At 40.9% G+C, this 70,611-nt stretch overlaps 3 protein-coding genes across 5 annotated transcripts; 1 reads left to right on the top strand and 2 right to left on the bottom strand.

Annotated features, from left to right (window-relative positions):
* Window positions 1-26,720: 26,720 nt before the first annotated feature.
* On the bottom strand, window positions 26,721-31,888 carry aldh8a1 (aldehyde dehydrogenase 8 family, member A1). The gene is made up of 7 exons (XM_056404797.1): window positions 31,491-31,888; window positions 30,443-30,590; window positions 29,769-29,924; window positions 29,533-29,682; window positions 28,991-29,247; window positions 28,093-28,254; window positions 26,721-27,977 (listed from the first exon to the last, which is right to left on the bottom strand). Exons 1-7 carry the CDS (start codon window positions 31,635-31,637, stop codon window positions 27,525-27,527), a joined length of 1,473 nt encoding a protein of 490 aa, XP_056260772.1. The 5' UTR covers window positions 31,638-31,888; the 3' UTR covers window positions 26,721-27,524.
* Window positions 31,889-34,165: 2,277 nt separating this feature from the next.
* On the bottom strand, window positions 34,166-54,142 carry hbs1l (HBS1-like translational GTPase). Of its 2 annotated transcripts, XM_056404795.1 has the most exons (18): window positions 53,833-54,100; window positions 53,136-53,204; window positions 52,710-52,841; window positions 52,245-52,496; window positions 42,976-43,084; window positions 42,597-42,838; window positions 41,429-41,594; window positions 40,599-40,716; window positions 39,051-39,197; window positions 38,452-38,526; window positions 38,157-38,274; window positions 37,574-37,642; window positions 37,359-37,463; window positions 36,627-36,717; window positions 36,244-36,352; window positions 36,007-36,107; window positions 35,541-35,685; window positions 34,166-35,286 (listed from the first exon to the last, which is right to left on the bottom strand). In XM_056404795.1, the coding sequence occupies exons 1-18, from the start codon at window positions 53,873-53,875 to the stop codon at window positions 35,275-35,277; spliced, it is 2,103 nt and encodes a 700-aa protein (XP_056260770.1). In that variant the 5' UTR covers window positions 53,876-54,100; the 3' UTR covers window positions 34,166-35,274. The 2 variants fall into 2 exon arrangements, with proteins under 2 accessions (XP_056260770.1, XP_056260771.1); XM_056404796.1 differs by lacking the exons at window positions 34,166-35,286; window positions 35,541-35,685; window positions 36,007-36,107; ... (9 more) ...; window positions 42,597-42,838; window positions 42,976-43,084 and adding an exon at window positions 48,952-51,625 and having other exon boundaries at window positions 53,833-54,142.
* Window positions 54,143-59,421: 5,279 nt separating this feature from the next.
* On the top strand, window positions 59,422-68,797 carry myb (v-myb avian myeloblastosis viral oncogene homolog). Of its 2 annotated transcripts, XM_056404607.1 has the most exons (16): window positions 59,422-59,557; window positions 61,594-61,711; window positions 61,957-62,028; window positions 62,288-62,380; window positions 63,254-63,474; window positions 64,096-64,321; window positions 64,446-64,514; window positions 64,616-64,720; window positions 65,194-65,460; window positions 65,637-65,792; window positions 66,083-66,201; window positions 66,288-66,402; window positions 66,494-66,589; window positions 66,897-66,995; window positions 67,212-67,295; window positions 67,399-68,797. In XM_056404607.1, exons 1-16 carry the CDS (start codon window positions 59,535-59,537, stop codon window positions 67,507-67,509), a joined length of 1,974 nt encoding a protein of 657 aa, XP_056260582.1. In that variant the 5' UTR covers window positions 59,422-59,534; the 3' UTR covers window positions 67,510-68,797. The 2 variants fall into 2 exon arrangements, with proteins under 2 accessions (XP_056260582.1, XP_056260580.1); XM_056404605.1 differs by lacking the exon at window positions 65,637-65,792.
* Window positions 68,798-70,611: the final 1,814 nt, after the last annotated feature.

Genomic DNA, 70,611 nt, shown 5'->3' with positions numbered 1-70,611 from the left:
CACACACACACACACACACACACACACACACACACACACACACACACACACACAGACACATAGACATAGAGGGCAGATGAGGGGAAGTGGGACATGTCTGGCATACAGATACTGTCTCAAAGACAAAGAGGGATACATATATTGGGGGGGTATGACATCACTATTATTACTACTGATTGCTTGACTCTGTGCATGTGTGTGTGTGTGTGTGTGTGTGTGTGTGTGTGTGTTTGTATGTGTGTGTGTGTGTGTGTGTGTGTGTGTGTGTGTGTGTGTGTGCTCTGTCTTCCGTCTGCTCTGTCTCCTCCTATTCTCCTTCTCCTCTCATCATCAACCAACCAGTCATCAATTGACTCCTCAATGTCAGCTACCATTTCTCCCTTCCCTTGCGTCTATCTCTATACTTCTCTCTCCTGTCCTCATTTTGCCTCCAAATTGTTTATTATCAGGGTCCAAATCTTCATTATATGCTACTCCATCATTCTCCTCCCTTTGTTTCTCATAGTCACTAGCTGCTTTTAAGCTTTTTTGTATGATATAATAATTATTTCTGCTTTTCTCTCCTCTTATCCCATCTCCTGCCCTTATCTCATCCACCTCCTGTGCCTCCTCTTTCCCGCTCCTCCACACCCTCCTCTTCCTCCCTGCTCTTGCACGTTGCTTCCAGCTCACTGAGTAATAAGTTTCTCTGGGCTGGCGACCAACCTGTATTCCCAGCAAGGGAACACACATTCATGAATCAGCTGTGTGCTCTGTCTGTTTGTAAGATTAGATCTGCAGGGGACACAAAGGTAGCCAAAGAATTGATGGAAAAATATTGAAGTGTAGAAGAAGAGATGTAGGATAAAAGAGGGGAGAAAGAGGTTGGATGTGATAAATGTGGGTATGGTATGTGTGTTATTTTGTTATAAGTTAATGACGTAACCTAAACTTTTCCAAGTTGTGATTGGACGATCAAGAGACAACATGTGCTGCAAAAGATGTGAATGATAGGATAAGAAGAGGTGGGCACCCACTTACCACACACACACACCATGAGGTTACATAACAATTGAATTCAATCATTTTGTCAGTTTGCATTCTCCCTTCCTGTCAGTGAACATTAACGTCACAGTTTGACATTCTTTTTATTTTTGCGAAAGAAACACCCGTTCTAAAGGCTATGACTGCAGTTACCCTGACATTACATCACTGCCTTAGTGGTTGCATCATGGGAGCGGACTGGATTGGTGTTTGGACTTACGGGATGAGGGTCACTCGTGTCACTCGTGTCACTCTTGTCAGAGAGTGTGAGCAGTGTTTGCATATGTATGTGGAAGACATAACAACTTGGCAAACGTGCTTTTTACATCTCTGTTTTATTCACTTGTTGGTGCCTCTCTCTTGTAACGCACCCTTTATAAAAACATATACAGTATATACATATATATATATATATATATACATATATACATTCTATCATTACCTCTTTATATGTGACTTTTTAATTGTTTATTCTAACACAGGATTGAAATTGGGTACCTATATAAGAGGGATTCACAGGAAACAATACATCCATGTTTGTTTCCAGCTGTTTGCTCTATCTCCCAGCTGGCACCAGCCATCAATGTAACACCCCAACGTTGGCTAACTGACATTGTGACGTGTAGCAGATATTCAGCAGATGTTTAACAGACATTGGGTTTTTGTCACCATACCTCACAACAAGTTTGTCGGTATATGTCATGAGACATTTGGTAGATGTTGGATTTTGTTTGCTTAACAACACAACTTAAAGGGGCTATTTTTAAGTTTTTCTTATTGCTACATAGCCAATGTTAGCATTAACAGCTGTTTACTTATCAGTCAAGAAGAAATGTTGCAGTTTCAGTATCAAACGTCATTCCTTTACTCTCCAAGAGCCGTCTCCAGTAGTGGAAAGCAACACAAATGCAAACTCTATCACATCTTATCTTCAACTGAAGTTAGCATGCTAACCAGCTAGCCCCGGCCCGCCTCAACACTTTCCGATTCCGACTCACTGCAGCCTCCGATCTGCTCTGAAGACGTAGCACTGTTCAAAGGGTGTATTACAGCTATTGTCAGTATTCTACATTGGCATTAGATGTTGTCCTGACAATGAATTTTGGTCACTGCTTACATCCAACCACATATCAACGTCTAACAATGTTAGTGGCCAGCTGTGTGCCTGCTGGCCCCACAGATGCTTTACATTAAAAGTATTTAATTAGCAAGAGGTTTTGAAGTAGTCACAGGAAACACAATGTAAATGAAATTTCCTTCTCAAAAATGCATCTAAAAAACAAGACTGATTATTTTCAGCATATTTCATGGTTGTTCAATCGTATCAGTCAAACAGCTAATAAAGCATAGAATTTCATTGTAATATCTATTTAACACCTCACAACCACCCATAAAAATCTTCACATTATTTTACAAGGTATCATTAATCCTCCTTATGTGCCAGATGGGGGATGGTTTGCCTCACAGGACGATTCAATGAGTCATAAAGTTGAGACAATCACAGGAAAGTAACTGAGAGACAATTTATTTCACCTTTCTTTGTACTGGCACTCACTGAGGATAAAAAAATGGAACAAGTATTTTCAGTAGCGCTCAGCCCAAGTTTGAGTGGTTGGTTTTCAATTGAGAACAACACCTCTGCTCAGATTCTATTTTCTTTTATCTAATCTCTGAGCTGGCAGCAAGTTTCTGGTTGAAAACAGACTTTTGTAACTCTGGCATCCTGTACCTTTCTCTCTGTTATCTACTGCTTCTTATGGAAAGATTAGAAGTGGTGGCACGCACACACACACACACATGCGGCATGTTTCAGATCGTGTGGGTGTTCGCCGTAATCTTGCCACTCCGTAACTCTCTCTTAGTTCTGCTTGATATATATCAGCTATTATGTAAAGATGCTGACTGCCTCAACGTGCAAAGAAGCAGCGCTGTGCTGACTGGCTGACTGAAATGTCAAGTGCTGTCAGGAGAAGAGTTTCATCAGATACTGCAGAGCTGCAGTCACAGTCTTGCTGGCTTTATGACTTGTGATATATATCAGACCGGGGTCACATAAGTCTCAGTGTATACTTTGTCCTGCGTGGAGTAGCAGATGAGTTCGCTGCACTCAGACAATGACTATAAGGAAAGTTCTTAGTTACAGGAAACTCAGTTCGAGTTTTGAGTTGAATTTTATGTAACTGAAAAACATGGCAACAACTTCTGCTGCTTATGTCAAGAATTTCTTACTATTTAACACAGACCTGCTCATAACCACAGGGCTATAAGAGAGAGCAGAGTCCAAGAAAACAGGTAAACAGGTTTCACACAGAGAGAGAAGGTGGCCGTCAGCACTTTTTCTCTCCCACTCTGTCAGTCACAAACGTAAAGCAGACAGCTGAAATATCCCAGCTGATGGAAAAACTCAGCACAATACTTCTGATGGACGGTGAGTGTTTTAAGGACGAGGTTACAGGCAAGCCGGTGGGCTGGTGTTCCTGCAAGGTGTGCTTTTATATTTAAACTGCTGCATGTCACAAACACACAACTCATAAATGCATTACATGCAGTTCCTTGCTGCAAAGAATTTGAAATTGATGTCTGCTAACCAGTAATCGGCTTCTAATTAGTGCAGTACAGCGTTAGCATTGTAACCCTTGACCAGAAGTGTTCTTACAATACATGCAGTATAAAAACTTACAAAACTGCTGAAAAACTGCTTTGTGTTTGTCTACATGTCCATGGTTATATAAGCGCTGGCAATCAGTCACAACTTGATTGTAGAAGGTTGCAACTTAAGTAGCAAAGGTCCTGAGAATTCCCGTCATGCTTCTGACGGAGATTCAAGTGAAATGCTCGAGGGACTTCAGTGTCAGTGAGAATAAGAATTCCAACTTTGGCCTGATTTTACTGAAAAAAGAAACAGTATGTTTTACCTGTGCTGTACTGTCAGAGCGTTGATGCTTGCAACAACACAGTTACACAAACTCTGTAACTGGAAAGCGCTGTTTAAAATATATAAAACATTCTAGATATACAATAACAAATGTAAAGCATACACATTTGCAAAATGTATTTTACCGAAAGCACCCTCCTATTATCCTTTGTCAACGTTTTACAATAGCCATCCTCAAAGAATAGCGTGCAGCAGAACAGCTTCCCCCCTGGTGCCTGTGTGTCTACTGTCCAGTCAGTGTACTGCAGGGGTGTGGTGGTGAGCAGGGATGGAGCAGTCTACAGGAGGAAAAGAACAGACACTGGAACAGTTCAGACAATGGCTTTGGCTATGGCTTTGCTATTTTGAGAGGGCCTCCTCCACCTTTAGCCTCGCCCCAAACTTCACCCAGCCTCCTCTACCCAGTTCAGCTCTATCTTATTGGTCTCGTGCTAGCAGGAGGGTAATCTAGACAAGAGGGTGAGTCATAGAGCGTGTTCAGGACTTCTTATGGATTGAAACAGCTTCCGGGATGCTGTTTCTGTCTCCCCGACCTGCTGCCACGCGAACAATAGGATGAAGAATTGCCAGTGCCAGTTTTCGGTTTTGTGGGTCAAGAGGAAAGACTTAATTTTCTGATGTATGTGCAAACACATCTTAGCCCCAAAAGTAGAATGAACCACCAAAAACCATCTTTTTATTGTTTATAAATATGTGAACTCACCCTTATATGGTGCTGAAACGTATCCAGTATGAGAAATCCACTGTACACACGCGAACTGTAACAGCGCCCTCAGCACAGGAAGCCCAGCCTTCCGATGACAGGAAGCAGCCCTCGCCATGGAGACAGCAGTCTGAGCTGGTGTCCTACGGGTCAAACACAAGCACACAAGCACACACAAGCACACAGACACACACATACAATCAGATGCCATCTATGGGAGAGGCAGTGGGGTAGAAATCTATGAGGCGAAAAAGAATCAGGAAAGAACTGATGCACAATCCCTTCCCTGTTTATACAGACCATAACCTTTAACCACTGGAGAACACACACACACACTTTCACTCATACACACACTCAAGCCTGTGGTCAACACAGCGCTTTAAATAGACAGGAAGCGCAAAGCCTCTGTCAGTCCATGAGGAGGTGATGACCTGCTCTCTATCCCCTCTTGTCTCATTGTCTTTTGATCATCCCTGTGTTAATCCCCACTTATTTTTATTACATTCTAAACAGACTCAGGTCATGTCATTACTACTCAGTACACACTGCAGCAGCATGAAGAACAGAAAATACAATAGTGGCTGTGTATAGATCAGGAAGCTCATCAGTGAGTCAGTAGTTCACCATATGCCGTTATTTCTCAGTGACTGAGGTTGACCAATATGATGCCAGCTAATACCACAATACACTATAGTACTCCATATCATACCATACTATACCGCATTGTACTGTACCAGAGCATACTACAGTACTTCATACCATACCAGGCTATTCTATAGCACATACTGTACCATACAGTATCATACCACACTTTTAGCCCACAGGCAGACCAGCTGGATGGCAACATCATCAAACTGCAGAGTAGCTGCTATCGGACAGTATATAATACCACACCCCACCATACCACACTAGTGTACAATAACATACCGTACTAATTATGAGGTAAGCATTCGTACTGTAATTACATGTTTACAAATTCATAATGGAAGAGCATGTTATCTATATACGGTGTCCTTGAGTGCCAAGAAAGGCGCCTTTAAATAAAATGTATTATTATTATTATTATTATATACAGTAGATGTTTCAACATTATTAGTTTTGCAAATATTGGGAATTGCGTTAAATATAGGGTTAAAAAAATCCCTTCATAGCGACTATTGTTCATGATCCCGAACTTTTATGAATGTGTACAATGCTCAATACTGAAAATGTAGCTTGTCCTTCCACAGTTAAATAATATAATACTATAATAGTATAAAAGAGAAAACCCGAACTAGTACATGGTTTAATGCAAACATATTGTGAGTGTGACTGGTGATGTTAGAAAATGCTAGATACTTTCATTCTTGTTTTTCTCTGCTGCTGCTGCTGATTTACTGATCACATGCAGGACCATTAAGCCTCCAAATTAGTGTAAATTATGGCATGAATAATAAAGGTGATTGTTCAGTTAGTGTGTTTTGGTTTGCAAAATATCAATATTTCAATCCATATCCAAGCGATGTTCGGTGTGTGTGGTTGCGTGTGTGTCTGCATATGTATTATAGTAACCTTAATCTAGTGTTCATTCATCCACATTAAAGGGCGTACACACATCATTTCCTCCGGCGTGTTTATACTCTGGCTCCACACTGACCCGAACCTTATACACACTTTCCTCATACTCCCTCCAAACCAAAACCAAAACATTTACCTTGTTCTCCTCCTCCACCCCTCCCCTCTTTGCCTCCCTCCTACGTCATTGCACGTAAACAGCTGTACATCACTGTTGGCAGTGACGTCAGTGCTGTTATTTGTGTTCTGAGTCGTTTGCAATGTGACAACATGTAGCTTAAGAGACAAGTTAATAATCTATTGGATGTCAAGGAGGAAAGACCATGATTTGGAAAACACGTGCACTGTCACACTCACCTAGACAGTCTTATAAGTATACACTAACTAACAGCCAAGCACAGACATTTATTAAAAGATCAAATCAATTCCCACATCTTCCCTCACCTTACATGGGAAAACACAAGCTCGCAGTAACTGCACAAGCAATAGGTTCAAAGCATGTCAATATTTTTGTTATTGTGTAACCCAGCCAATCAGAACGGACCAGTGAGGGGGAGTCTCAGGTCAGTCAGAAGGAATAAGGTCAATTGATTGAAATCCGTGTGTGCAAAACATGTTTAATGCTGTGTCAGTGTTGGTGGATACTGTGGAAAATACAGCAAAAAGCCGTTTTAAGGATGATGTGACAGCATCTTATTGTTGCATCAGGTCTGGAAGAGGAAATAGCCCCTCATGCTTGTAATGTGAAACAGCATACATATTATTTGATAGAGTACCAACTCTGAGTCAATCCACAATCTTGTAAATGGAAGTGAGTAATTTGACCTTTTCTTTTCATTCTCTTCCCTTTCTTACTCTTTGCCTTCTTCACACACACATAAACACATCCCACTGTTATGCATACCAGCACAAACAATGAAATTAGATCCAAAACAATCAGACACAGACAGCTTTGTTCATCGTGACCTCCCACAGGAAAGATGTGTACAGACGGACTACACCACATTAAACCACAGTGAACCGTCACTGCTGATTTGCGGTTGCAAATGGGACTTAACTGGCTGTACTGGCAGATACATCTGAGTACTGCATATATCAAAGATGTATGTAGAAAAACAAACAATCGTAAGTTTCTCTCCAGCATTAAGTATCAATGACGGAATAAGCAAGGTTGGGGGCAAAAATACCTTATTATTCATCGAGAGTTTAACATTCAAAAACTCTGCGTGATTAGAACTGACCTGGCAACACAGACAGCACACACACACACACACACACACACACACAAAAACCCCAAAACTCTAAAAGTCAACTCTGATTGGTGCTCAGATGTGTACCTCCTATTACCCCCCGCCCACTTTGAACAAGAGAAAAATAACAACATACAACGACAACATACCTGCAGAAAATTCATATGAGAAATAACCAAAGCTATCGGACCTCACCACACATACTAATTGAGAAAATATGTTTTGGGGCCTTTAAATATTCATTAAACCCAATATTACACAAAACAGTCAATTAACCCTTAGCCTTTAATAACCTTAACATAATGTTATGTTATCAGACTGACATGAGACCATGAATACTGAAAACATAATTTCATCACAGTGTGGCCATTACAGGTGTGGAGAGTTAACCAGGTGACTGAGTGGCAACACCATCCTTATCCAACCAATAGCAGTAAAATGAAAAACAGGTATCATTTGCTCTGGCTTTGAAACTATCATGTGACACCTGAGCATGAAGCATGTCATCAATAATTGAGGGGAGAAGAGCCAAATATCACAGTAAAGCCTTGCAGCTCCTCTAAACTGCAGAATAGCTGCTATAAAGAGCTTAATCCAATACAAAGTTTAATTCATATTAGTAATATTATTTAATATACAGTTAGTCTGTGAGCCCTGTAGCGACCATTTTTTTTTTTTTCAACTTTATGTTTATTGAGCAACATTTTCATACATATCACACATTTCAGATGTTACACAATCTCTTTTTCCCTTTTATATTTTGCTTTTAAAAAAGAAAAGGAAACAATAGCAGTAGTGAATAAAAACAACAAGATGTAAAATAAGCCATTCTTTTCTACAAACAGCCAGTTCGTGTTTAGAATCTGTTTGGTTACCCAATAAAAGACAAACAAAAAACAAACAAAAAGACCACAATTAAGTGAACAAGCCCGACGGGCTATAAAAGATAGTATACACACCAAAGTTAACATAGGACAACAGCAGCCGCGGATTCCCATCTAATCTCCAGCGAATCACCTGACATGCAAATTGATAAGATATAGGTTTTTCCTTTTCTTTTTTTCCCCCACACTTGCTCATCACCAATCGTCCCCCACCACTTCCAACCAAGGCGCCCATCGGTCTGTAAATTGTGCATTTTGTAATCTCAACATATATGTTATCTTTTCCATTATAAAAATTCTTTTAACTACTGTCTGAAATGTGAGTAATGTTGGAGGGTCTTTTTTAAGCCAGTTCAGGGTTATTGCCTTCTTGGCTGCTGCAAACAATATATGCAGCAGGTATATCTTTTTCCTACTCAACCCTGCTTCAGGGATGACCCCAAGGATGGTCAGTAGTGGGTCCCTGGGTAGAGAAAAAACAAATACTTTGTCCAATAGGTCTAATATCTCACACCAAAAGTTGTCCAATAGGGGGCATTTCCAAAATATATGTGTGTGGTCTGCAGACACCTCCCCACACTCTCTCCAACATTCACTTGTTCGATTGGGGTCTATTTTGGCCAAGATTCGAGGGCTTCTGAAGAATCTATGGACTATTTTCCACTGGAACTCTCTCCATAGGTTTGCGTTAGTGACTTTGTGCATTTCTGATGCAATATTATCCCAAACCTCCTCCCTTATTTCTGTTTCGAGCTCTGCTTCCCATTTTTGTTTGATGTGTAGGGTGTTTTCTTGTTTCATGGCAGATAGTATTCGGTATAAATTAGATATTGGTCTCCCTATGTACTTTCCATTTTGAATTTTTGTCAGGTATTGCTCAATAGGTGAGTCCGATTTTTTTATGCGGTTCCAGTCTGGGTGCTTAAACAAATAACTTCTTATCTGAAGATACCTATAGAAATCCGATCTTGGCAGGCCGAATTCATTCATCAACTGTTCAAATGTCTTCAATTCCTGATCCTCAATGAGTTGGTGGATGTAGTTAAGGTTTAGATGTCCCCATCTTTTGTATCCTGCATCTAATTTTAGAGGTATAAAACCCTTTAAATGAGCCACACCCGACAAGACTGACATATCACAAGGGAGGCCAAAATTCTTCTGCACCTCTCTCCATGCTGCCAGAGTAGTTTTTGACCATCTACCCAGAGTCTCTTCTAGGGATTTATTTTCAGTGAATGGAACCTTAGATAAAGGTGTTAGAGTGCAGAGTGACTTCTCAATTTCCAACCACCTTGTGTCCGTCTTATCTGAAATCCAAATTATCAAAGCCCTTAGCTGGCAGGCCAACCAATAATGTCTAAGGTGAGGGAGTCCCCACCCTCCATGTTGTTTAGATAACTGCAGAGTTTTGTATCTTACCCGAGGGCGCCTTCCCTGCCAGATAAATCTGGAGATGAGGCGGTCTAAAATTGTGAACATGTTTTTTGGTGGTGCGAGGGGCAGCGTCTGAAAAAGAAACAACAACCTAGGAAGCACATTCATCCTAATACTCTCTATTCTGCCTGAGATAGTGAGGGGCAGCACAGCCCATCTGTTAAGATCAACGGATATCTTGTCAATTAATTTATTGTAGTTTGCCCTATATAACTTATCCAAGTTTTGTGTTATAGTGGTTCCCAGATAGGAAATACCATCCTTTGGCCATTTGAATGAAAATGCTGCTTTCATCTGGTGTGTGACAAGCGAGTTCAGGGCCAAGGCTTCGGTTTTATTAACATTGACTTTATATCCTGAGAGGGCTCCAAATTTGGCAAAGCAGTCCATCAGCTTTGGAACTGAATTTAGGGGCTCTGATAAATAAACTAAAATGTCATCCGCATATAGCGAGATCTTGTGAATTTTGTCGCCAATTTCTATTCCATTAATATTTACGTCCTCTCGTATCATCTGTGCCAGTGGTTCAATGCTTAACGCAAAAAGGAGTGGCGATAGCGGACACCCCTGGCGTGTCCCTCTACCTAAATCAAAAGATTGGGATATATGTCCATTGACTCTGACCATACTCCGGGGGGCAGCATATAACAGCTGGATCCATCTATTAAAGTTTGGGCCAAATCCGAATCTGTCCAAGGTTTTAAGCAAAAACGGCCAGGATACGCGGTCAAATGCCTTTTCAGCGTCGACCGCCAATGCCATGCAGGGGAATGGATAGTTATTACTATGCTCCATAACATTAAGTAGTCGGCGAACGTTATCTGGCAAGTACCGGCCGGCTATAAAGCCCGTCTGGTCCGGGTGTATTACAGTGGTGATGACCGATTCGACTCGCTTAGCCAGTATAGACGTCAGCAATTTGCAGTCTGTATTTAAGAGCGCAATCGGCCTGTAGGAGGCGCAGTCTGTGGGGTCTTTATGTTCTTTGGGTATAACGGAGATGATCGCCTCCCTCCAGGCCGACGGCAGCTCTCCTTTCTCAAGAGCATCGGAGTACGCTCTCTCCAAGATTGGGCTGATGAGGTCTATGTAGTTCTTATAAAATTCATTGGTGAATCCATCTGTACCAGGACTTTTGTTGTTTTTAAGATTTTTAATCGCCTTCTCAATTTCCTCTTTAGTTATCGGTCTGTCAATGAACTTAGCTGAGGTAGGATCTATTGTAGGTAGTTTAATGGATTTTAAGTAATTGTCAAATACTGCTGGGTCACTTACTCTGTCTTTGTCCGAGTATAAGTCTTTGTAGAATGCAGCAAATGCTTCTGAAATTTCATTTGGTTTATATAGGAATGGTTTGTCTGATTTGTTACTTTTAATTTTGTGGACTGTTGTAAGGCTACATTGTTTTCTCAACTGAGATGCTAGTAGGCGACTGGCTCTGCTCCCATGCTCATAGTATTTTTGTTTCAAGAACCTTAAGTTTCTTTCAATTTTTTCCGTCAGGAGGTCATCAAGTTCCTGTTTGGCCTTTTTCAATTTATTCAAATTCTCAGAAGTTGTATTTTTTTTATGTTGTTTTTCAAGGTCACCTACCTTCTTTTCCAGTTCCTGACGTTTAGCTGTCCTAACCTTTTTAAAAGTTGAAGCTAATTGAATTATCTTTCCCCGTAACACCGCCTTAGCCGCTTCCCAGAGTATTATTGGGGACACATCTTCCTTATCATTAATTTCCAAATATGAGATAAATTCGTCCCTTATCGTGGCCTGGAATGCAGGCATCCCTAACAGGGAAGTATTTAGTCTCCATCTACCAGAAGTGGTCACCCTCCCCACGTCCCAAACCATTGATACTGGTGCGTGATCAGACAGGGTTATATTGTGAATTTGACAATCTATTGCCCTAAATGATTCATTACTCGGCACAAAAAAGTAATCAATCCTGGAATATGTGGAGTGAGGGTGGGAAAAGAATGTATAATCTCGATCTCCCGGGTGTTTATATCTCCAGACATCTAGAAAGCCAAACTCTTCACAACAGTTTTTAAGGGCTCTACTCATTGTTGTTGGTTGAATGTTTGAATTTGTGCTTTTATCTAGAAATGGATTTAGCACACAGTTGAAATCTCCAGCTATTAGTAACATGCCCTGCGCTTTGTCTAGTACTAAATTAAATATGCTTTTCATAAATTGTGGGCTATTGTCATTTGGGGCATATACATTTAACATTGACACCCAGACTCCGTTTATTGTACCATTAATCAAAACATAACGTCCCTCTTTGTCCTTAAATGAAGAGTCAAAACAGAATTGTATTGATCGATGTATCAAGATTGCTACACCCCTTCTGCGACCAGATTTATGAGAGGAGTAGTAAACCTGTGAGGCCCAAGATTTATTCATTTTCTCATGTTCGGCATCCGACAAGTGCGTTTCTTGAAGGTAAGCAATACTACAATTCATCTGTTTAAGCTGATCTAATATTTTCCTTCTTTTTTGGGGGCTGTGCAAACCCTTCACATTATATGTGACTACCCTATAGCCTAACATCTTGGACTGCTGGTGTCAATGCCCAGCCATGGGGCTTTACTGCTATCTGCAGGCCTGGGTATATAATGTGTCTTGCACGGTCTTTACGACAGAGCATTATGACTGGGGGCACCACAGCTGCCAATAGTAAACATCTTGTCCCATGGAGTGTATCAAACAAGTAACAACAATAAAAGAACAAAACTATATACATAACTACGAAAAGGAATACAATGACTTCCAACGTAGTGGTCCACTGTCCAGTGAACCTACTCTGCTCGCCACCCAAAGTCACTACACATGGCCTGTTATCCCTCGTACCGAAATTCAGGGTGGCGACAGAAAAAAGGAGTGTCCAGAACATCTGGATGTCTGGGCCTAAAACTGTCTGTTGTTAAGACAGTAACACAAGATTCTTAAGATGTTGATAAGAATTCCTTGCGTTCGTTTCCCCCTGGATGTCCCCCCCTCGGACCACACAGTCTTTCATTACCAAATGCTTTGGTGGTTTCAGTAAGAGCCCTGATTTAGAAGGCATCAGACCATAAAAATAGATGGGGGGAGTAGGTCCCATTTAAAACAACAGTATTAATAATAATAGGATGGGGGGGTGGGTGGCCCACCGTACACAGCAGTATTAACGCCAGACTGAAAGGGATACAGCGTCTGGTATAGATTGAGAACTATGCATTGATGGAAAAACGTATCCACGTAGTTTCTACTTCTTTAAATGATAAATTGGAAACGCCAAAGCCAATGCACAGCTCCTTTCACCACTACACTCTGTTCTTTAGGTAAACTTCAAATAGAGGGCGGCTAGTAACAATACTGTTCATGCCTTGCGCTTTCCCAACTGTCCGTGGCCGATTATGGCATCACTACTCCGTATCCGTTATACGTGTTCTGGTAATATTGTCTAAAAAACAGTGAAACATCGGTGACCCCCCCCCTCCCCGAAAAAAAGTGTAAAACAGTCCAATTGTCACAGGATCCACGCCCCCACTTACCCGTTGTGCATGAACTAACTTTATGTCGGATGCTCTTCTCATTTCCGCACCTCAGCTACAGTTAATCAATTAGAGAGCGATTCAATATCTCTCACCAATGCGCGTGTGAGCCGCTCCCCCCCGGGACGGAGCGGAGCCGTCCACCCCCGCCGGTGCAACTCTTTCTCCATAAGTTCGGCCTCTGACAGTTTTGCAGTGATGCCCAGATGTTTCAATTGGTCCGCCGCCTCCCACGCAGAGTTGAAGCTCTTTTCCCCGCCATCCAAAGTGACTCTCAGCACCGCTGGATAAGAAGACCTGAACCTGATGTTGCGCTCCTTCAGCTGGCGTTTGATCTCTCCATATTCTTTGCGCCTACGCTGCAGTGCGGTGGAGTAGTCATGATCCAAGGTGATACGGCTCCCTTCAAACTGCAACTCTTTTGTGTTCCAGCCTTTGTACAGGATCCGTTGCTTCGTCTGGAAGTGGAGAAATTTCACCACAATCGATCTGGAGATATTGGTGTTTATAGGTTTGGCCGCGAGCGACCTGTGCGCGCGCTCGATGGCGAGGTCATCGTTGTCGGGTAGTTTGAGAGCTACTTTCAGTAATCTTGCTGTGAAATCGAGCATATTCTCACCACCCTCCGCGCCTTCTTTCACTCCGTAAATCCGCAGATTTGACCTCCTCGAACGGTTCTCAATGTCCTCACAGTGAGCTTCCAAACAACGTTGTTTCCGTATCATGTAGGTCAGCAGCCGGTCTGCTCGTGCACCGTTATCCTCCGTGTTACTCACTCTTTGCTCGGCCTCGTCCAGTCTTCTTTCACAGCCTCGTATCTGCTCCTTCACCCCTTTTAGTGAGTCTTCAATTTTGTCCAACCGCTCCGTCATGTCTTTTCTCATTCCTTTCATCTCTGCCAGAACTTCAGCCATCATGCTAGCAGCAACTGTTTTCTCGTTAGCTGCGGTAGTGCTAGCTTCCAGTGCGGTCGCTGTGCTGCTCGCAGTCTCAGTCTTGCGGCGGGTTCCTTGGCTCATTTTTAATGCTGTGTCGGAAAAGACACACTTTACCTTCCTTCTTTTTCAAAAACCACCGTTAATTAGTTGTTAAATATGTGTTTTCAGTCCACGAGGACGGGAGCTCAGTTATCGAGCAGCCATCCGGTAGGGGGGCCTGTAGCGACCATTTTGATTGTCACAAAATTAATTGTTGACTAGGTCGGTTTTAAAGAAGAACTGTTGAAAAAAGTGCCCAAGACTTCAGTTCTTCACTCTTGTCTCTGTCTCTGCCGCTTCCTTTCTTCCTGCCTGCCTTCCTCTTCCCCTCCTCATCTCCCCAGCTCGTCCTGTTGTATCCTGAGCTCAGCATCCCAGTGGGCCAATAAATGGCTAGCCTACGGGTGTTGTGAGGCCCCGCTGTGCATCTACACAGCTATCTTTCTATCTGTGCCTCTCTTAGAGCATCTCTTTCTCTATTTCTTTATTTAATCCCACAGTTGGTTTCAGTGGCACAACTGACAGCACCCTAGGACAAGTGCTCTGCTTCCCTTTCAAGCACTCCTCAAACAGAGGGTTATGCAATACACACACACACACACATACACACACACTCACTGAGGACCAATGCACACATACACACACATCCAATTAGCTGAGAGGAGAGGGGAGGAGAGGAGAGGAGAAGATCAAGTCTGTATTCTGTACAAGCTCTGAATTCGATATGGTCTGCCACACACTGATAAAAAAATATATTATAATAATAAACAACTATGAAGCTAAATTAAACTACAACCATTCAGTTTTTTCTGGAAACTATTTTAGTACATATTCCACAACCACAGAAAACTCACAACGTCTGAAATTAATTTTGCAGCCTCATTAGTCCTGATCCCAAGGTTATGATCCTCTGTTGTCCAAAGAAGCCATTAGAACATATCAGTGAGTCATACCATTGCAAGAGTTGACATGTTCCTGCATTATGATTAACACGGATATTATAATTCATTTTTGAGTATATCCTGTCCTACGGCCCACAGTGTACTCACTAAAGCATCAAATATGTATTAATCCGCAGCATAAAATAGTCCGCAACAAAGTCATTATTTAGAAATGTTTGAGTAACTTTTGCCAAAAACTACAGTGCCCAGCTGTTGGGAAATTGATGAAGTTTTTTTTTAAAGATAAAACTACATATTTGTGAGCCATTTAAAAAAAAAAAAAAAAAAAGATTTTTGTCTTAAGAAGGAACAAATTGAATTGGGGCTAAGTGTCACAGGAGTAGTGAAGTCAGTACTGAAATTATTGAGAGATGTAGTAGAATAGGAAACAGGATAATATAGAACAACAAATTTTATTCGTAAGAGCTGGTTTATGGAAATAAAATGGAAATAAAATATATTTAAAGTTGTTTCGAGTGGCCACACTAGAAGGTGGAGTAAAAACCTGCAGAGAAGGCGAAGATGCCATATTTTTTTATAAATAGGCGTAACAGATCATTTTACAGACAATCTCTCCAGGGAGACATTCATAGTGTTGCACTTGGTTGTTCACATTAAAAGTGAAAGAAATAGCCTCGCCTCTGCACAGCTGGCCAATCACAGCATGTAAAGAGGGCGTGAATGTCGGATCATTGGTTAAGGAAAGTTACAGAAATGGTAGGACACAGACACACACTATCCAGAGCTGAAAAGGTGTTGAGGGAGGGGGGGTTTCTGACACTATCCGACTAGCTGACATGTATTTCAGAGGGAGTATAAATCCTGCTCCAGTATAAATACTTTATACTAATACCTAAACTATATTGAAAACTTCCTGCTTCAGTACTCATCTGCTTTGCCTCTCTTTGTGTCAATGTACACATGAAGTGTTATAATTTTCAGTTTGATATGATTTATAGTAGAATTTATGATTTTACAGGTTATTCAAATTCATTACAACATTTAACTGAGTTCCATGCACCATCCATCTTTCAAGAGTTATTACCAGTGAATGGTGCTTGATCCAATAGAAATAAGCAAAATGCAAACTGAAATAACCCATTAAACACCGAATTTGTTATTCATAGTATAAGAAATTACTATTGTCCTGGGGTTTACCAAATTTCCTATGAGTAGAGAGCTTGTGAGACACTTTACACAAGAGGAAAACCAGCTTTCATCATATCAGAATTCACAGTCCAGAAAGCGAGCATGGGACATAGGCTCATTGTCCGCCTCCAAAGCAGTCACATTTGTGATGATGTATGACTAATTAGTGAAATTAAGTCAAATGTTTTTATTGCCCCATGGGGGTGTTCAGTTGTAGACTGAGTACAAATGTGTGTGTGTGTGTGTATTGGCGTGTGTGTCTCAAGGCCAATGCAGCTGAAGAATCCCCGGAAAGTGTCCCTTTCTCTGCACACTGAGTCAGGAAATGCAGCGAGACAAGGAGCTATTGTCATGAAAAGCTTGAACAAGCCGGCAAGGAGTGAGTGTGTGTGTGTGTCTGTGTGTGTAAGGTCAATGCACTTTTAAAATAATACTATTGAACGGTGTTTAGGTGGAGGACTCCACAGCCTCCACTGACCTTGGACCAATTTGATTGGTAAATATTAGGTGTGTTAAGAAATTATGTGGCCTACAATTTAAGTCATGGGATGGACACAATATTAGAGGGAAGGGTAAATGAATAAAAGAAAACTGATAGGTAATAATTTACTGCTTGGATAATTAAAAACTTGAGTAATGTTAGGAATTTCCATGTGTTTATGTCCCATTGTTACTTATTTGACAAGGGATCGATGTTGTCAGACAGAGCCCTGGTTCTACTGTCGGTCAAAGACAGGAAACAAATGTAAACAGGCGGCAAGGTCACTGGCGCCTTTTTTGCCATGTGCCAGTAAGGGTCAGTCACTTTTTGTGTAGTTAGGTGTGTGTTTGATCTTTTCTGGCTCTTTTCCCAGAGGTGGTGTGTCACCAGCTAACCAATAGAATGTCAGGAAAGGGTACAAGCCTCAAAAACAAAAGATGAGTGGGGTGTAGAGACAGATGAACGCTCAGAGGCAGGATGAAAGAAGCAGAGGAAGGGAAGGGAAACAGGCAGATAACACCTACTGTATATGAGATGGGCATAGAGACAGAGAGCAGATGTAGGTGGGTGGGATTGATGGAGACAGTGGGTAGCACTTTCACTTTATTCCCCCTATTCAGAACAAAACAATAAAAATAAATAAATACATATATTATTTGAAGTTACAGTTAATTAATATGTTTGTTTTTTTTTAAAAACTCTGAACGGATTTTCTCATGTGTGCGTTTGATATTAAATAGGATTACGGTAAGTTATGTGATACTGTGTTATCAATCATACCTTAACTCTTTATGGATGCTTCATAGATGAAGTTATAATTGTGGACAATGCATTATTAAACACTTTAAAATGCCATCATATCAGCATTTAACTATATTATAGTGTGATATAAAAATGCATTGTTTATATACTTATAAATGCTAAATAGCAGGGTTAAAGTAAGATGTGACCAATAGCTGTAGATTTCTACATCTTTATCTTGTGTCAGATATAATCCTCATATAGGGCCATCAAATTTCAGCTTCATATGTGCTTTGTCATTCTGTCGCCATCTGTTTACACACACCATATATACATATAGCTCTCTCAAAGTTTCTTTTTCCATCATTTTTCTAATCTCCTATCATATTTTTATAGGCACATAAACTGAACAGTGGGCGGATTGGGGAAAAGGCTCAGGCTTTAAACAACAAAAAGATTGAGAGGATGTTTTTTAGGGTGAAACTGAAAAATAACACATTGGCTGGGAGACAAAGTTTGGTATACTCATATATATAAGCACAATTTTGTGTATGTGTGAGTGTGTGTGTGTGTGTGTGCAGACAAATGCTCACCTGGACAATGGCCTGAGGAATCAGAGGCCAAACTGGGCCATCTGGTCCTACAGCCTGGAAGTGACCAGTCAGCATTAAGTCTTCAACTCTCCCTCGCTCCCTGTCTCTCTCTCCTCCCCGCTTTATGCACACACTCATCCACCCACGCACTGACAGACAGGCCTCGGCTCTGTGCAGTCTCAGCGGAGCTCTGATGGCCTTTGTGAAACAGCCATGCTGGAGGCGACAGGCCCGGCACAATGTTCCACCATGACATGTTGGCTTCGTTATTTCTCCATTCAGGGGAGGACTTGGTGTCATCCTTCCCCCTGTGCGTGGAAAATGAAATCAAGCTTCGTGAGCCTTTTTCCAGTGAGACACCAATGCCATGAGGTATATTTTTAAAAGATCTATTGTACAAAATTTGAATAATATATTCATCGGTATGCAGCAGAGAGGACCTTGTACGGCTGAGTGTCTTTTCTGGTCAAGAAATGTTTTGTGTGTGCTGCCTGCAGTCTTGTGTTTTCCTGGCTGATATGAAAAATGTTGGTTTGACTGGACTTGTAAACCCATCACAAAGTTTGTGAGTAAATTAATAGTTGGTACTAACTAATTTAATTCTCTTAGCTAGTAAAGTGTTAATGATGTGTAAATCTGTTGCTAATGATATCTAACCAAAAGCAATCAACTCCACATTATATGGCATCACAAGCTAGCATCACTAGTCATCGTGGCTAAGCTAGCTAAACAGTCAGTAATTGTATGGCTGGCTTCTTCACTGTCCTGTATTTCTACTCATGTTTTGCTGCTTAGTAACTGGTTATATAGGCCTAGTTTTCAGTGACTAATTACCAGTTGATCACCATTTTCAAGTAACTTGCCCAACACTGTTCATACACATTTGAATACATGGAGAAATCTGTGTGTTTTATAGTTAATAATATTAATGTAATTTAGCATGCAAGGGAAATATCCCACTAAATACTAGTGTAACCTAACCAATGGTATTTGGTTATAGCTTTGTCATGTTATTGGCATAATGTTTTGTAATTTTGTGTAGCTTGTGCAGCTGGCCAACTGTCGCCAGATTTGTGCTCTTAGCATAATGAAAGATTGTTACACGCTTATTTTTGCAAAGATCTAAAAAACTCTTAGTTCATTTTTTTTTTAAAAACCTAATTATCTTTATTAACCAGCAACTCTTGTGTCATGCATCTGCTCCCCTTTGATATTAAGTGACTCCTACTGAAAAGACCTCCAAATATACACACCTGAAAGGTCAGCTGTCTGCTTCCATTCAAAGTCTTTAATTAAGGCTCAAAATCCAGGCCAAGCGGCCACCCAGGGCCATGGTCTTCGCACTGAATAGATCCAGCTATACTTGAAATGCAGAGATAAGAGATGCTGAATATGGAGAGACTGAAAGAGAGTGAATGTTCTTTTGTATTTGGCTGACATATGTTTGAACTAACAAAGATGGTACCCAGTTAAGGGTATTTTGTCTGTGACACATTTTCAGGATTCAAAGGGCTTTGAGAAGTCATGTGTTCCACCTCCTCCAGCCTGTATACATATGAGCCATTACTGAAAAGTTATAAAAGCATCGAACTATCATACCACACAGAAAAGGTTACTTACAACATAAAAATGCAGGGTGTAAGGAGGCCAAGGTATGGGTTTATGTAAAAGACAGTCCTCATCATGTCAAATATTGCACATAAGTAATCTAGGGCAAATCGTCCCACACTGAGCACACACACTCACATATTTCCACTCCAGATGAGTGATTACCTGCATGACAGCCTACATATAAGTGACAACATGTTCAGTATTTTGTTCCCTGGTGTCAGATGAGAGCTCTTAGGTAACCAGAGGAGAGTTCGCATCAGGAACGTTGGCCTACAACGCTCATGACCTCTCATTCTGCTGCCTACTTGAACCACTGTCCTTCAGCTGGAGAGCTGCGTACATGAACAAACATTGAGCAAACATGTTGATGTTGACATGACAACCTGAACAACTCTGAGAAAGGCCTCAGGATTCTTTCTTCAAAATGTCACGTAAATTTGGTCCCAATAGAGAAATCAGCAGGGCATCTAAAGGACAACTGGTTGGGACTCAGAGTTTTGCTAAAGGGTACTTCAGCAGACATTCTGATTTGAAGGATGTCTCGCAACACATTCATATGCCACAAATATTCAATAACCACCCTTTCTCACTCATTGCAAATGCATACATTTCTATGACCTTGCTCACACATGCATATACGCATACACACATACATTCAATCCCAATGCAACAGCATTCAGTTTACTGTTAGTCAGTGAAGGATTTTCAAGATATTATACTTTTTTTGTATTCCTTCTTTTCTGGACTCTTCTAGTATTTCAGACTGAGCTTTGTATCTACAAACGCCCTTGTGTAAACATCTAATATTTCCATGCTGACCTGGTTTCTCTATATTGTTTACTCTGCTGGGGTTTGACCCAAGCTTTTGTGTCCTCGTGTCTGCATTAGATACACGCTGCTATGCAAACGTCTCTTATGGAAACAGCCTCGTGTGTACACATCCTCTGCACTGGAAATTAGCAAACAGTGCTGCAGATGGACAGCCTGTGTTCAATGCAGAGACTATGAGAAGGTCATTCTTCCTCAGCAGTTCATTAGTTTTGATGACAAAGGTGGATGTGATAGCATGCCTAAACTGCACCACAGCTCAGTTTAATCTCTTCAGAGCTTCCTGCACTTGTTCCTGTATTATGGTACTGAGAGAATGAGCTACTAACTAGCTCTTCCTAAATGGGTGTGGAGGATTCCCAACGGCAAAATACTAGAAAGATAATGAGCGGGGAACCACTTCAAGATAGAGGAACTATTTATTCAAGCATGAATCATTGCTGCCTTAGGATTCTATGGCCATATTTAGACAATAGGCAACACATTTTTAAATCCGCAACTGCCTGGATCAGTAATGTTCTTTTGAGCTCCTGCTAATCTTTCAAATGTTTTTGTGAAGCCCAAATCTGCCGTAATCGTTCCTCTAAATTGTAATGTGGTTTTTCAGGTACAATCCTGCAGCTTCCACCTACTTCACTCCTCACCCGTCATCCTGTCTATAATAAAACATTTTCTTATCTCAATGTCACTTTGCCATCAGGAGTAAAAGGGTGGTTTGGCACCATTTCAAATGCAATATCACGCCTGCAACAAAAACCTTTTGAGCGATTCAAACTATTTTTGCACTGTGCTCCATTTTACACCAAATAATATCATCATACCTTTGCTCTTTACTGTTTGGCACAGAATATACAGGATCGACTGTCTCCCTTTTTAATTGTTTGTTGTGTGGAAGTAAAAAGAGCCAAAGTCCTGCCCTACTACTTTTTTAGCTGTTCAAGGGACTTCCCATGAGTCTTTGGCATACATGCACTGTCAAACTTGCCAGTGTAGTTACTGAATGCTGAAAAATAGTCCTGGTAGTACCTAAGCTAAAAATAACAAAGTGGTCTAATTTCATTAGGTCAGTTGGAAAAAGCCCACTGTGTCCTGTGATGTAGTTTCACAATATGGGTGACTACACTGTGAAGGTCTGCCCCAAGGTAAAAAGGGAGTTTGGTTTTCTATTACAGTATTGGTATACAAATACACAGTCCAGATGGCGTGAAGCGTAATGCTGTAATTGATATAATCAGGATAAACGCATCATTCACTCAGTTCGTCAGGAAGAATAGATCTAGGACACCATGTTCTGGCAACTACAGCGAGGCGATGTTGTCCAGTACCAATTTAGCCTGTAAGTCAAAATGTTAAATTAGGATGACAAAAACTTATCACTAACAAAATTAACTCACGACTCCAAAGCAAAGCAAAACGAATAAAATAAGTGTGCAACTTTGCTAGATAAGCTTATTACTGGAATTGAAGACAACACGCAAAAAACAGGACTTATTTCAAGTCATATTGAGTTGCAGTTGGTGATGGCTTGTAGCCAGGGTCCAGAAATCACTCACAGCGAACGCCAAAAGTGGTTAGATTCTCAGTTTGGCGAGTAAATATCAGAAGGCTATCCACCACACTGCCAGGTAAAAGTTTGCACCAACATATCCGTGTAATAAAACACTATCCTGAGAGTCTCATTTTGATTTATGAGTGCTCTGCTCCTGTCCTACTTTGTCAGAGTTTGAAAGCCAACACACACACACACGCACGCACACACACACACACACACACACACACACACACACACACACACCACACACACACACACACACACACACACACACACACACACACACACACACACACACACACACACACACACACACACACACACACATTTTGGCTCGTAAAAAAATATGCTTGGCCGGTGAATTTTTTTCATCTTCCAGCCACATTGGCCGGTGAGTTGCAAAGTGAATTTCAGACCCTGCTTGTAGCTGAAGCAAGTCAGTATCTCTGTCTTACCACGCAATAAAATATTTTCATTTTTAAATAATTCTAGTTTTCACAAGAATAATGACTCAAATGATTATGTGTGATGCATAAGGTGGTACAGTAATGCCAATAATAGCATCTTTCATCTCATTGTTTTGGTTTAAAACCTTGAAACATCACCATTTGCGTTCAGTCTTACCACTGTTATCAGCATCGTTCCCAGTCACAGCAGCTTCAGCTGACAAGCTGTGACAAACCTCAACAACAAACACTATACACCACCTGCGCAGTTAGCTACTAGCTCTTGCTCACAGTATAACGTTGAGCAGCTAAAGAGCCAGGTATTTCTCTGAGGTGCAGGTGGAAACCAAGACAGAGTTAAAAGAGTGAATACTTGACTTACTCACCAGGTGGCTAGAATCACAATGCCAAATGAATGCTAATGTGACTCTGTATTAGCAACTGACACATTCACCTTTATAAGGTGATAGTATGTCTGTGTTTTGTTTTTAACGGTTGGTCCTGCCCAGTGGATGAATAAGAAGCTAATGCAGGAAATATCCATCCACAGGGTCGCATGTACAACTGCAACTTCTTTTAAAGGTGAGCCAATCACTGGAATTATTATGAATAAATATCACGTACTTTGAACTGTATTGCATAAGGTTCGTATAAGGTCCTTATAGCCCCAAATTTGGGATCTAATGTTGCACATTAATTCATGATTTAATCACATATTATTAAAAAGTTGCATCGCCAGATGTATTTAGTTGATCCCACATATGTCTACTTTATTTTTTTGAAATTATATTTAAATGTTTGCCCAAAGCAAAGCCATTTATTAAATAAAACATGTCCCTGTTGCTGTTTAACAAGAGAAACAAAATATTGTGTTGACTTTTCCTTAATGTTTCTGCAGGAAACACTATGTGACTGAATCACAGAGTAATGTACCAATGCAACTTCTCTAATCAAATGAAAGGCAAAGCACATTCCTTTCTTATAAAAAATGGTAATTTAAGTGTTGGATGTTGTACCTGACTAATTACTACTCATCTTCTCACCCATGTTCTTGTTATGTTTTTTTTTAGGTACTGTGTGTGGCTCCAGCTTTTTGCTGTCATTTCAGACACTGTACCTAGTAGAGACCACAAACATTTGGCCCTCTGTAGTCAAGTAACTCTCTCTCTCACCCTCCAAACACAATCAGTATAGATGGGGTTTTCTTGGCTGAGTTTGCTTAACCTGCTTGAACTGCAGCATTTTCTCAGGGCTCAGCTTCATCTCAGGGCTTATCTACAACAAAACCCAGGCTGCACGCTGTGGAAAATTCCCTGAACCCAAATGTGACAGAAGGCCTTGAGAGACAGGGTAAAAAAAAAAGTGAAGTCAGAGAGGGAAAAGGCAAGTGGTGAGAAAGCACTAGCTTACCGTGTGTGACACATGACATTCAAAGAGAAAGAGAGGGGGATAAGAGGAGAAGAAAGCCACTGCTAAAAAAAAAAAGAAGACAAATGCCACAGACGGGAGATAAGACTGGAAACCATTGATTGCTGGTTTTGTCCTTAGTGTTTCATGGAATACTTTTTTTTAATGACTCAATGAACAAGGTCACAGCCTGTGATATGAACTGATTTCAGATGTCATTGCAAGTCAAGCAATAACTGTCAAGCCAAGAATGTAAACAAAGCTATCAATCTACAGAATCTGGGGCACAAGGAAACAATGATTCCATGTCAAGTCAGGATTGGACTTTGTTCATGCGTCTGTTTTTCTCTCTTCCTCTTATCTGTCTCTATATATTGCTCTCATACTTACACTTTAACCCCTTTAAAAACAGACAGTCAAATGTTGCTGTTCGTGTTTATAATTAAAACATATAAAAGGATAATATTTCACAGTCTTACTGCACTGGGTTTTAGCCAACAGAAGAGAGAAAAGGGCTGTTGGCTATGACTGTTCTCTCCAAATACATATCAATGAGAACACCCTCTGCAGCAGGCCTATCACATCCCTGCAGCCAGCATGAAAACACATCTTTATACATTCCAGCTTCCTAATGGATACAAAAAGAAAGGATGCTCTATTTTAATTCCTCCATGTGCCCGATAAGTGAGGTGAAAGTTAAATGCTTGGTTTGGCTGAAGCCACCGGCAGTGTCCTCAGAGTCACGTACAGCAGGGTGAGACCTGCTTCAATGAGCCTTTTCCTTCTCAATGAAACATCCACAAGAGGGGGAGAGAGGGGGAGATGAAAGATAAGTCAAGAAAAAGGGCGGAAACGGAGGAAAATGAAATAATTGCTGACTTACTTTGTTCCCACTCTGTTTCTAAGATTATGATTTGGTGTGTGCGTGTGTGTGTGTCTGTGTGTGTGTGTGTTGGTGCCACACAACACGTCTCTTCAGACCTCCTAACCTGACTTTTGGGTGGTATCCATTTCATCACACGCTAAGTTGGAGGAAGGCATAGGAGTGCGCGTGTGTGTGTGTGTATGCAATCACGCAGTTTGACGCAGCACAATACCCATTCCCTAGCCAAAACATAGAGGGTGGGACGCACACACTGGCTCTGTGGTAAATGTCGCCTAAAGTACAGCTCAACAGGGGACGTGATTTTACACACTCACTGAACGGATAGGGCGCTTCCCACGTGTACCCTCCTTTCCCCAAACTGGCACGGAGGCCCAGATGAGGCAGAGTGCACATGCTCATCTGCATGCATGATCCACCGCCCACATCAGTCTCATCTCGCACTGCATTAAGTCATGATCAGATGTTTAGCACGGAGACGAGACATGTTTAATAGGGGAGCAAAGAGTGGAGGGGGTTAGTCTGCAGAAAACTGCACAAAAAGCAGGGTCAGGAGAAGATGAAGCAAGGATGACTAACGTGGAATCATTTAAATTTAAAAAGGTTTAGATTATTTCAGCATTCAACAACTGCTGGGTGCGAAGTCACTTAAGTTTACTTTTTAATAAGATTACTTTTGAAAGAGTTGTAGCTTTGGGATGTGCATCAGTTTGTGAACGGCAGTGTCGGTTCGTCCATCGGCCCGTCGGTCAGTCCTCCACTTTGGTCCAGGCTGAAATATCTCAAGAAATATTATATGATTTGCCATGAAGTCCAGACATTCATGGGTGCCAGAGGATGAACCCTGCTGAGACTGACAATCCCCATCACTTTTCCCTTTAGTGCCACCAGTGGGTAAAAAACTTCACTTATCCAGTGAAAATATCTCAACAACTACTGGATGAATTCACTCAAAACGCTGCACAGACAGATGTGGTTCAGGGCCAATGAGTCCTGATGAATTTGATGGACCTCACTTGTCACACTAGTGCCACATGTTGAAATTTGCGGTTATCTGTGAAATGCACAGCTGTTGATGGATTGTTGTTCCAATTCGGTGCATTAATCATCCATAAATTGGAATAACGGATCCCTTAAGTTTTTATCCAGCTCATCATGTCAAAATGTAAAATTTCTCTAACACTTTGGTTTACAACCAAAAAAAACCTGCAAAAAGGTTCAGCTGTACTGTACTGCACAAGTTAGCGTGCTGCAAAACAGCAGCGTGTTATCTTTAATCAATGTGAGCATGTTCATTTCATCACTGTGTTTTCATGGCAGGCGTTTCAGACGGTCATACAGTTCAATCGGCTTTCTCTCACTCCCATTTCTCTCCTCAAACATGTTGTCCAACCACCAAGTTTGACATTTAGTCACCTTTCTTACGTCAGCAGGTCAGACATTTAAAAAAACAAAAACAACAACAAAAAAACCTCAATGTAAAACAGTTACTTTTGAGTACATACTGTAAAGTTTGTGTGACGTAAAAAAAAATAAAAAATCTATATCTATAACAGATTAAGGCGTAAAGGATGGTGAGACATGAATAGTACAAAGTGTATTGATAAACATGTGAAACGTTGACTTCTTCACTTTCAAAGTGAACAGTGATTTGTCAGCAGACCTCTTTTCTTGTCACAGAATTTGACATCTGTCTTTTACGTACTGACATTGTGTCAGTACAACATCAGGAGTTACTGCATTCCGCAGACGAGAGTGACATAAGCCAGACTTCAAGAGTAAACAAAAACACATGGATGATTCATGTAGGGTATTTTAATTTGGGGCAACACATGTATGTGTTACGAAACACTTATTACATGTTTTGTTCTGATGAAACTCAGCTACAATTATTTTGTTCTTGGGTTAGGTTAGCTTGCGACACACATCATAACTCTCTTTGTGTTAACCTGCTTCACAAGAAACCTTTTGACTTTTCTATTAATATTATAACCATTTTACTTTCTTTCAGAATGACTGTCACTTCCTGAACTGCTGTGTAGGACACAAACCTGCTGTATAAACTTTGAAAGGATGTTGGATTAAGTTTCTGTTCCTTAAAGTCATAAATCGTGATTTGGACTTCTTCACTTGAAATGGGCAGGATATAAGCTTTCACTTGATCCGGTTTAACCTTGTCGGGTTTGTACTTTTTCTCATTTTGAAACCAAAAACTACTCCGAGCATTTCATCTGCTCAGAAATAGAGGATTGTGGTACAAAATATTCAGCAAAGAACAAATGATAGAGGTATAATTTTCTAGTGTTTTACCCAGTAATATATTTGCTCCTCACTAAACATTCCTTTTGGATCTCTGCTAGTCATCTGTACTGTTGCAATGTGACTTTCTCTGACTTTTGTATTCTACAAATGTGACCTAATTACAAGCTTCAACAATCCGAGAGAGCGTGAGAGGAAATCTGTCCCTGAAATTCCTAAGAGCTGCTGACATAGTCTGATGAATGTCATGATTAACTGCAAAAACATCCCTGTACCTGCCTCAGAGAGAAAATGTTCCTCCAATCAATACCTGCCTCTGTTGCCAGCTTCCTCCCTTTCCTTAGTGTTTGATCGTGATACTCTTCACCTCTGTGAAGAAGTGGTAGGAATCCTTCCCCCCTTCCCTTCCCACACCAGAGTTCTTCATCCCTCCAAAGGGCAGGTTCAGATCTCTCACCAGCCAGCAGTTGGTCCAAACTAAACCCGCCTGTAACCGCTTGGCCACCCGGTGAATCTTCCCCACGTCTCTGGACCACACGGTGGCCGCAAGACCGTAACGCACGCCGTTACCTTTGGCAACGGCTTCATCCTCTGTGTCGAAGGGGCTGACGCAGGTGACGGGGCCAAAGATCTCCTCCTGCATGACACGAGAGCTGTCAGATATGCCCGAGATGACTGTGGCCGGCATGAAGTAGCCGGAGCTGTTTTGCTCAGGCAGGTCCAGCTGCTCAACCCCCTCACCACAGTGGACGAGGCCACCGTCAGATTTGGCGAGTGCTACGAAGCTTCGAACCTGGGAATCAAGACAAAGAGGGATCAACTTAGAGGATATGAGTATTGAAAACATGTCTTTTCAAACGGAAAACTGCTCTTTCACAGCATCTCACATATTACATGTATATAATCACCTTTTCCAGGTGCTCTTTGCTGATGAGAGCCCCGTTGTTGTTGCTGGGGTCAGAAGGCACACCGGTCTTCCACTTCCTAGTTGCAGCCACAAACCTTTCCAGGAACTCAGAGTAGATACTCCTCTCTACATAAATCCTACTGGTGCACAAACAGATTTCTCCCTGAAAGCAGAAAACATGGAGAGAAGATGTTCATGCTGATGGATCAGGACATTGTTTCCATGCATTTGTCTCATGATAAGATGGGCTTTGAGCTCCCCCGTGTGGACAAATGGTGCCACTGCAGCCTCATCACATACAGACGTAAGAGTTCATACAGATAATAGCCTTCATTTTACCGACATTAGTAATTAGAATAAAAACAATATTTATTCATTCTTTCAAAAACAATTTTGCTTGAGAAAACAGATAAAGACTTTGGACATATTCGAATACGCGCTGCTGTCCTTTTGTTTCTTTGTTTCCTGTGTGTTGAAAGTCATTAATCATGTCACAAACATGACACATACAGAATAAGCGCAAAACTTAAATAAAGTGTAGAGACCTAGCTTTTGACAAATCCACTCTCAGGACAGAGCCTCAAGATGAGGAAATCAAGCAGGACCCATTAGGACCCACCCAGTTAGACTCTCAATGGAAAAGTTTGACATTTTGTGAAATATGTTTGTTGGTTTTCTAACAGAGTTAGATGAGAGAAATGTTTCACTTTTTGTCTGTATGATAAATATGAAGCTACCACCAGCAGCTGGTTAGCTTAGCTTAGAAAACTTCAGGTGATTTTACCTGAAGTTTTAGGGTTTAATTATAGCAACATTAAAGGTAATTATAAGCTTAAGGCAGAGGAATAAGTCAAAAAAAAAAAATTTTAATGTAACACTAAGAAACACTCTTTTCTCACCTGATTGGAGAAGCTGGAGCGGACCGTGGTCTCGATGCACTGGTCCAGGTCTGCATCAGCAAAAATAATGGCAGGGTTTTTACCTCCCAGTTCCAGTGAGAGCTTCTTACAGTAGGGGGCGCTCCGTTCTGTGATGCGCTGGGCAGTTGCTGTGGAGCCAGTGAAGGAGACCAATGGGATGTCAGGATGGCCAACGAGGGCGTCGCCTGCTCTCGGACCAGTGCCAAACACGATGTTGACTACTCCCGGAGGAACGCCTGCAGAGGCAGAAAGAGACAGCCATTAATGTATCCATCATTAATTTATTATTGTTCATTTTTCATAAAGGTATAGAAAGTACAAGTAAAAGTTTTTTGATAGAAATACTTTAAAGTGAGTTTTGACAGTGTGCAGAAACCAAGTAATGGAATATGTCATTGTTATATGTAATTATATGTGAAGATCTTCATATTATGTTTACGTGCAGTAATGAATGAGAGAATCGCTCTAACTTCTGCATATGTGCGTCCATTGCTATTGCATTGTGGGTGCTGTGGTCCTACCAGCCTGCTGCATCAACTTGCACATCATCCAGGCTGTCACGGAGGTCATCTCGCTGGGTTTGGCCACCACCGTGTTTCCCGTAGCGATTGCTGGCGCTATCTTCCATGTCAGCAGGTACAGGGGGAGATTCCAGGGGCTGATCAGACCGGCTGCACACACCACAACACAATTTAAAAACACAAAAAACACAAATGTAACATTTGCAGGTCCTAATGTAAACACATTGAGTGCTCACCCACTCCCACAGGACTGCGGATGGTGTAGTTGAGACAGCCCATGTGGTCCATCTGGCTGCAGTCGGTGGTGTGGTGGAGCACCGATGACGCAAAGAAGCGGAAGTTGTACGCCGATCGGGGAATATCCACAGTCCGTGCAAATGTTACTGTTTTACCTGTAATTTACACCAAGGAAGTTCAAGTGATGAACAGCAGGGGATAACACAGCACTTGTTTACACATTACTGGAAAGAAAAACACCAACATAACAGATAAACTATGCACCAATGGTGTTTGTTGAAACACTGAGCAAACACTTTTTGTTATTCTATAACTATCATCGGGTCTGAATGTGCCTTTCAACCACACTTTGCGTCCATGACAAAATATCCCCAAAAATCAAATGTCCCCAAAGTACAGAATAACTCCCACTGTTGCTCATGACCTCTTGACCTTCAATCTTGTGTCACCAAAAGGCCTACTACATTATTTGGTTTTACATTCTAGACGCAACATGATATCAGCTGCAAGGGTTCGGGCATCCAGTCGTGCTTAGGATGAGTAACCACCTTGTTTATACTGAAAACAGACCAGTTTTGACCCACTCACTTAATCCCACATGACTGATTAATCTGACTGACTCTTGGTTTGATCCAAGAAGTGTATCATGTGTATCACGTGTATTATAAAACACCTTGGTCTCTGGACTCAGCTTGGGCAAACTCCTCCAGGTGGGCTTCGATCAGGTCGGCCAGCTTGTTGAGGATCTGCGCTCGCTGCTGTGGGCTGCGGGCGGACCAGTCGGGGAAGGCCTCTTTAGCTGCTGCCACCGCTGCATCCACCTGCAGGAAGTCATGCACAGGGAGATAAGCATGCTGTTCTGTGGGACTTTCAGATTGTGTTAAAGGATGGAGTGTGTTACGCCACACTGCGCAAGCAGTTCACGATGTGGGGGTCACATACACCAAAGGGCCTCAAGATACACCTTGGGATTAAAGGGCAGAGAAAGAAAAAATGCTGCTTTCGTGTGATATAGACCTACTGGATACTTTCACCTCTTAGGACCTCCTCTGAAATCTGACCTGGAGGAATGTGTGTTTGTGTGTGTGCATCACATCGGCTGAAAACTTTGATTTCACTTAGTACTACAGTAATGCTGATTATTACATGTTTACTCTCTATAATCTTACCACTGTTGAGTACAAAATATGAACGTTTATGGAGTGTGTTTAATATGTTTAATCATTACTAGACTGTTGACTCTGCAAAGAGCAAAGGTGCTTCCCTCTGAAACTGCGTTTCAAATCTGAACTAACCTTCACCTACTTTATATTCAACAAGAATATGTAGCACATAGAAATGAATTGCCATGCTCATTTCCTTTTGACCATTGCAAGTACAACTTCACCCAAGGGCTTTCAATAAAATGCCATCCAACACAATATGATTATAAATCTTTATGTTTATGATGGTTATTTAAAGGAGTGGACAAAAAATTAGAAACACAACATGAAAAACATTAACTCAAAAACAGCTTCACAAGGGAGTCCAGTCATACTAGATTTAAAATGATCTCAGATTACAACATATGCCAAACACAGGACAAATAACTACAAATATTGTGTCATTTCAGCAAGGGACAGTAGCCTAGCCTATAAGTTCTATGCGCTCCTGAGGAAGCACCAAATGCATAGTGCATAATGTAAATAAAGTAAAAATATCAATGTCTGAGGATGTCCCACCTCCTCTTTGCCGCTGTCAGGTACTTTGCAGTAGACCTCTCCGGTGGACGGTTCGGATGAGTCGATGTGGTTCCGGCAGGGGACGAATTTCCCTCCGATGTAGTTCTCCAGAACCAGGTGCGAGCGCTGCCCCGAGGCTTTCGCCATGACTGTCAGCTAATCTGCTTCCAAACACACACACAACTAACCGAGGGTAAGATGACAGCAGGCTGGAGCAGACAGCGTCTCAAACCGCATGAATCCAACTGCAAAGAAAGGGGGAACCTGGACACAGAATCTGGTCTTGCACTGATCCTCCCACTGCACATTTCACAATAAAAGACACTGCTTCTCCCAGAGCACAACACTGGTCAGTCATGTTACCACTGTAACAGCTGTCAGTGCATTGTGAAAATCAGAACTGAAAAGGGAGTGGGTGGGTGGGGGTGTGTATTTTTTTAGTCATTTTTGGCAGGATTTATTTTTTCATTGAGCCCAGTACTGCCAGGTGTAACTTGCATGTTGGCATAAAAACTAAGCTTCATATTAATTGTTGACACCGAGTATCCTGGTTATGGTTTGCTCATGTTAAAAGTTTATCCTGCTTTCAGAAACTTGACCTCATACTGTAAACTGCCTATACTGTGAACGCCTTGCAGGTTTCTGAACCACCTCATGGCTGAGATGGGACACAATCAGAAATCTGGGTACTGCTATAATGTGTACAAGGATGTGAAACCCATATTTTTCACATCTCATGTAAACGGCATATCCTGAATCATCAAAAAACAGGATAAGTGTCAAAAGCAGGATACTAATGGACGTGGAAATACACTTCATGGAGACAGAAGTAGAAGAGAGGTGCACAGGAAAGAAATGTCTAAATCTACAGTTCCATGAAAACTGGGAAAACACCTTCGCCTGATGATCATGTGATGTAATCAAAAGCTCCATAGCAGCTAGGTATCAGGCCTTTTCAGTGGCAGCAGGCCTCTCTCCCTAAAGGCTTTTTTTCCTATTTAAATGTTAAAGATTAAACCTTGTAATGGCCCCAAGGGGGGCCGGAGCCTATATCCCACCAATGGACATCACCGGGCTCACTTTTATATATTTTATGTTATGCAATCCTGTTAGCGCAAAGACATGCAAGGCCACAGTGGAAGGGCAAGGCAAGTGCTTACCTTTCTGTATCGTGAGAACTCAACAGTAAGTTACATACAGTTCTCCATGAGACATACTGAAAGGTTTATGGTCCTGAAGCGTTTTTTTTTTGTGTGTGTACACAAGGGTGACAACTGTGTGTCAGTTTTAGAAAGTACTGATTCAGAAAGTGCGGCTTCTGACTATGAAGCCACAGCATTACTCAACCATTTACAGAGAAAGTGATTCATCATTCATTATGGTACAGGCTGCCAGACTTACAGTATCAACAGTTGTTATTTTCATCTTCCTCTTGGCTCTGCTGGATGCGTTTAAGGCCTCTCAGAGGTCTGTAGACGAAAAAAATTTCAGGCGTTGCCTTTCAAATGTATTTCAAGGTGACAGACACAGACTCAGACACATCTGTGGAAGTGTCCAACTGTGTTGTGAAGGACCGGAGTGTGTGCTGAACTGTCATGTCTACTGAACACTGCCATCCTGTGGCAGCTGTGTGACCTACACACATCTGTCTGTATGGTGGAAATTCTTCATCATGAGAAATGGAAGATATCGTCAATGATTTCTGAGACCTTCGCCTCTGCACCACATACACTTTTTGCGGTGTTTGTGACTGATAGCAGTTTAGGCAGCACGTTGTACAAGTGAGTCATATTAAGATGAATATTAATAAGTAGCATCGTATCAGAGATAACCGAACCACACAAGATAAGTCAGGGCTTGGATTGCGTGGTGCATCAAGTCACGAACCCTGTCAAATCACACAACACAGAAAAACAACACCGTAACTATAAAACTAAGTTAAATCAACATGAGACAGTTTAAAAAAAGATTAACAGACTAACCAAGTCTGTACATATTGCAGCATTAATGTATTTGCATTTGTATGTATATGCATTTACTTTTTTTTTTTTTTTTTCATTCCCTGCCTAATAAACCTATGGCCAACTTTCATGCACACACACTTTTCTGTGTTTGCATACAGGTACAAAAGAAGTTGCTCACTGTTAATCAGACACTTCATCTCATAGCACCTTTGTCAAACATTTTTATAGCTGACAGCCACCAAAGTGTTATCTGAGAAAAGACCTCATCCAGGAAACTCTCACAATTGCAAACACATTATCTACACATCTGTATCTGACTTTATGTCTTTTTACCCCTATTTACTACTTTGTTCTTTTAATGTCTGTGCTGTCCAATAAAGGCTTAAGGTGTCTATCCTGAGATCCATTTACTTTCGCTGTTCATTAAACCCCAATCTCCTCCGATCTTTCCCGTCTTTCTCACACAACTTTAACTAAGAAGAAATTTCCTTGGTTTTTGTGGTGCTTTCCACTCCAGTGGGAGCAACCCCAGGTGTGTCACTGTCAAACTTGACGGGAAAACAATCACGTCTTGATTCTCGCGCTTCCTACGTACTTTCAGATGCGTATTTTCGACATTGAAAACCCCAGTTTAAACCCGTCACCAAGCTTTTAAAAGGATTTTCAGAGTGGACACTTCAAACTACTGAAATCAAAACTCAAAACCACAGATTACTGATGTCATGTTCATTTCGCATCATCTTTTTTCACACCATTTTTGAACACATGGAGAAACAGAAATACAGCTCCATCGACAACCTCCCACCTCCATTCAGTTGAGTCTTTCTTTTGTAAGAAATTAAAATAAAAAAAGCCCTTCTAAAAGCATTTTGCTGCTTTACTGAACATCTCCTTTGCAGAAGCATTTCAAGTAATTATCTCTATAAATGAGAATTCTCTCTTTCTCCAAATGGAAGTGGAAATTTTAGTTTCCCTTTTTGTTCACAAACTACTCTATCTTAATTAGAGTACACATTTAAATGTCTTTGTAGACCATGTCCCCTTAGCTATGTAATTTGAGATGCAGACATATTAATGGTAAAAAAATAAAAATAAAAATAAAGATTTTGCCCTCAACTCCCACATGACAACACCACATTCTTTCATTTCTGTCTAAATTTAAAATTAGTTACTTCGGGTCAGCAGTTTTGATTAGAAGAGCCTTATGGATAAAAGTTGTGATGTAAACAGGATGCAGAATCCTCATTCCTCATATTAGGTTTTACATACAGTAAGGGAGAAATGTGGACTTGTTCTTTCACTCTTTAAATACAGCAGAAAGCAAATGTCATCTTAACCACCACAGCTGATCTACATCAGGTTTCAAATCTTTAAGTCAGAATTCATGACCAGCCGTAGCTCCTTCGAGGAGAGAACAGGGAAATGAAGCACTGTGGAAATCTCAGCTTGGTAGCATCGTCTTCCAGAGTCTGATTGTATTATTGACTTGGCTTGATCAAACAAGAGATTTGAGAGCAATAAGGTTTTACTGGCAGGCGAATGGTCACACAGGGAAGAAATGTGAAGCGGGGGGGAGCTGGGTGCTCAGCATCACTGTGTCAGGATATCAGGCATCTCGCCAAATGGTCGGTATCTGTGCAGTCAGTGTTGCCGGGAGCGGTCAGGTGAAGCAGCTACTGCATTGGATGGAGTGATGGATGGATAGTTGTGATGCTCTGGGTCCATGAGTGACATCTCTTTGAGGAATTGCACTTTGTCTCTGGCTGCATGCAGTCTCCAGAGCAAGCCCTGACCGGCTCTGTGTTGATGGAAATGGGTCTTCATTCTTTGATCTGCGGTGAGGAGAAATAAAAAGAAACTTACGAAGGACACTTTATCTAAGAAAGGAAAAAACAAATCTACAGTTGGTGTCATCTAGTGTCAGTTCTTCCACAGGGTTGAACAGGCCTAAATGCTTGAGTAGAAGAGAAATGTACAGTATACAGAACAGGATAGTAGTTTAGAACATCAACTCATTTTTTTTTAATGCAGTAACACACAATCTATATGTTGTTTTGACTCGGGCCTAATGTTAGTTGCACTTTACCTCAGTGACAACACCGGCAGCAATGGTGGAGCCTACGTATCGCAGCATGAAGCGGCCCAGTTCCTTGTAGTCCTTGTACAGCTCTAATGACACCGGCCTCTGGGTCTGGATCTCCACAATAGCGTTCATACCCTTACTCAAACACCTTTACAGGAAAAACAATGGATTCTGTCTTATGTATTGTATTTAATAGAGTAAGTAATACGAGTAATATGAAGCATTTCTTGGAAAATTACTATCAGCTGTTCTATATGGTTTGATGGCGGTGATGCCGCTCTGGTGTCATGTTTTGAAGCAAGACAGCTCCATTGAGAAAGCTACAGCACTTTACACATGATGATATAAAGCACTGTAAAGCAGCACGTCAGCAATTTAAAGTTGTTTTAGGTAAATTTATTCTACGCTTCACAGTTTCCAGCCACAGCTTCAGTGCTTTGGGAATTGATGTATGTATTTATAAACTCACTTTGGTTTCTTCTTGAGGACTTCACCGCTGCTCTTGTGTAGAACGCTAACCAGTTTCCTAATGGTGGCCGGCTCACTGACTGTCTGGTAATGCAACAATATCTACACCGAGCACACACAGAAACAGTATCACAGTTAATAAACATATACATACAACAAAACAGAACGTAGAGTACACGCAGTTATCATAAAAAGGTCTCAGTAGTACGAGTGTCAGAGTGTGTTTGCCTGCACTTACTGGGAAGCCTTGTGTGATGGGGACCTCGATGTTGAAGAGGAGGATTCGGGCTCTGAATCGAGTACAGACTCGAATAGGCTCCTTAGGATCACAGAACACACAGCCCACACTGGAAGGAAGCAGGTATCAGAAAATGTAACACATAAATAAAATCTAGGCATAATGAAAACAACGGATCACATCATCAGAAAGAGGTATTGAGAGCACAACAGGTTTTACTGCATTGACTGATGTCTTGTAAAGGTGTACGCCTTTATTTATAATTGGACTAGCATCCATACAATCCTGTGCAACAACTGACTAAGACCAAAGCTGAACCACAGTGGAAGGTTGTTTTTTCTTTTAATTAATACACTGTCATTTGCCATATGTCACTTGTTTACTTGATCTTGATGATGTCCATGCCGGTGACTGTCAGGCTGACATGGTCTCCTGCTGCAGCCCAGTCCAGAGCCTCGTCGTGTAGAGTAATTCCTGTAGTGCAAACAGAGTGTAAGTAACCTAGTTACCACTGGATGGCAGTGTTTACCACTCACTCAGTAGTCATCCATTACTCAAATGCAGGTGTGTTTGAACCTGACAGTGACAGGACTTATATTTTAGCATAGCTTAGTCTTAGGTTAGCGTCCTCCGTGGAGACACGTTATTATGCTGTTTGCCCTTAGTTACTTTAAACTAAATTTTTTTTTTTTTAACTAATTCAAATGTTTTATTATTTTGTGCAGTGTGTGTTGTCCTTTTTGCTTAAGCTCATCATTAGTGTTACTGTCACAAGATTTCCCTTATATACATATGTTGTGTAAAACAAAAAAGCATAGTGTCAAGTATTTGAATCTACACACCGAGTGTGTGAGTGAGATGCGGGGCATTCCTGTTAGCCTATGAACAACTCTCTCTTGCATATACATATTAGGTTCAGAGGCTCAGGCTTCATGCTCTGCTGCTGCAGACAATAACTGAGCATTAACCTGTCCTTGTGATTAACAAGTTAAAATCATGGCTTTAGAAACCTTATTGCCATCAATGAATTCTCTGTAGGCCGCATAAAGATTAAAATTGAAGTACCAAAGTCAGCCACAATAGCACAATGGCAGCAAAGACACACCAGTGCGTACCTTTGACAGTGCAGGTTTCATTAGGAGGCATAGCCAGTATTCTGTCCCCAGTCTGAATGTAACCTGCCTCGATCTTCCCTGTTACACAGAAGCCTGAACCCTGGTCTGAGAGGAAAGAACGCAACATCAGCAACCTCTTTAATTTAAAAAAGAGAAATGAAAAGGGACAGGAACAAAATCTTACACAGTATGAAAGTATAAATCAGTGACTTTACCTTTGAACACATCTGAGACACACAGTCTGAAAGGTTTGTCTACAGACCTCTGAGGAGATTTGAGGGCATCTTTAGAGGAGAAGAAAAACGCAGTAGACAAAAAAAAAAGAGGAAAGGCTAGTGAATATCCTGGTGACCGGGGTGATGAATCATTTTCACTGGTACTGGATGAATAACACTATATAGTCGTCTTACTGGACATGAGTCCAGATGATCAGCACTTTAACAGAAGTGACGGTGCTCTACAGAGTGAAAGTAAAACTATGAAGAAACTGTAATTCATTTCTTCTTTGTTATCCAACAGTCATTTTGTGCTACAGTGAGTTATTTTGAAGAGTTGTTTCGCTGAAAATCTGCGTTTTGAGTAGCAAACTGTATTTGAAAAGGTAAATAACTGATACTCAAAAGATCTGCGTGAGTTGGAATAATTATTGGCAGATTTTCTTTGCCCATGCACAAAAACCTATGAGTGACTCTTGTGTTGTTTCTTCACACATTTGCAAAAAACCCATGGTGAAAAATGGCAGAAATGCAGTCAAAAGGGAACGCTTCGGGCCGGATGATGCATGCCAGTGTACATTACCAATCTGCTCCAGCAGGCTGGGACCAGAGTACCAGGAGGTGAGCTGTGAAACTGAGCTCCTGGTGGCGAGGTTTTCTCCTGACAGGCCGCTGGTGGGGATGTAGAAAACATCAGACTCCTGCAAAAACAGATAAACACCAGTTTCAAATTCCTAAACTCGGAAATACTTCCTCTTAGCCAAAATGAGTCAGACTTTTGGAGCCCTCTATATAAAACAACAGTTAATACACTGGCACTGATGATGGGTTTAATATTGTAAGACGTCAAGATGTCGAGCGAGTTAGTGCCAACTCACCTTGAATCCCGCCTGTTTGAGGAAATGGCCAAGTTTGGAGATGATTTCTTGGAAACGTTCTTGTTGCCAGTTTACCTGATTTATACACACACACATAGAGGAAAAAGAAAAAGCACACAGAGCGAAAGTTTCCCCTTCAGCACGGCTTTGAAAAGGAAATGTGTCAGCGATATGCCAGTTATTGTAGGAAACAAACAACACAAAAATACAAATCACACGCACATAGTTCCCTAAGGTTGCCTTCTCTCCTGACAGAAACACTGTGTGGTGCTGATTAATGAACTTTGATTAAAAACAATACAAATTCTCGATGACTCGATTTTAACCGCCATGTTCTTAATGCTCTGCACTTTCAGTTTCTACAACTTTCACTAAAAATTATCAGATTTTTAAAAAGTACCAAACTACTTTCAGATGATTTTTAATTACATGTCCCCGTGGAGCCAGGATTCATGTGTATTTGTGAAAATGAAACACCACTTTGCCACTTTATGAGAATAATATTGTTTGCATCTGATGCACCACAATATTTGTGGTCAACAGCGCTAGCAAAAGAAAGTCATCCCAACTGTGTGTCAGTGATGTGCGGCAGATCTGACCTGGTCCATCTTGTTGACGGCCACAGCCAGCTGAGTGACGCCCAGCGAACGCACCAGCAGGGCATGCTCTCTGGTCTGACCCCCGGCCTCAAAGCCCGCCTCAAACTCTCCTCTGCTGGCATCCACCACAAGCACGGCCACATCGGCCTGGAGACACAACCCAGAGGAAAGATAAGACACGCATGCATCCAGTTGTGTTGATGCAGATGTGAGTATCATAACCACTATCATAACCACTAACCCTACTCAGTAGGTAATTTCATAACTGAATCCTGATGTTTGAACATACACGTGCAAAATGAGACACCTGTTAAAAAGAGCAGTGTTAAGAGCAGTGTCTGTAATGTTAGCAAGCATGAAATATATATACAAATATATATATATATATATATATATATATACACACAAATATATATATAGACAAATGGTGCTCAAGACATACAATTTACTGTTCATATTTCAATAAAATTGTAAAAATTTATTGGAAATCATGCATCAAATTTGCTTGTTTACTTTATATATTAGAAAGAAAAAATACAGTCAAATATATCAAACATGCAGCAATATAGAAATATTGTAATTCAGCTCTTTTTAAATTAATGAAAAAATGCTGTACTGGCTAATTTCTGGCTGACAAACATCCTCTTAACCCTCAGAGTACGTGTCTGACTGACACCTTAATTTGCTTACAACAGAAACCCCTTAGTCACTACATGAAGAGGCTGAACGTGAAGACAGTCATATGGTAAAAAGAGAAATTACATTAGAGCCCCAAAAAAAAGGGACAGACAAACACACCCATGCCGGCAAATACACCTCCTGACACCAACACCCAAACCACGAAAGTTATTTCAAATCACACTAACGGGTGTGGCAAGCTAAGGGTATAGTGAGGAACGGAAAGGATTTTAATCAGAGGCGAGATTTGCAAAGTTAGAGAAAAGCTTAATGTCACATCAAGGAGCAGTTGAGATCTTATGGTGGTTAAGCCACAAATGCAGCTTACTAATATGTTCAGAGCTACTGGAAGAATCTTAATATTTTGTGTAAAAATCAATATTCTCTATTCAGTACCTTGACAGACTTTTCTATATTAACAATATGTGTAAATGTTGCATTATTAAATTACATAAACTGTGATAGAGGATTCTATCCATATCACCTTCTCTAATACTATATTATAATTTATGATTCACCTCTTATGTAAATTACACTTTGCTATATTTCAACTTTATGTTTAACTATATTTAACTTAATATTACTATAGTTTGATAGATGTTTTTTCTCCTATGTATCTATATGCTGCTTGGCCTATTTCTTGTGTTGCTGCAACAATTAAAGTGGTTAAAAAAAAAAAAGTATTAATTAATTAATAAAAAAGGAAATGCTGAGTCTTCTAAATCACTCAAAAATCATTTGTGACTTAAACCAAAATGAGAAAGGCAAGTACCATTACTGCACTTTCAAACACTTATGTGGCCCATGTCCATCACTTAGTTTCATGTTTGTGAATAGCACATGTTGCTTGAAGACTTTTACATGGTCTACCTGTGCAGCTCCTGTGATCATGTTGGGGATGAAGTCTTTGTGTCCAGGCGCATCCATTAAGGTCACCACCTTAGAGTTCGTCTCAAACTTGGTCATGCCTACATCCATTGTCACACCTCTGTAGAAAACACAAATAATTAAGGTTTTTTTTTTTTTTTCCCCAACTATATGACCCAGTTGATGAAAATCATCAATAGCGTGTGCGATAAAAGTAAAACTAAGTGGAGAAATACTGTAAATAGAACAATCTCGTGTACGGAGTAGTTGGACCAGGAAAAGGATGTGGATTTAGAGCCCCGGTCAATTTCAGTTCAAGAGCAACGTCTTCTAGTGGGCGCGGCTCTCAGTCTGTCGCTGTATTACGCACACTTCAGAAGTTACTGATAAGTGAATAAGGATTCCCACCCGAATCACTTTCTGTTTCTGGCATATTTCGCTTCCGTTTCAGTCTGGTGACAACAACAGAGAGGGGGCAAATGCAGACATGATTTCAACAATAACCTATTTTCCGTGTCAAAAAGCAAAACACATTCCAGCTAATGCAGGAAAGATTTAACCATTCCAATGAGAAAGCATTTTTGTCCAGATCACATCCTGGACAAGACTATGTCATATGTTATATCTCCATCACTAGTACTGGGACACCAGCAACTGGACAAAACGTTCGACTCAGGCTTGTTTGTTATCAACCAGAAGCAGACGGACGGAGGAGACAGATTCGTAAGCATCTGCACCTCACAAGTGTCCTTGTCTATCTGCAACCACACCTGACCTGTGCAGAGAGAATTTTTGTCCATGCGTATTTTCGTAGCTTCACATTCAAAATGTACCTGTCTCTCTCCTCGCCAGTTTCATCCAGCACCCAAGCGTAGGCGAAGGAGGCCTTGCCCGCCTTCTTTGACTCCTGCTCGTACTTGTGCATGGTACGTTTGTTGACGTTGCCCAGCAGATAAAGCAGGTGGCCCATCAGCGTACTTTTACCTGCATCAACATGACCTGCAGAGAAGGAGGGAATAGTGTAATAATGTCAAATGTTTAAGGATGTAAAAAGAAAGGAAGTGACAGAGAAAAAGGACTTGGAGGAGGGGTGGGACGACACCAGGGAGAGATGGGGACAGACTGGCACAGACAGGAAGACTGTAGCAAGAGTGATAAGACAGGTAGAGAAAGAGAGAACATAAGACATGGAGAAAGGAAGCCACAGAAGCAGAATTGCATAAGTGGAAGGAGGTAGACAGAAATGGGAACAAGGATTAAGGGTGAGAGGGGGAAGGGAGACGGGCCATGGTAAAACGAAAGGTTTCACAGACTGTGGGAAACTAGAATCATCTGCACTTCTGAAACTACCTAGTCACTTATTCTAACTGAGAATGAGCAAAATATGATCAAGCAACTGCGCTAGTCTGCAGTTCAACTCACTCGCTGCTATTAAGCTTAGACAAATTCACACCAAACATGGAAACCAAAAGGGGGAGATTAAACATCACATTTAAATATCAGATAGTAAATGGTTTTACTAGTGTAAGGAGCATACAGTGTGCATTCACAAAATGAAGGATATGGGGGGGGGGGGGGGGGGGCTGATTTCCTTCTTTTTTTTTTTCACCCTACACCAGCCATGTTGCAATGTGTGGACCTCATGCACACTGTTTGAAATGTAAGTAAATTTTGGAAGGAGAGCTGAAATGTTTCTGCAAGGGATGATGCAAGAAGCACAACTTCATTTAAAAAAAAAAAAATGGAACTCAAAAAACACATATTTAGTTGCTGTATTTCTAAATATTTAAAATCCCCCAAAAATAAAAACTTCAGTTGCTTAACAAAGCAAACAGCACTTCCTCTGCGAATCTAACTGTAAACTGTGTGCACTGTAGGAAACAAGTATGTATGTAATTGTGCCATCACTTTATGTGCTATAGCCCGAATTAAAGTTCTATGTTACAAGTGGTTCTTGTGGTGGTTTATGAGTGGTGTTGTTGCTATGTTGTTTCTTCCTACCTATAACTACCAGATTTAACAGAGGTTTGCCCCCCTGTCTCTTCTCCAGCTCAGCCTTGATATTGAGCGCTTGACGGGACTTGCGGCCTGGGGTGGGAACTGTGGAGGGCTCGTCTCCATTCGAGCCTTTAGACGGGGTCTCAGGACGTTTGGAGGTGGCCTCTGTGGCAGGCGTCACGTTTGCGTTTTCAGGACTGCCGCCACGGCGAACTGATGCAGTGATGCTGCCGTTCTCCGCTGTGCTGAGGAGAGAATGTGGGCGAGTTTTTAAATCACAGATGAAACCCAACTCTTTGTCTTCTCTGCAACAAATGAGAATTATGCCAGCATACAGCTTCCGAAATCAATCGCAGCAAAAGTGCAGAGGTGTTTTAGATACCTGGGAACATCAAAGCCCATGGTCTGCTTCTTGCCAGAGACAGTCATTCGAGCCACTTTGGGTACCACCTCAGACTCCAGTTTATTGTGTGACGCATCTCTGCTTTTAGCTAGGAAGAGAGGAACAAAATGTACACTTGCTTAAAAATAATGGAAGCCATGACTCACTGTGGCCTCTGACAAGAGGATATAACATTTTTTCCTATTTAAAAAGAGCTATAAATGTTTTATATGTATTGGTAAACAGTCTCTTCTATCTTTCATAGCCAGGAGAAGACTGAATGGTCTCTCCCACTCGGTACACAAGTGTATTTTTCACATATTTGTCAAGACCAGGATTCCTGTATAAAGATCATGTTAGTGTAAAAGTTCCCACTTTCAATAATCTGTTTAGAGTTGACAGTGGAGCAGCAGACTGAGTCTAAAGAAGAGATTTGAGCTTTTCCTTTTAAAATGACTAACTCCATCACATTTGTTGTGAAACTGCCTACATCTGTTAGATAGCAATATAAAACACATGGAAATAACATGAAACACAGAAAACAGCTTATTCAGCAATGTACAGCACTCAGTGTGGTGTTAGGACATCCAGAGGATATTACTAAAATGTACTGCTTATGACTATTTTTCTGGTTATAGTTGCCACTTACCGGCATATAACATAGATATTCTGAAGTCTGAGCATGTGATGCAATCAGTTGCACTCTCATATTCTGCAGCAGTGAGACTTGTTGATATCATTGCTTTGTCATCCCGGTCCCAAATGGCCACCGGTCCCAGTCATATCAACCTGCGACTGATTCATTTAGATCAGGCTGCACAGCCAACCCAACTGCACACCGTGTGCATGTGTGTGGCAGTGTCATCCTGGTTCAGAAAGGGTTAATTTCAGAAGTAGCCGTTGCCTCCCGTCTCCACGTAAATAGAGCAGCGTGACAAAGCATTTCGCGGAATGAATCTTTTGAAAAAGTGTCACATCAGCAAAGTGCGGCGCTGGAGGTGAATGTGTGTATCATCACGCTAAATCGATTAAAATACATATAATACATGTATATACATGACAATATATATACATATATATATTAACACGACAGGACACGCACAACACACAAATATCTCATAATGGACGTGTGACAACTTTAAAGGCTGATGTTGGTCAGAGAATGTAATTTCCATCAGTTTTCCTTTTATATTTTTAGTTTGTGTGAAAACAGATAAACAAACGCCCACACACTCCTCATTGATAAAATTTCAACACTTCAACCTTCATCAAGCAAGAAAAACACTGCTCCCTTTCTGCATACATATATATAATATATATATATACATATATTATATACATGTTGTATATATATATATATATATATATATATATAGCTTTAGCATGCATTTTAAACATTATACTGATCATTTCTGTGTGCCTCTGTGAGCTTCATGCAGTTTATTCATCATAAAAAAAAAATACCCTGAGGGAAAATGAGAGGAAAGGAGGTGTCATTCAACAGCATTATTAATGGACTTTCTCTAACCAAGTATTCTCTGGATGACTGTCTCTGCATTACAGAAAAAGTCCCTCTCATTCTGAAACAGTGATATATGAACTAGGCAGTTCACTGCACTCTGAAGAGGCTTTTTTTCTTTATAAAGTAATGGCATTTGCACGCTGTTTATTTCCACAGTGTGATCAACATGTGTCCAAAAGGTCAAAAAGGGGACAACCAGTGTCGAGCATCATCAAAGCTATACCTTTTTTTTTTTTTTTTTTTTTAAAAAAGGGTTATAGTTAATGAAAACTGCTAGCTGCACTTTAGAAAAGATCTGAAAACTACCTGTTCTTGTAATAGATGGACCTCAAAACAGTTACAGATCTCTAACACCATCATCACTGAAAATCTGCATCAATATGTGTCATCTGATGCTGCCCTGTCCTGCAGAAGGCAGCAACATGAGACAGAAAAAGCACTCTGGGGAATTTGGGTTCTTCCTGCAGCTGGAGTCTTTTTTTGCACCTACTACAGTGACATGTAGGTTTCTACCACCTGTGTCAAACAGCCGACACCAGCCTACAGCTTGCAGTCCACTTACTTGGAACATTAGCTGTGAGATTAATGCTCTATTTAGATTAAATTATATAATAGGGCAATGAGGAACAGCAAAATCTTTATTTTTAACCTGGGGTGAAACAGACAGGTGCGCTCAACCACACTCCCCCAAGGTCTTAAGCAATAAACAACCCCCTTTTTAACTACTGAACATGTTGCTCTGTCAAAACACTGTAATACCTTTGCAAACAACTGACTTGCCAGGTAATTTTTTTTTGGGCTAGCCTGGGGGCAGCACTAACAGTGGGGCGGCCTGAGAATAGCTTCACAGCACAGGTTGTTCTGAGGCTCGGAGCAGTATCTCTTTACACTGTTTAGACTGGCAGGTAAACAGTTGGCCCCCTTCCATCCAGGACTTCTCTTGATAGGGGACCCTTACAGTGACTTAGAGTGAGTGACTCATCTGTACACCTTGGCCTGAGGGCCCAACTGAGCACAGGATAAGAGGAGTCCGCCCAGGATATGCAAATATCACTCCCGCCCCCCCCTCCCCCCTTGTCCAAATACACACAAGTGTCTTCTAATGTCTCTATCCCTGTCTGACAGTGTCAAGAGCACATGCTCTCAATATTCAGGAAAGCACAACACTCTCTCAAATCAATGGTTAATAAACTGATTGAAAACTCTATGAACAGCTGGTCATCACAACTAAAATTGAGAAATCTGGAGAGTAAATTTAGATTTTGAGGCTCCCCACCACTTGAGGCCGCTAAAGGCTGTGAAAGACAAGAACTGTGTGTGACTTAACTCAAATCATTATAGTCCTACCTTGGGGGAAAACGAGGGGAAAAACATGTATTGTGACTGAGTCTAGGCCGATATGACTGTGTCAAAGTTAGCTCTCTCTCAGATTAGTTTCGTCTTGCTCTGGCTGCGACAAAGGATCTTCAGGTACAGTGTAGAAAACAATGTGCCACTAATAGTGCAAATAGAAAAAATATTTAAATGGGGACAAAGTAAAATCTCCTGTCGTGGTATATGTTAAGCTACATTCTAGCACTCCCTCGCACATTATAGCTTGATTTTGCGCTAACTTAATGGATATACCTGTGAACCAAAATAGAAGTTAGACTTCATTCACATTTTAAAACTCGATGAAGACATGAATGAAAAACAACTATAAAGGAAATGAGAGTGCTGGTTGAAGGAAAAGCCTTCAGTAGAGACCTACCTGACCACTTTCAAGATGAGTTGCACTCAGACACACAAACACACACACAGTGTCAGTACCACTCAACATTTCATAAGCTATATCTCCTCATCCTCTACAAGTACCTACTCAGCAGTCAACTTGAGTCATACCAACTACCTGAGAATTCTCACCTATTGTTGTGTCTGTAAACACAGCAGTATATCAAAACAGAACTATAGTGAGATTAATGTCTTGTCCTCAGCACAATAACCAGTCATTTCGAGGCACGTTTGGATTTATATTGTTCACTAAAATAATTAAACAAACATGTCGTCCTATTTAAAGTGATACTCTGTGGCGCCCCCACTTTCCCTTCAGTGCTTGCCTCGAGTCCAGCAGTGCCTGTTTTGAGTGACAGACATGACTACACATCCAGCGTTTCCTAAGGAGCAAGAAACAGGGTATAAAAGGCCAAAGATTCTGCCATATGCATTCTTAAAGATTAACTAACATCTTACTGCATTTGCCATAAGGCATTGGTGATCATACTGGAAGATTGTAGCTGTAATGATGGAGGAAACTGTGGAAGGAGCTAAACTCCTGCAAATTTTCATGGATAGCACGGCTGCAAGATTGTTCATATTCAAATCTTAATTTTGAGTCACACCTCTGTGTAATTTCATTCCCACATGACAATGACTCGGCTGCAAGAAAATATCAGAAAACCCCTGCAGCCCGGAGGAGCTTACCCTTTGGAGTTTAGAGGAGGACAATAAACAGCTTCATCCTCCTTCATTTTCTGGACAAGGCTTTAATATTTTGTGTACAGTCCTGTGATAAATATTAAGTTTAAAGGAGTTGGATATTAACTTGCACCCTTAGCGTTGTGCTGTGCGTTAGGATGATATTGTCTGTCTTAATGTAGACCATGTAGCTAATGCAATAAATCTGTAATAAATAGTTTCCCTGCAAATCTTGGGGGGAAAATGTAGTAAAAAGTTATTATATACAGAGTTGTGCACCCCTACACCAAGTAACGATTCAGAAAGTGACCATGACCTGAATTTAGTAAATAACCTACTACTACTACTACATGTTCAGTTTTTACTACATTGGGGAAAGTGAATGAGTGAACTAGAAAGTGATTTGGAGCACAGACATGAAAAGGCCAAGCAAAGCATGACACTTGAATCTGAATGATTTGTTTGTCACAGGTCAAGCTACAACAGCCCAACAAGTGAACAATAAATTAACCAGAATGATCTCAAAAAGCCAATGTGCATGCCTGCTGCAAGCTTCTTATAATATGAAGCTTTTTCCATTCAGATAAAGACCTGTGTCTCTCTTAGCCTTTCTTCCTCTAAACCCACTTCAACATCAACAAAGCATACTGAAGCCATCTATGTCCATATGCACTTGTTTTCTTTTGACCACTTGCTGTGAGTAAAATGGTATTTTCCAGCGTTGGCACTCCATCACAACAAAACAATGTTTGTGCAACAAGTACGCCTTGCAGAAATGCAGAGCCTGTAAAGACACAAAATGATTTGATCTATCAAAGCCTCTGTCAAAGCTGTGAAAGCTGAGAGACATGATCAGATTTTCCTACGTAGGTGGTGTAAAAGAGACACAGAGTAAGATGATCGGCTGCTGTGTCGAGTCGATGTGTGCTTGGGGTGACATTTTCTCCAAGAGTGCAGCTTCCTGCTCAAACCCACACACTGGCTCGCCTTTAGAGAAAAGGACAAAACAGTTCATGGACAAACCCACTTGTTAATAAGGTATGTGATCGTTTGTAGATTTTCCTCAGTGCAAAATCTAAAATTACTGCAAATCATGCACTCTCTAAGCAAACTGTAGCATCACTAATACACCTATTTGTTTCTTAACATCATTATCCTCCCAGTATTACACTGAGAAACCTGTTTGACTTCTAATGTTTGACTTGTCATTATTTCCACTATGTGCCCTTTATTGTCTATCATTTCCCTCAGGCTCACCACTCTATGTTTGACACCCTGAGGGTCCACTTCACTAACCTTTCTGCACCTGTATAAAGCTTACACACATCTAACCTAAACCTTTCCTCTTAACTCAAAAAGTATGACTGACACATAAGGCAGAGCAAGAAAATGACTCAACCATATGAAAATATTGCTTTTAGCTCTTTTCCTTTTCTCATGCCTCATAACAGTACAAACAAGTGACCTGGCAAAAAGAGTAGGACCACCAGTTTCTATGGTTTGCACGACCACATGTGTACAACAGGGCACCTTACAGTTGTTGCTGTTAGTGCAAGATGTTATCAGCCATGCCTTGAAGCAGTCCTTGTTCATTCTTATCCGTTCAAACCAATACTAATGACTCGCACTAAAAATGTGAGATGACTTAAAAAACTTTGGCCTAGCCTAAAAAGTGCAAACATTGCACCAGATACATTATGCAGTTTTCTTTCTTAAATAGTTCTCTCAGATAATAGTCACGCCCTGTACTCAACCCCTAAATGGTTTAACATTGATGACAACTACTTCATCCTTAAGTATAGACTTTTTCCTAACAAAAAGGTGTCGTACATATTCGGTGACCCTATATATTAGATTGTAACAAGTAAGGAAAAAAGTACGTATTTAACTGTAGAATCCATTAAACACAAAACTATGTTTTTTTTAGACACCGACAGACAAACGCACACCCACAAACAACCAGGAGGACACGCCCAGACATAGGCGCACTCAAGAGTACATAAATTCAGTCATCTTTATTTCAAAATGAACAAATTAACCTCTGGCAATGTGTGATGACACACCCAGTGTAAATCAAACCCATCTGTACATCGTAATATTAAAAGCTCATAAAAGCAAGGAAAGAAAAACCTTTACCTCAGGTGTGAAGGCATTCATTTTGCATTAATCAGTACTTTCTTTATTCACAGTGCTTGCACTCATATTAAACTCATTTTGTCAATATCAAATAATAAAAACTGTTTACTCTTGTCTGTGTGTGTGCGTCTGTGCGCGCGTGTGTGTGTGTGTGTGTGTGTGTGTGTGTGTGTGTGTGTTCTCGCTGTCTCATGGGAAAATCTCCAGGTGTCCTCTAAAGCAAAAAGTCAACCCCATGATCTCAAACACAGGCAGCAGTAAACCAGTACAATGGTTAACTGATCCATATTCCAATAGCTGCAGCACACCTGCAACCAAATCAACCTCTTTTTCTCTTTTGAGGGTTCATGCAGCTCAAAGCTAGAAAAAAAAAAAGAGGCCATGCCAGAAGAGACACTTTAATTTTCCCTGGCTAAGATTACACTACTTTACTGTCATACAAAAATTAAAAAGCCAATGGCCATCTAAGCATACAAAAATAAGACTCAAAATTTAAAATATATACAGAAAATGAGGACAAATCTTTCTAAAAGTTCCTAAAATCCTTTGAAACATTAGCTGCAATTGATTTCAAGCTGCCAGAGTGGTTCTGAGTAGTTCGGTCTTTGTCCTGTTTGACTAAAACATTATTGTTGTGTCTATAGTAGCAACATAAGATTTGTCTCTTTGCTCTCTTTGCCTCGGTAAGAAATATAATAATTACCTTGATAATACTGTTTCAAGCAAATATTTTCTAGCAGTGTTCAGCAGCGAGCATGTCATTGTGTTGATCTGTTGGTCCCAAAGTTTCCTCACTCCACATGACTGATTGTGGGACACAGTACTTAGAAAGACACATTAGGGCTGATGACCCTAAGAGCTGCATCTCTTTTGACTTTAGTTCAGTAGGTGGAGTAGAGGCCACCAAAAAGATCTGAGGTTCTCATCCCAAGTGAGTCAATTTAGCACCAACCTGGACAACTGAATTTAGTGGGTTTTTTTATTTACTCGTCTACCTGGTGAAAGCTTTTCGCTGATTAGCACGGACGATGTCATCGGGTGATGGCGTGTCAAAGCAGAATGGTACAATTGGTGAAAGTGGGGTAAGCTGTTCTTTGGAGTTGTCCTGCGATTTACAGAGGAAGGCCTGGTATCCACTTCCTGTCCTCTGACTTCTTATTTTTCCCTTCAATACATTTCTTGTCATCTTCTGTTGTCTGCGGCTTTGAGTCAACAAAGTAGCGGCAAATACTGAAGGTGTTGCAAAAACTGACGACTCCTGCGCCGAGGATCCTGGAGCTGGACAAGAGAGTGAAGGGAGGTCGTTGTTGGAGTGACGAGGGCCCGCTCCATGTGACTGGGCCATGAGTTCGCTCAAATCAATAGTCTGGCCCAGATTAGGTTGCCTGGAGTTTTGGTGGTTCGATTTGTGGTCGAGCTTACACTTGATGCCACATTCTGAAGTACTTTCTGCCAACACACCCGCCCTCTCTGGTTTTGCTGGTGACAGCAGCGAAGTGAGGGAGAACTGCAACCCATATGAGGTGGTTGAGGTTTTGCCTTTGTGTTCAGAAGCCAAATGTGACAAAGAGAGCAGCTCAGAAAGGCCAGGTGGTTGTTTCAGTGCATTTGCAGTAGATTCAGTGTTGACAGGTTGAGGGGAAGCTAAGGAACTGCTGGTTTGATGCTGCAAGGCTTGCTGTGACAGTGAGACAGTCCCACCCTGGCATGTAGCGGTAATATTGGGTGGTTTAGAAAGGGTAAGTGTATCTGTCAGTCGCTCAGTGCTCTGTGATTGAGACTGAATATGCAAGCTCCTGTTTTGGTGCTGTGAAGCTAGCTCAGACAATGAGAAAGTTTGTGCTGGTGCAGCCATACCCTGACACTTTACAGAAATTCCACTACTATGGGGAGTGGGGAAATAGTTACTGATAGTTGGGCTGTGGTTTGAGTGCTCCTGGATTAAATCAGCCAATGATGGGCTTCCCTTAGGATCAGCCACTGTGGTTTTGCCTCCTGTTGCAACTCCCACTAAAAGCGGATTGCTCTGGAGGACAGAAGTGAGATTCCCGAACCCAGGAGGAGCAGCCACAGAAGAGCCTGCAGTTGTTAGTTTAGGGCAATTTAGTGACAGACTACTGAGTGAAACTGAGAGGAGTGAGGGAGCTGAGCTGTGAGATGCTGAGGACATATTTAAAGACGCCAACGTTCCCAATGAAAGACTATTTGGATTAGATGTAGTGGATGGAGGTGAATTAGGTCCTATGGCAAGAGTGCTTAATGGGGGAACACCCAAACCTCGCCCTGTATCAACTACTGCTGTCCCGTTACTCTTCTGCTCATGCTCAGACATGAGCTGTGCTAGACTGCTAACACCTGAACCAACATTTTGACGGATAACATTTAGATTTTCAGAGCTGCTAACCACGAGGTCAGCCTTATGTTGAGATAAGTGGTCATGCAAATTTGGGGTACGTGGTTGTGAATGTTTGCACCCATCAGGCTGGGGGTTATGTGCCTTGGATGTAATGTCTGTGTGAGAAGCAAACAAGCAGGCTCCTTACCTTACGAAAGCCAATTGCAGGTGTCGAAGAGGAGAGACAAGAGGCCAGATGAATCATACCATAAATGTGAGGGGGGAAAAACAGAAAGAAGGCACTTTGTTAAACATTTGCATGACTTAAATGTGTCATCCCACACATTTGTGTGAAATGAACAGTTGCTGTTTTGTTTTCATATACACAATACTAATTAATAATATTTGATCATTTGGTCAAGTAGTTTCAAGTATTTTCTGAAGAACTCACAGGTATTCAGTCAAAAATATCATGATCCAGTATTAGATGTCACCAAATTCTATTTCAATGACTTATCAATCTATTGTGCAACAGTCCGCTTCTTGTGTTTCTCTGAATCCTCTTTAATATCAATACCTTCGTTTCCTCATCACAAAGCATTCTGTGGGCAATACTTGTCATCTTTCATTCCTCAAAGCAATGATAGCTTCCTAGTTTGTATTTGCAGTCCTCTTGACTGGCAAGCTTCCAGATCTTAATCTTATTTCATCAGATATATCTAGCCACATCACAAAAAAAATACACTTATCATGACTATTGGTTAAAAACATTCTTTATTATATAACTACTGTAAACCAAATTTTGATCTGCTCCAGGCGTACCTTTGTCAGCCACGGGCTCTCGTTTGGTTCTTTGTGGAAGTGGCGCTTTCTCTTGGCTAACTCCTGCTACCGAAGCCGTCTCCTCATTGGTACTTCTTTTAACAGGGGCTGTTTTAGTGTCTTCAGACAGGACTGCATCCAGTGCCTTCTGTGAGTCAAATCCATATCTTATGGCTGCCTGGCTGAGGACTGAATCTGGCACTGCATCTCCCAGCACTGTCCGCATATGATCCAGACAAGAATACAGCTTGGCTACAAAGTACAATTCACAGGTTAGTTACAGGCATTGTATTTGTGATCCAGAAACAGATTAAATATTGAACAATACATAGGGTAAAAATAAAACTACTAATTCAACAGGATCTTACTGTCTTTCAATTTTCATACACAAAAATCAAAGATAAAAGTCAGATGATCTCTGACATTTGTCACTAATATCACATTGCCTGAACTTAAAAAGATTACCTTGATCAAGAGGGTCAAGGTTGTGACTGATGGTAGGGGACATAGGAACATCTTCATCTTCATATTGTTCCTCTTCTAAAGGCTCTTCTTTTGGTGGCTGCCTCTCTTGACGCGAGTAGATGAACTGATTCGCTGAATAAACCAAAAACATCTTTATTTAAACTTTATTTTCAACTAATGCTGTATGATGTACATTTGAACTCATCAAATCATCTTTACAAATTAAAATTCACTTAAAATGCTCACATTATTTTCATTACTGTATTGCAAGAAGATATTGTTTTGACTGATGGAAAAAATTGAATTCTGGTGTATTAATATTGGCTGTTTATCTGTGAACATACATACTTGTTGATGTATACATTGCATGTTGCCACAGTCTGCAGTTAGGGTGCCATTAGTTCACCATTATTCACAGATACCAACCTGTTGCTGGTGATATACAGCAGTAGTCATCATCCACAGACTGCCCATACATGTCATCATCTTCAAAGTCTAGAAAAAAATATACCAGAGCATCAAATGTGTCCTTTCCTGTGCTTGACACAAACATTCACATGAACGAAATGCAGCTGTACTAAAGAGAAAGAGCCCTTTGTGACAGCTGTCACTTTGCCTTGTCAGCAACTTCACAGAACGCATAACAAACAATAAATTGGGAACGAAGTGATTCTCTATAGTTATTTAACTGTAGAATTTGACAAATTTGGACAGGGGGTGTATCTATAGCACAGCCAGCAATGAATTACAAGCTTGTAACATTCCTACCAAAACACTGGAAAGTTAGCGAGCTAGCTAAGTAGCTGTCGTTAACTTTAGTAAACAAGAACACTAGCTACAATATTAACTTGCTTTAGAAATATCACATTGAGTTTAAAAAGTATAACATTACCCTAATAGCTTGAATATGTAACTAGATAGTAGTATTATATTGCCACTTATCTAGTGCCAGGTGCCAAGTGACACGACACCAACATTATCCTGCCAGCTAAACTAGCTACCTGTTAGCTGCTAGAGCTACAATCAATAACATGGATTGTAGCTTAGCGGCTAACGAGTTTAGCGGTTCGAGGCCTTGCCATGACGTTTAAACCGTGACCAACACTTAGTAAGGGTTATCTACCTTCATCGTAGTTATAACCTCGGACGTTTCTGTGCCGAGACATTTTGTTTAAGTGTCGTCTCTCGGCCCCAGCGATAATGTTTTTCGGCTCACAGACTGTTGTGACATGTGTCTCACCGCCCGGCTGCCATTACTGCTACTGCTGCTTCTTCTGCTGCTGGCGCTGGCGCTGGCGCTGCCGCTGCGTGAAGTTACGGCAGCAGGCAAGTCAGATTTAATTCTGCAGCCTCAGATGCATTAAATCAGAGGTATTTTTTTAACTCTTAAATTTTGTGACATTTGTGTCTTTGGCTTGGTGGCCACAAGTCTAGTCATTAAAATAAAATTTAAAAAGTTGCTTTCAAGGCAAGTTTTTTTTTTTTTTTTCATTGACGTAACTTCCTGTTGCAGTTCCACCAACGCGGCCTGGGATCAGATCTCCCAAACAAGCTGCACATTTTGCACGCTGTCTGCAACAGAGAGAAACTGACTCCTTGGTGGCGTTTGCATGCCTGATAATTATCAGCAATAATAGACACATGCACAGTTTATCGGAATGACTAGGAGGGAACGATAATGACGATAATATTCCGTATAATTCAATCATTAATCACCAGGGCCATATCAGGAAGAAAGTTGTGTGAACAGAAGGAACAGTAAAGGGTTAATACCTTAATCTGTCATTAGTCCTGTTCTTGAAAACCCAGTGAGCCTCGTGATGATGATGAAGGCTGAGATGATAATGATGATGGCGAATAGCCTGCTTACACACAAACACTGTTCTAGTTAAAATTCATATTAGTGAACATGTGTTGTTAATGTGAGAGAAGATGCACAATACCACAGAAGAGCAGTGGCAAAGTGATGAACAGCTTTATTTTGTTCTCTGCGTGTTTGAGAAAATAATTGTCATGAGGTCATAAGCAGTGCATGAAATACACATACCAGCTTTCAAACCCACATATAGTCTCTGGGTGTGAATGTCTAAGCCATTTTTTGTCAAAGGTTATGCCCTATGGTTAGAGCCTAGCCCATCTGAGCCCACACTCAACACCTCACACAAACACACGCACCCAATGAATGACATCATTTTTTCCTACTATCATTGTACCACAAGAAACCTATAGCCTATCTACCACAAAGGGGAAAGAAATACAATGTGTGTGCTTGTGTTTGTGCGTTTGCAAGCATGTGCACTTGTTTTTCTGCAAATAAGTCTTTGCAAATACATGCACTTTATACTCACAAATATGTGTGCAGGTGGATGCAATCGTGGTTTCTAATACATTGTGTTGTCCTGATCTCATCTATAGTAGCCCATGTGCCAGTGAAAGGGAAGAAGATCAAAATGTCAGACAATAATCTGATACCAGTGATGCAGGTGAAGTACACTTGCACATCTGCATGGTGAAATGAAATATGAGGTTTGGCGTGTCTCCCCAGCCTAAAAATAGAGCAAAATAAAGAAAGACGTCTGCTTAGGTAATTGTAAAGAACTTTTCACAATGAATGGCTCATATTGCAACCGGCAGTTTGACAAAGAGCAGACTGACAGAGGTTAGTAAGAACAGGAGTTGGAACATTCATATCAGGAGGGGACGTTTAGTCAAGGAGTTTATTATTTACTCTGCCCAAAGTTTTACCTTTGGTTAAGACTGTGTGTGTATATGTCTGCGCGTGCATGTGTGTCTAAGTGGGTGGAGGTTTCCCCTCTAAAATTCCACTTCCTGCGTTTTGAAGTCTTGGTTGCACATCTACATGTCAAAATAAACAACTGCACATGCACATGCACACATGGAACACATGCATACAAATAATCACACACAAACATGCTCTTTTTACAGGGTCACACAGGTGACACAGAGGGAACTCTTCCTTTCCATCACTGAAATGTTTCTAGGACATTTTAAAACCAAAGGTAGCAAACAGCACCTGATCTGTAATGGAAATGGAACATATTGCCTAAGTAAGAAGTAGAAACAGTCTCAACAAATACCTTATATAACATAACCTACATAACCATATGTATTTAAAAAAAAAAACACAAACCTGCAAAACCCAACAATAACTTTACTCAAACCAAGTCTTAAGCACATAAAATAAACGTTTTTTCCCCCCTTTTTTATGTTTTGATTGTTGTTTTCATTTGTTAAGTCTCTATTCTTTGTTTGTGCAGTCAAATTTAGAGATGAATTAAATACTTGCTGTGTGCTGCACGGAGGCTGAGGTGCGATTTTTCACACCTCTACACAGGAGCTGAACATTTGTTTCCTTTGAATGTCTTTAAAGCACTCTCTGGTCAAATCTGTGCTGCCGATGTGGCCACAGAGTTCATGGAAAGCCCAATCAGTGAATCAGTGGTGAGCAAGAAGGGTTTCTGAGAGAATTAATGTTGGACTGATTAGATGGATTAAACAGATGGATGGACAGATTGCTAGAAGAATGGGCGGATCAGTGGATGGGTGCTTTGTTTAAATGATGTATAAATTATATTACTGAATGATTAATAAACTTCATGGTTTGCATCCATCATACTTTTTTTTTGCAACAGAACAATATTCAGTTCTGGATGTCACAAAATGCTTGTTAGCAGTTGGATGGTAGTCGTATCTATGGAGTCAAGTGAAAGGCAAAGGACTGTAAATCTGTCAACAACAGCATGTAAATCTGAAAACACATTAATCCTGGTGTAATTGTAGAAGACAAAGCCTTTGTACAAGTGGGTGAGGGGTGAAGTCCATCCCAAAAAAGTTGGCAATGGGTATGAGGTAATGCTTTACATAATTTGCCAAAGGCACAGGGCATCATGGGAAGAGGAACTCACCCCTGGGGAAAATGTAAAACCCGCACCCTTGGCAGTCTTAGGTGGTCCAAACAACTATAGTCAATGAAGAAACACATGTGAGGTCCTTAAAGTGGCATGTTGTGAGTAATAAAAGACAAAATTCTGAAACTAAATCAAAAGTAATAGTTATTTGTTCAAGTTAATTTTACATCTGATTGACAATTTCCACGTCAAGGATTTATTTATAATGATAAAAACAAGATCCTGAAAAATGATTGCTGGTTTTCTGTAAAGTAATGTACTGTAGAACAATAAAAATACAGAATTCAAATACATGTTTTACACATTACCAGATATTTGCCATTGCTCAACATGTGGTTTTATTTGACCACATAACCATACAGGATCACATTCACTACCTGTTTGATGTGGGATCAGCCTTTTCCAAACGCAGGCCTTTACATACACATTGACACAGACACACACACAGACAATTAACAATACACATTTGGCCTTCCCAGCTCTGGATTTGAAAGCCTGGTGGGATGATATCTCAAGCCCAGGGGCCATCATTAAAAATCATTCAAATGAACCAACCTGTGCACACAAAGCTTTGCAAAGGGGGCAGCCATCACAATACCTGCCCTTAACCTGTCCAATCGAGCCCATGCAAATGTCCTCAGCTAAGAGTCAATGGGTCTCGGGCTTCCTGCTCAACCTAGTATAAGGATATTTGCATACCCTGACTCCCTTCCTTCAATTTGGTTTCAGATAACAAGATGTAGTTTTTAATATTACCCTCGAGGGAAAAGACACACGTAGGACTTGTCTAGAAAACAGTCAAAGACCCATACAGAAATACAGTATATATATGAAGAATGATTTATTTTACTTTATTTTTATCACTACATACTTTTAATCCTGTTGTTAACACGAATTAAAACTGACTTTAGTGATTATTTTTGGTGCTATATCTCTTTCACTGACCTACCTTTTTCTCTTTTTGGGCATCTTGTATTGCAATCTAGCTGCTATATAATTAAAGTTTGATTTGAAAAGATTAGAAGGACCACCTCTTCCAAGCAAAAATGGCTGGAACAATGCTTGTGTACACAGGTGTGTATAGGAGTTGAATCCTACAGGTGACTGCAACCACGCAACCATGCAATACATTATATTTACAGGGCCTGCAGTTGGATGTAGTGGCATTTAAGTTAACAGCAAAATTTTTTCATGTTTCAGAATGTGCAGCCTCAGTGTGAATAATAATACAAAGAAAAAATATCTTTCAAGTATTTCTTTTAACCCATGCCCACCCCTGGAAGTCTCTATTATTCTTTCTAAGAGCTTCACTTGAGTGAGCACTCTGTCCACGCTGTTGCATCAAATAGTGAAATTTGCACTCCATGACCATGTGTGTATGTGTGTGTGTGTGTGTGTGTGCGTGCGTGTGTGTGCGTGCGTGTGAGTGACCCTTTATAAGGCCAAGATTATGATGACTGCCCTGGGACAATAGGCTGGTCTGGGGCGATGATAATTACAAGTGACCAGGACAATACGGTCGCGTATGGAGGAACTAATACAATGAGAAGACACATTTATACAAATAAAGTATTAACCCCGCTCCTCCCTGCAATGAATGGTTCAGTGAGTACAGTCTAGGCGCAGGGAGGATGGAGAACTCAACCAAAACAAAATAATCATAATACATGGTAGCCAGTTGCCATAATATACAATATGCAGAAGTTATGCAATACAACTCAGACAGGAGAATTATGTTATTACTAATCTGTAAAAGAGGGTTGCTAAAAAAAACAGGTTAATCTTGTTCCTGATTTTTATGTTTTATTCTGAATAAACTGAAAGACATCATCAGCAAGCTGCCATTTAAGAAACTCAAAATGAAACTTGAGGAACAACTCGGATTTATTGCACATATTATCTCAGCTTGCCCTTTGAGTTATGTGTCATAAATCCACACAAAAAGTAGAAGTGTCACTGCATTTCTGCATTTAACTTTCTTTGTCTAGACGAGCACAAAGGCTCATTTTATCGCCAAACGATAAGACAAGGTCTTGCGTGTTTTATCACTGAGAAACATCTGTATCTGTAACACCAGCAGGCACTCTACAAACAGGTAGCCGAGCACAGAAAGCGTTTCAGCATCGCTTTCCTCGCATGCCAACAACCCATTCCGCAATTGTTTACTTCGTCCAGATGCATTGGTTTCCTTCTCCTTTTCCGCAGAGGAGAAGTAACTCATGAAAATTGTTGACAAAAAGTGTTTAGCGCGGACAACCAGGCAAAACGCGCGTTTAACAAGTCTAAGCTGTAGTGTCCTGGTGCCTTCAAGAACACCTCGTAAATTGTTAGAACAATCTATTGGCACACTATAGCTCTCTACACTGTTGTCCTTGAAGCAACTAAGATTATCCAACAAACTCTGAATTGAAACTTTTTTTTATTTGTAGCATATTAGTCTGTCACATTTTAATCATGGTATTTGTAAATTGTAATTTTATGGTGTAGTTCTTGCTTAGAAGTCTTAACCCGATTAGACCTGAATAGTACATGTTCACTCTCAAAAAAAAAGCATAAGTTAATATTTTTTCTGGAAATACAATAAAGATATCAAAGAAAGATTTTATTGCTTTCTTGGATATGAACCAAGACTCTGGCTTTTCCCGTGTTTGTTCAAATCTTAATAGCAAAATGTCGTATTGTCATGAAATAAGCCGACTCTGAGTTGGGCATGCGCAATCGGCCGCACGCGCTCAGGAGCGCCAAATTTACCGGGATACGAGGGGAGGGAGGAGCAGTAGTGGCAGCAGTAGTTTAAATTAATGTCAACCTTCCTGCTCGCCGGCAGAACAAACTCAGTGCAGATAGCGAAAGTACGTGCTCAGCGCAACCTGCGAGCCGCTCAACACACTTTAGCATGGCTCGGCGGCCGAGAAACAGGTAAGCTCAAACAGCTCTTTAACTTTCTAACTTTCTTATTTATTTCATGTGCGTCTTATATGCAATTGCTGCTTTCATCTTGTTTCTCTTCTCATTACTACTGGATACAGCGTGAGGTTGAGGAGTTACGGGTGCATCTTACTGACAGAATTTATGGTTTTTTTCATGATATATGTGTGTTTTTCTGCTCTTTTTGTGTTTGTGAACCGTTTTGTTTTCTCGGCCGTTGAAACTGAGTAGTGGTGTGGGTGTCTCGCTCGCGCGCTCATGACAGGTGGTGGTCATCTGGCATGTGCGCTCCTCGCGCTGCTGTCAGTGGTGAGAGAGAAAAAGGAGCCTCTTTCTATCTCTGTCACTGCCCCTCTCACACACGCGCGCGCGCGCATTAATAACGTTAGGCGGGTGGACAGGCGCGTGTCACGCTGTGCGCTAGACTGTGCGTGGATATTGGTTTTAATAGGAGCCTATAATAAATACAATGCAACATGAAGTCTGTTTATATCTGCTTAAACGCACTCAGTGTGTTTTGCAACAAGCAATTTCATATCCTAAATTTAGTTTATGATGGTTTTGAAAATATTTATATTTCATCAGACTTTGGTTTTCCTGGTGACCATCACTCCAGTCAGCCACACAGACAGATGTTTTCATATTCACATTTGTTCAACTTTTAGATTGGATATATATATCTGGCATAAAGGTGATTTTTAAACCCGCCTTGATAAAATGTGCATACACCCTGAATGCTGCCGCAGCATCTCAGAAAGCGAAGGGAGCCCACTGTTATTTTGGAAACTGCGCTTTCATAGGGTCCTCTATGTGCACTTTCCCCGAGGCGAGGCTGCGTTTTTTTTGTATTTCCCTTGTTTTGATACACCATTCGCCTCAAACTGAATCTTTACCCCCTCACCAACGTACCGTTTTATAACTACACTTTCTTGAAGGGCATCGATCGCCACATCCTTCCCCTGAAAAGCATCTGGTTAGACTACTTGAATTAAGCATGCGTGTCAAGTGCGGGTTGTTGGTTTATTCTCATGGTCTGACGCAGATAACCTGAGAAAAATGTGACGAGCGTTGACACAAAACCACCCGACTGATTGAAACAAGAGCAGTGGTCAACATTAAACTGCTCCACGGTGCAGTTTTCAGTTGATTCATCACTATTAATATGAGTCATAGTCCTTTGTTTGCTTGTGTGTGCACACAATATTGACTGTTTCTTATTGATAAATACTTTTTATTTTGTTCTGAAATGCATTAAGGTTGTTTGCTGGTTAAAATGGGAAATTCTTACCTAAATTATTATTTTAAGTTTTTTAAACATAAAATGTGTCTAATATCACAGTTTTTTTGTCTGATTTTCCCTATGGCCATTGCTGTTAATCAGGTAGTCACACATCTGAGTAATCTGACAAAAAATAAGGATGATTGTCCACAGTAAATATCCTCTTGTACAAGCACACACACACCTGTGTTCACAGGTTCCTGTTCACCTGTTGCACTGTATGACGCCAGAGTACCCTACCGAGCTTCCACATTTTCCATGGTCTACATTCTGATTGGTTAAAAAATAACCTGTCTGTGTGTGTGCATGCATGGCTGTGCTCCACAATGCCACTACAGGTCTGAACACGCCAGAGTCATGAAATTATGATCGCATGTGCCAATCCCAGTATCTGTGGAAACTAAAAACATTGGAACCTGTTCATCCATACCCCCTCCCTCCTACTGCTCTCTCTCTCTCTCTCCCTCTCTCTCTCTCTCTCTCTCTCTCTCCTCTTGTGGGTGTCTTGGCTAAAAGCCTGCACCCAGACCTTCAAGAATGACTGGTTCTGTCTGTGTTGACACCTGATGAGTTAAAGAGTGGGCTGAGTTCTTTATGCACTCTGTAAAGAGATGATTAGGGAGTAGTTTGAAAATAGACAAGCACTTATTGTGCTATTATTTACTTTTCTATTACCTTACACTATTCATTTTCACACAGCCACCACCTCTTTTTTTAAAATGCTCTCTCTCTCTCTCTCTCTCTGCAGTGTTTACAGTAGTGAGGAGGATGAGGAGGAGACCGAGATGTATGAACACGATTATGATGGATCACTGGCCAAAACAGGGAAACGCCACCTCGGCAAAACACGCTGGACACGAGAAGAGGTAGAAACACAGACGCCTGCCCAAACAATACAAAATTTGCTGTTAATTACGAAATATTTCACACTTCACATGTTAGATAGAAATTGAAGAAATTGCCTCAAGAGAGATCATTTCCCAGGAACCTGGGAACATTTTTTTTTATAGTCTGGTCTTACCACATTCACAGACTAATGTGCTCATTTTAAAGGGCTGTGGATGATTTTAATTGCTGTGACTAAGTGCAACACGTATTCTCTTTTTTTCAGGATGAGAAGTTGAAGAAACTTGTTGAACTTCATGGATCAGAAGACTGGAAACTCATTGCAAGCTTATTAACTGTAAGTAGTAGGTCTGTGGGTACACACATGCATGTACATACTGTATACACAATGACACACAGGCACACAGAGACAGAGAAATAAACATAAACAATATCTAGCAATGCACGCTTGTGGCAAAGTGATGACAATTCAGTGCTAATTCTCGATGAGTGCAAAGTTTTTTTACTACTACTAACTTAGATCTACTAATTTATATGGATGTAATCTCCCATAGTATGAGGATGATAACTAATGCCCTTGCTCTCTGACCCACCAGAATCGTACAGATGTGCAGTGTCAGCACAGATGGCAGAAGGTGCTGAATCCAGAACTCATCAAAGGGCCCTGGACTAAAGAGGAGGACCAGAGGGTAAGAAAATACTCTTTTAGAAACCCACAGTACTTTGTGGGTTACACATGAAACAGTGAATATACTACTGTGGCAGAAATCTTGATTAAATTCTTTATAGCATTATAATATCTACATGAAGATGCTTCTCTGCAGAGAGCAGTCAGTGGTGACCTTTAACACTAGAGGGGTTGTTACATTAGGTGGATACTACTCACAGGAAACAGGCAATCAAGTGTCATTCAGGGTGAAAAAAAAAAAAAACTATTACTTTATGTTCCTGATTGTGTGATTAAAGCAACTATTCTGTAGCAACTGCTAGGCTGCTGTTGCACATTTCCTAAAAAGTTGCCATTACTCAACAAGAAACGTGTTTAGTCTCTTACAACCTGTGAAGTGTTTATTGAACTCGTCCAAAGGAGTTATATTTCCACCCAGATGCCACTGTAATGATTAGCAGAGGGGCTAACGTTCCACTGGAAACTCCCTCAGTGCTCACCAGCAGGTGTTCTCAATCACCTCTTCAAAGTTGAAAGATAAAGAAAGAGGGAAGGAGGGAGGAGAGGAAAGAAGGAGAGGGGAAGGGTTCAGTGATACAATGTAACAGTGTCTGAGATTTTTATGGATAACTAACAAGATTTTATTTTCTTTTTCTCTCTTATTTTGTCATATGCTATCTATTTTACCCCCCTATACTTTTTACTTCTTTACTTTGTTAATTTTCTTTCTCTGTACCCCTCTACTTCTCCCTCTCCTCCCTGTTATTGCGCCTTTCTTCCTCTTTCCTCATCCCCCTCCACTACCATTCACTTCTCTTCCCTTTCAACGCTCTTCCTTCCCCCCTCTTGCCTTTCCTCTTTCACTCCCCCACACACACAAACATTTCCACCCCAGGTGATTGAGCTTGTCCAGAAGTATGGAGCCAAGCGCTGGTCGGTGATTGCCAAGCACCTGAAGGGGCGAATTGGCAAGCAGTGCCGCGAGCGCTGGCACAACCACCTGAACCCAGAGGTAAAGAAGACATCGTGGACTGAGGAGGAGGACCGAATTATCTACCAGGCACACGAAAAGCTGGGCAATCGCTGGGCCGAAATCGCGAAGCTGCTCCCTGGCAGGTGAGGCAGAGATTGAAGAAAAAGAGAAAGGTGGAAAAAAAGAGAGAAGCTAGATGAATCACTGAACCCTTGTTGGTTAGCTGCGCAATGTTGTGGTTGAGAGGATGAAATGGAGAGGGCACTGAAGGAGGAATGAAAAGAGAAGAAGCACACAGAACATTAAAGAAGATGGATGGGTGAATACATTTCCCTAGGATTACATAGGATAGGATTACAGAATAATTGGGATGGGAAAAAAAAGTTGAAATATACAGTGTCAGCACAGGATGTTTTTTTTTTTTGTTTTTTTTAGAGAAAGGCCTACAATGAAATGACAGAGACAAAGAGAATGAGAGAAAAAAGATACTGTAGTTTGGACATGATTGTAATTGCTCTGTACTGATAACCTTATCAATTTTGAGTGTGTGTGTGTGTGTGTGTGTGTGTGTGTGTGTGTGTGTGTGTGTGTGTGTTTTACTGAGACTTTATCTGTGTCAGTCTGTGTGTTTGCCTGTATTGATAACACTATCAAGTACCAATAGAGGTCCAGTAGAAGTCTTCACATTTGCATAGTTGTGGGTGTGCGGATGTGTTTTATAATAAATAACTTGTAAGCTAATAAGTGTCATTCATGACATGCAGGACTGACAACGCTATAAAGAACCACTGGAACTCCACCATGAGGCGAAAGGTGGAACAAGAGGGCTACCTGCAGAACACGTCAAAGAACAGCAACTCTTCACTCTCCATCGGCCATGGCTACGTCAAGACCACCAATCACATCATGGGTTTCCCCAACCACTCGCCCAATCAAGCGCAGCTGCCTCACTTGTCGCCAAGCTACACTTACATCTCCAACACGCACAGAGTGAGTGGGCTTTAAACTAAAACTTGGGATGTGGGCAGCAGAAACTCGATGGTCCTGATTGTGACTGTGTACCTCCAGGAGATTCATTCATTTGATGTGGACATGTTTCTCATTGGGTTAACAGGTGCCCTTCCCCATGGCCTTGCATTTGAACATCCTGAACATTCCCCAGCATGGAACCGCTGCTATACAGGTAAAAAAAAAAAAGCAAGGAAACGCAATATGATTTATCACCATAGTGAGGCAACAGGAGATTTCACTAAAATCACCTGCCTTCTGCTCTTGTTCTCTCAGAGACACTATAATGAGGAGGACCCTGAGAAGGAGCAGAGGGTGAAAGAGATCGAACTGCTGCTCATGTCAACAGAAAATGAGCTGAGAGGCCAGCCATCACTACCAGTGAGTCATTTGTGTGTGTGTGTCTGTGTGTATGTGTGTGTATGTGTGCAAGTTTGGGTGTGGGTGAGCGTTGAAATTGTGAAGTGTGACAGCTCAATTTATGTGCATGTGCATTTGACCCTGGCTTTAAGGACAGTGGTTGGGTCTGTGTATTTTTGTGAATAAGGAGGAGGAAACATCTGGGGGGTCTGTTTCTGCAAAAGTGATGAAACAGGACCTTATAACCATTTTTGTGTGCATGACCCCTTGTGCAACCCTCTACTTAACACATCTGTTGCCCTTTACATTAAAGTTCCCTTTCTCCTTCTCTTTTTCTCATTCGTTCAATTTGTACATCTCTTCCCTTATTGTCAGGCTTGCATTTTCTCTCTTGTGCTTGTTTGACACTTTTTACACTCTCATATTTTCAGATAATTATTGCTTGACACTTATTTCTAGCCCCTTAATCATTACGTTCTTTTCTCCCCCCCCAGATGAGTTTGCCCTATCCGAGCTGGGTCAGCCAGAGCTCTTTGTCCAACAGCTCAGAGGGTGTGGCTATGTCGTTACCTCATCACCTGGCAGCCGCCCCTGCCCTGCCTCTCGACCAGAGCTGCCTGCCAGAGGAGAGCGCCTCTGCAACACGTGCCCACAGCAACAACAGCAGCAACAATAATAACAACAACAACAGCAACAGTCATCACAGTAGCCCAACGTTCTCAAATACTATTCCAGAGTTCATGGAATCCGTCATTGATTCAGTAAGTATCTGCAATGTGTATTAAGACTTTTTTTTTTTTTTGTTAATTTTTATGTGCTATGGCCAACTGTGTCCATATAGAAAAGATAGCTTAGCAATTAGCAACATAGATCACAGTAGTGGGCCTTGACCCCTTTTTTCCCACCCTTTTCCCAGAGCCTCTCCTCAGTGGGTGAGGCCCCTACCAGTGGGTTCTTGGATAAGAGCATTCTCAAAACAGACAGGGTCTTGCCCAATCAGGGCTCAAGAAATGCTCACGGAGCATGGGCTGGTTTCATCTGCTCAACTCCCAAGAAATCACCAGTCAGAAATCTACCCTTTTCACCCTCGCAGGTAGTTAAAGCAGCTGCATGTGATCAGAATCCATCCAATCACCAAACTGCCATCTGATGACATCAAAAAACAATCATCCAGAATTAGTGTTTCTGCTGTTGTTTTCCATCTTTTTTTTTATTTTACTTCAATTATTCCACCTTTTGAAGTCCTAGTCCTCTATCCTCATTTCCTCTCCATCTCTGTAGTTTCGGCTGAGTGTGCTCCTGTGATTTGCCAGATTGATACTGCTTAAAACTCAACCTGTCAAACCTCTTTAAATGATTGGCTTCCCTCCTTTTGTTTCACAGTTTCTCAACCAGTCAATGAGCCCAGAACACTCCGACAGCGACAGCTTACCAATGAACTCACCTGTGGACTCCAAGCCTCTGATCGACCACTCTATCAGGCCTCTGAAAGAGAATGAAATGTGAGTGGCTCTGTCTCCAATCTATTTTATTATGCAGATTTGCTGTTGGTGACGCTTTACGAACAGCAGTTTCTCTCTTCTCTCAGGTTCAGAACTCCAAACATTTGTCGTTCAATCCTGGAGTCATCACCGCACACACCCACACCTTTTAGGTCAGCTCTGGCCCTGCAGGAAGCCAAGTACGGACCCCTCAAACTACTGGTAAGAAAGACACTAAAAATAATCTTTTTAACCACTATTTTTCTTGTAATAGTACGCTTGAGACTCACTGGGGGATTTGTGTTTTTTCCAGAATACCCCTTTGGAGCAGCAGATGGTCAACTCCATCAAGCAGGAGCCGATGGAGTGTGCCATTGAGCCGCCTCCACTAAAGAAAATAAAACAAGAGGTACTTTCCGCTAAACATAACCACTTACACAAATGCAAAAACCATGCAGACAAATGTGAGACTAACATAAGAAGTTTTAGTTTTTATTTGTGGAGAATGCAAAGGCAAGAATGAAAAGTGGAATGTACTTTCTGTTTGCAGTTGTGGTAGAAAATGTGGGTAAATGATTCAGGTTTTTTTCAGTTTTGCAACACATTGTTGATCTACTTTAGGAATAACTGGAAGTAGCTGTAGTCAAGGAAGCCAGTTTTGCATGACTCATGATAATTATGTACATTACGTGACTATGATGTGTTTTGGGTCTTAGGTGGAATCCCCATGTGAGAGGAGCCCTTGCATGCAGTGGGAACCACAAGACCTTCACGCACAGCTCTTCTCTCCCAGTGGTCCTGCACAAGAAGTACCGGTAAGTTTACATTTGACCTTGAACACCACATTGCATACTCACAATATCCTCAAACCTTAATCTTCACCTAAAAAAACACTTACCCTTAAAATATATGGAATACATCCCACTCACTGCTTCCTCTGCTATTGTACTTTGAGTACTGATGAAGTATAATATTGGTTGGGTACATCAGCTCGACTTGTGTATAACATGTTTTTTTACATTTTCATTCAGGACCTACTTACCAGCTCATTATTGAGTGAAGACGGACACAAAGTCTACCACCTCCCTCGCAGAGGCATGAGCAGCCCACTACAGGTGTGTATATGTTTGTATGTATTGATTTAGATTAATGAAATTGCAGCTATTGCATTTTAAATATAAATGCTCATCGTCCTCTTTCATCTTTCTCAAAAAATAGCTCAGTACCTGGGAGCAAGCGACCTGTGGGAAAACAGAGGAGCACGTTTTGGCCTCAGAGCAGAGCCACAAGTACATCAACACTTACCCTACGAGGACACTGGTCATGTAGACAGAGACACATGTTGATCTGGAAACATCGACATTCCTGCGCTGGACGCAGCGCGGCAGGTTTCATATTTGTTGTGGTACAACAGTTGGGAGAGGCTCTATGCCACTGGTGTTTTTACACTCACACTTGTTGGATTTCAACCAACCAAAGACTATTACTTTTTTGTTTTTTATATCTTTTACATAGAATATGCTTCGGGTTTTTATAAATGTTCGTCCTATTACTTTTTGTCTTGTGTTATTATCAGTGTTGTATTATAAATGGGATATGGTTGCTATATAATTTGCGTTGGGCTGTATTATTAATTACGAATTTTGATATTAATATAAAGAACAAGTTGATTAATTTATTTCTTTTATTTTTATTATGACTTTGTTGATGTTTTTTTTTTTTTGTTTTTTTTTTTTACAATTGGCCAATGGAGCAGTGTTGTAAGTTAAGTATTTAAGCCCTATTAGCATTATCATATATCTAAAGGCATATTAATGAATTCAAAACTGACCTCTGAAACTTTCTGTTGCTTTTTTTAATAGAATATATTGGGTCTACTGAGAATTTCAAGTGTTTGGTCTGTGCCACCTCATATAAACACTTAAATACTACTAATTACTAAACAAGAACAGCTACGTCTGTTCTTACATCATTATTCAACTATGACCTATAATGTTTTTCACACCAGAAGGGGCCAGCCTTCTTAGTATTACCTGATCACCACATTGGCACCTTCATTTCAACTTTCAATTTATATCTGACCTTCAAAGTATCATGTACGGGGAAACATTCCATGAACAAACAATTATATTTGTTAAAATTTAAGTATATAGATACGCACACACATACACATATATAATATAATTATACAATTAAAAATCTTGAATAACCTTGTATGTTTGAAACCATGAGCTTTCACCCAGTAAGCGTGAGACCAACCTGCACTTGAATTTTATATTCTCCATAAAAAAGCGAGAGTGCTAAACACTGATATTTTATATTATGCTACAAACAAAAGCCCAGTTGAAACTTTTGTATGGTTGTTGTTTCTTAACATTTCTTTGAATAGTTTGTATTGTTTTATAATGCATCTTCAATCATTTTGTTGTTATACTAAAACTGCAGTAGCCCATGTCAAACACTTAGCAGACAATCTTTTTTTTTATACATTTTAATGCCTTGTTTTTATACTAGCTTTTAAATGATTTTATAAAAGCATTTATACATGCCAAGTTTTGATGTTTTTTTTTATACTTTTCTATACTGCCTAGAAAATAAAGTGTGTTGTTTTATTACAGCCTTGTGTTCAGTGTCATTTTGGGATTATTATTTTAACAATATCTTAAAGAATATAACAATATCTTCAGTGGACGGTGCGATAGAAATTCAAAAGTTATTCCCTTTTAAGACAATAAACAACATTTCCATATATTTAAGATGTAAATATGCTTTTATTAGTCATAACTTCAGTCCAAATAACCTGCAGTGGTTACAAGTGTAAATAGCACTGTGAAGCCACACTATTGTCTGGAGCAATTCTCTGGTGTTGGCAGAAGTGTAACCTATCTGTAGTATTCAAATTTTTGAGACGACTGTAGTATTCAAAGTACCCCCCCCCCCCCCCCCCCCAACTTGCAGATACAAAGGTTTGTGTGTATTGTGCAGAGCCTATCATAAAACTTTCCCTCCATCTGCCAATTACTAAGTGTGCATAACTTTATCAGCCAGTGAAGGTAATAAGCAAATGTCCCCAACCGTTCTCTTTTTTTTCTGTGGATAAGGGGGACTACATGTTCCTGAAATATCCTGGTGAAGGAAGTGGCGCTCAACTCCTTTACGCAGAGCTTGAGTCTTAATTCAGACTGTGAGCACAAGTGAAAGTGAGTAGTGCACAGTTACTGTATAAAACACTTGCTCCTCATTGTTCTCCACAAACACATGCACACATGTATGAGCTCCACATTCAGTCTCTTGAGGAGACTTGTTTTCCTGTGAGACCATGAAAGCTAAGGGGCCCAGACTCAGACCAGGAGCTATATTTACAACCCCCTCCCTCCTGCAACCTGCACCCCCACCTCACATTGATCCACCACAGTGCCCTCAAACATAGATTCCCCTCTCAAGTATGGGTCTCAGAGGGACACATAAACAGAAATGACATTCATCACGACAGACACAGCGACACAGCTATCAGGAACTGTGACATCTGAGGTGAGGCCAAACAGAAATAGTTTCCTCAGGGGTGTGTGTATGCCTGCTGCACCTTTAAGTGACACATACAGCATATAATCATATTCATATATCTGAAGTTTTGGTTTTAGCTATAGTAACAATAATGGTGTAAACAGATGGCAAAGAGATGAGTGTGAATGAGTGAAATTCCCTGTCAGTAACTGTAGTGTGTGTGGTTGTGTGTGTGTGTATGCATGCGTGCATGCGTGTGTGTGTGTGTGTGTGTGTGTGTGTGTGTGTGTTGTGTGTGTGTGTGTGTGTGTGTGTGTGGTTGTCTTGTGGAAAGAGGCCAGAGCAAGAAGCAGACTTTCACATTGGGAATTTCACCATCTTCTACAACACCCAAAAGAAAAAAAAAAAAAAAAAAAGAAAGACTCAAAACCCCAAACCCCACGAGATTCACAGACACCTGCTTCCACTGAGTGAGAAGGCAGCTGCCTGTGTGTGAGTGTGAGTGTGTGGACGGGTGGTGGTTTATTGGCAAAAACAATATAGACGGATGAATACTGTAAGACATTAACATCCTGTAGTGATAAAAAGGATGGAACAATGTCAGGGCATTTTAGGATTCAAACTTAGACTATTAGGGAGAAAACAGTTGGTCATCATAGTTGTCATCTTGACACCACTGACCATTCGACACATGACTGTAGAAAAAGGCATCACTGACTCCAGTGTTTGCTCATTGTTATCAAGTGACAAATTGAATATATGAGGAATGTGATTATGTTATCATTGACAGTGCAGCGCGGCAATCATTGAAGAGAGGCAACAGGAGAGTGTGATACTGCACAATATCATCAAAACACTGGCTTACAGTGTATTCACGCAGATACTGGATATCATCAGTGTTTTTCATGCTCGGTTCATTTTCGTTCA

The sequence above is a fragment of the Seriola aureovittata genome, chromosome 19 (assembly GCF_021018895.1).
Source record: "Seriola aureovittata isolate HTS-2021-v1 ecotype China chromosome 19, ASM2101889v1, whole genome shotgun sequence".
In the NCBI taxonomy this organism is placed as follows: Eukaryota; Metazoa; Chordata; class Actinopteri; order Carangiformes; family Carangidae; genus Seriola; species Seriola aureovittata.
This window is presented reverse-complemented; position numbering and strand designations above follow the sequence as displayed.

What these genes read in the sequence shown, in the direction of transcription:
- aldh8a1 (XM_056404797.1), bottom strand. Translation starts at nt 31,637, where the DNA reads ATGGCGAAAGCCTCGGGGCAGCGCTCGCACCTGGTTCTGGAGAACTAC. An exon ending in AGCTGAGTCCAGAGACCAAG is followed by an intron (nt 29,925 to 30,442) that starts GTGTTTTATAAT and finishes TGTAAATTACAG; the next exon opens with GTAAAACAGTAACATTTGCA. An exon ending in GCTCCAGCTTCTCCAATCAG is followed by an intron (nt 28,255 to 28,990) that starts GTGAGAAAAGAG and finishes TTCTGCTTTCAG; the next exon opens with GGAGAAATCTGTTTGTGCAC.
- hbs1l (XM_056404795.1), bottom strand. Translation starts at nt 53,875, where the DNA reads ATGTCTCGGCACAGAAACGTCCGAGGTTATAACTACGATGAAG. An exon ending in ACTGGCGAGGAGAGAGACAG is followed by an intron (nt 40,717 to 41,428) that starts GTACATTTTGAA and finishes TGTTTTCTACAG; the next exon opens with AGGTGTGACAATGGATGTAG. An exon ending in ATGGACATCATCAAGATCAA is followed by an intron (nt 36,353 to 36,626) that starts GTAAACAAGTGA and finishes GCTTCCTTCCAG; the next exon opens with TGTGGGCTGTGTGTTCTGTG.
- myb (XM_056404607.1), top strand. Translation starts at nt 59,535, where the DNA reads ATGGCTCGGCGGCCGAGAAACAG. An exon ending in GTCCTGCACAAGAAGTACCG is followed by an intron (nt 66,996 to 67,211) that starts GTAAGTTTACAT and finishes ATTTTCATTCAG; the next exon opens with GACCTACTTACCAGCTCATT. An exon ending in GCATGAGCAGCCCACTACAG is followed by an intron (nt 67,296 to 67,398) that starts GTGTGTATATGT and finishes CTCAAAAAATAG; the next exon opens with CTCAGTACCTGGGAGCAAGC.